Raw genomic sequence first — 72,089 nt, 5'->3', positions numbered from 1 at the left:
AATAAACACAAAAAAGTGAAAATTGTATACTTCAATCTGTATTCAGATTCCATCAGTTCTTTGGATGTGGATAGCATTTTCCATCATAAGTCTTTTGTAATTGTATTGGACTACTGTACTGCTGAGGAGAGCTAAGTCAATTATAGTTCCCACAATCTCACACAATGTTACTGTTACTATGTACATTGTTCTCCTGGTTCTGCTCACTTCACTCAGCATCAGTTCATATAAGTCTTTTCTGGTTTTTCCTAAAATAAGATTTCTGGAGAAAATGTTGATGCTAATAAAGTTTGGGACTACAAGGACCTCCTGGGACACCAAGACAATTCCTTTCCATACAACTCAATTCAACAAACACTTTTAACATGTACTAAGTTTAAAGATACTGACACTTGAGTTAAGAATACATAATTAAATATTACACAAATTCTGATCTCAAGGAACTTACAGTTTAATAGGAAAAAAAGATACATGTACAAGTAGCTATGATATGAAGGAAAGTAAGATAATTGGCTGAAGGACTATGAGAAATTGGAAACAGGGCATAGTAATTGCTTTTACTTCCAGGGTTAGGGTAAGCTTTAGGGTGAAGTACCTGGGTTGAGCTTTGAGTGTTTTAGAAAGGGAAACTGAATCAGGCATGAGGGTCAGTGGGAGCAAAAGTAAAGAGATGGGAAAAGGCAAAATGAGAATGGATGAAAAAGAATAGTCCAACTTTGCCTAGAATGTTGAGTACAAGAATTAGCTTAAAATAAGATTGGAAAGATATCACATTATGTCAGAAATTGAAGGAAGCTCAGAAGTTTTCCAATCTATCCTGCACCCCTGTAAGAATCTTCTCTGCATTTTGGGCATAGTTCCAAATTGCTCTCCAGAATGGCTGGATCAGTTCACAACTCCACCAGCAATGTAACAATGTTCCAATTTTCCCACTTCCTCTCCAGCATTTATCATTTTCCTGTTTTGTCATTTTAGCCAATCTGACAGGAGAGATGTGGTATCTAAGGGTTGTTTTGATTTGCATTTCTCTAATCAGTAGTGATTTCGATCATTTTTTCATTTGCTTATAGATATCCTTAATTTCTTCCTCTGAAAACTGTCTGTTCATATCCTTTGACCATTTCTCAGTTGGGGAATGACTTGTATTCCTATGAATTTGTCTCAGTTTCCTGTATATTTTAGAGATGAGGCCTTTATCAGAGACACTAGTTGTAAAGATTTTCTCCTAATTTTCTGCTTCCCTCCTAATCTTTGTTGCATTGGCTTTTTTTATACAAAAACATTTCAATTTAACATAATCAAAATTATCTATTTTGCATTTTGTAATGCTCTCTATCTCTTGTTGTGTCATGAGTTCTTTCCCTTCCTCTCTCCTTCTCTCCCTCCCTTCCTTCCTTCTCCTTTAATACCAACTCCCCTTATAAACAGAACACTAGTTTCAAAAAGTTCTTCTATAGAGTCCATAGGACCTATTACTGTTTCTTTAAAAGGCTTCAAGACTCTTTAAGTGACAGTTTCATATTCAATCTCTTTACAAATGCTGGTTAAAACCCTATCATCTCACAGACTCCACACAAATGTCCTTGCTACATATACGTTACCGTTGCTGCTCACCTTATCTTTGTTTCTGACACCCATCCCTTGAGTTTTCTTCATATCCATCCACACAGGCACACATCATTGCTCATCCCTTGCATCATGTCTACCATCCTCCTCATTCCTTATGATTTTTTTGGCACAAAAAGCAAAATTATGAGGTGTGGCTGAAAGAAGAATTGCTGTATAGTCAGAAGAATGTTACCGGGCACTGCTTCCTTACCTACGTCTCCTTTTCTTCCTTTTCCTCTTCTCCACCTTCTCCAAGTTATGCAAAGGAGCATATCCCCTATTTCCCCATCTGCTGAACAAAGACGCTTCTATTCCCACCTCTGTTCCTTCTGCCATTCCCCCTCCCCCCAGTAGATGAAGTCATTGGTGTGAATAGGGCCCTCTATGGCTGGACAGCTAGAGGTAGCTGTTACTTCCTTCATGGCCTAGCAGTAGATGGAAAAATCACAGACAGCCCTGATTCTAGAGTCCACACCTCAGTATTAAGAGTCCATCAAAAGTTTCCAAATCAAAGAAGCCTTACTTTTGCAACTGGGAGGCTGCCATTTTGAACTTCCCAACATGTGACATGAAGATGGCTTTTAAGATTTTACCTTTCTTTATATGCCTGGCACATAGTACTTGCTTATATGCTTGTTGACTGTCTGGCAAGGCTCAAATTAAATTTCTACATCTACTACCTAACTTTTGATTTATGAGCAGAATGTTCTATGTCAATATGTATAAGAATGGAGATGTGTTCATTTTGATTTGGTTTCCTGTTATTACTTACCGACAAAGTTGAGAAATATCTTTAGAGGTAGAACCATGCTCAAAATATCAGATTTTGTTGAGTATAACCCCATCGATTAAGGAATCCACCACTTTTCTCTGGCCAACACTGATGCTTCAGGTATGTTCAGGAAATGGATGGATAGTACAGGAAAAGACAGAATGTGCTTAAGTCATTATGAACAGGTTTGGCCTACTAAAGGCAAAGTCAAAAGGCATGGAGTAAATGTCCTTACATCAAAACTCAAGTATTACAAACTCAATTATCTTCCAGTGAAAGCCATTCAGATTTATTTTATGATAACCTATACAATGAAGAAAAGGATGATAAAGAAAAGGAGGAGTCGGTCAGGAGAATAGAGGCTGTCATGAGAGAAGAGGTCCTGACAGTAAGGTGATTAAAAGGACTTTTGAGTTCAGAAAGAGATAATTCATCTGTGATAAAGGTCACAGCTAGGTTGACAAATGCAGAAAAAGAGCAGTTATGTATAGGTGGGGCAAGGTCTAGATCCAAAGATTTGAACAGCTAAGTACAACCATTTGGAGGTATTTCCTTTTAGAAGGATGTTATAGCTTTAGCCTGGCAATCTTCTTAGCAATAGGACCATGACCCCCTGGGAAAATACCACCAGAACCATGGCGGCTTACTCCTGAGATGAGCTCTCTGCAGATTTGGCAGGCCTCTCATGAAGAGAAGATGGGTGTGTTCATAAAAAATCTTAGGAAAGAGATATCTGGACTGGCGTATAGCTGGCCAGAAGCCAAGGTAGCCTGATATCACCTGGCAAAGACGCTTGTAAATCCCAGAGAGTCATTTTGGCCATGGTGAGACTTCATAGGAGTCATATATTGTATGTAATCATTCTATTATTTCCTGTAGAGAAGAAAAAGCCATTTGAGTTCTTGAATTGGGTGTATCCTAGGCTACAGGGTAGGGGTACCTGATAATAAGGATATGGTTGGACTATAGCAAGCTTCATAGGACCAAATATTTTCTCCATAGCATGAGTTAGGCCTGGTCTTTCTTCCCTCTGGCAGCAGAAATTTGCTTTCTCTAAAAAAGAGACAAAACTTTACCCAGTACTCAATCGGCCCATGCTTTCCTTGATGCTACTTTCTTCCTATCTTCCCTTCCTATATGTGGTAAGCCTGGGATCCTCCTCCTCCTCTCCTGGGACAGGGATTAACTTTTCCTAAAAGGAGAGAAACCTGGCCCTAGGATCTGATTGGCCTCAGTATTCCTGATGCAGCTTCAAGATCACCTAAAGGCATAAAGAGTCCCAGCCATGTGGAGGCTTGGCTTCTCAGACTTGGTGAGTGCCTGAGACCAATTGAATCAAGCCTGCTGACCAGATGAATTTTCATAGGGAAGTGAGGGAGGCCACACTGAAGCTGAGGCCAAGTGCTGCTGTATCCTTGTTACAAATCTTTTCTGTTTTAGGATAAAGTTAAAGCCCATTTTGTTTGTTCTGAGTATATTAGAGAAACTTGATGACCAGACAGAAAATCTGAAATTTGAGATAGCTCAATTAAATAAGTAATTGGGAAGTGGGAGAGAGCAAAGTCCTATGCTTGCAAGAATTCAACATCTTTACATTTCAAATAAAAGTATAATAGCTAGCATTTATAGTGTTTTAAGACTTGCCAAGCACTTTAATATATTAACCTCTTTGTTCCTCCACAAAACTATGTGAGGTAAGTGTTATTATGATCATCCCCATTTTACAGATAAGGAAACTGAGGCACAGAAAGATTAAATGATTTGCCTAGGGTCACACAACTAGGGAGTAACTGAAGCAGGATTCTAACTCAAGTCTTCCTGACTCCATTTCCTTATACACTCTGCCACATTGCTGCCTATAGATATAGAGGTAAATATTGCAACAAGCCATTGGCTTGATACATGACTATTAAAAAGGATTAAAAAGGAATTTGCTACAATGAAATAGCAACTCAAACTTGTTTCTTATTTCCCAGAACTACCCCCACCCCAAAGGTATTGCTTTCCATAATTTTTTTCCAGTGTATTAAATGAATAATTCTTAGTAACCCAAAGTGGGGGCTCCTAGCTAATTGTTTAACTTATTAGAAATGTATTTCATTTTTAATAACTAATAAAGAAACATTCAAACATACCCCTGGATTTACTTTAGGCATTTGGTATGATGAGAATGAATATAGAAACAAGTGAAATGGTAGGCTGAGGGGGTGATCACCCCATGTAGGCTACAAATGAGTTTGTTTGACCTTTAACTCCCACTTCATAAATGTCAAATATTATGTCACAGAAGTGTTTGTAGTCTGTTGTGGCTGTCCATTTACTTCACAGGTCAATCCAACTTAATGTACCTACCTAGTCTAGAAGCCCATGCTAGCTCAGGCACTGCTTCCCCTTTCCATATGCAGCATGCTAACAGCTTCCTGATGATGTGTCTAAGCTACCAGTTTAGATTAAGAAATGATATATTCTTAGTGTGTTTTTATGGCCTGTGATCTGGTTTAAATATTTAACATCCTAAATTATTTTAGTGTGATTCATCCTGAGGGTTTAAGAAAAGGGAAGAGTTTAATCAATCATTCAATCATTGAGCAGTGATTAAGCACTTATTTTGTTTTAGGCACTGGAGATATGAGACAAAACAATGAATGACGTTAAAAAATCTTCTAATCTCATTATGTTCTAAAAAACAACAACCTCCCCTCCCAAAAATATAGAAACAACCCAGTTCTGTTATTTATTAGAAATGTTTGTTGCAAATATAAATTATTAATTTTTTGTGATATACACTTATAATGACTCTCCATAGTCAAATTTCCTGAAATTTCTTCTGATCTTTTCATTGTTATTATAATTGGTCCCTGCTACTTTCTTAGGATTTCTACCTCTTAGATATTCTTTTCCATGTTCTTCCTGACTATTATGTAAAGTCAAATTGTTCTATTGAGAATGATGCTGGTACTGTGACAAAAAGGGTGACTTTCACAGTGCCTGCACAATCAGACATTCAATAAATCCTTGATAATCTCCCACTTATTTAGCACTTTCTTCATAATCATCGTGTAATTTAGTCATGTTTGACTCTACGTGACCCCATTTGGAGTTTTCTTAGCAAAGATACTGGAGTAGTTTGCCATTTCCTTCTGCTCATTTTACAGATAAGGAAACTGAGGCAGAGTTAGGTAACTTGCCCAGGGTCACACTGCTAGGAAGTATCTGAGACTGGATTTGAACTGAGGTCTTCCTGACTCTAGGCTAGGCACTCAATCCATTATGCCCCCTAGTGTTAGGGGCTCTGAGAGGTGAAGAAATTTGCACTTACTGTCTGCCCAGCAAAGTTTGAATCCCCATCTCTTGACATATGCAAAATACTATGTTGTCTTTCACAGAGTGGACATTATTACTGGTCTGAAATGACCTATTGATTTGTACGGAAGGCACCTTGATTGCCATTCATTTTAATCCATTAAAAATTTAATAAAAAATCTACAAAATGCTAGGTGCTGGGGCTAGCAAATCAAAAACAATACTGTGCTTATCTATAATGTTACCAAATTAGGAATTATTAAAATTCAGATAATAGGAAAATAATTTGCTAACATTATGACTATTCTGAAGAAAAACTATATGCAATTATTCTGTTTCAAAATCCTAAATACTTAATTAAAATTCTAATTCCTATCATCCAGCTGTATTGAGTTCATTCTGATGAGAAACAGTTGATAGTCTCAGTTTACACCCTTATCTATACTCATTTTCCTATGTTGTCTATTAAGCATTCAATTAAAAAAAAGCAAGCTAGATTCATTGTAAAGATTTTTTTTAAAAAATGTAATTGCTATTAATTAAATTGTTGTAATGAATGAGTTTTCCAAAAATAAGTGGCAACTGTCTAAAATAATGTTTTGTCACTTTCAAAAGTGTTTTTCTAAGAATTATTTCCAGGGTAGGAACCCATATGGAAGTAGAAAATCATTATCGAACTGAACTAAGATGGTTTGTATCACCTGCATAACTTGTTTTGTTCTGTGCCTCCGGGCTTCAAAGCCCGCTTCCCATATTTTTTTTTCTTTTCTTGAAAAATAATGTACATCAGTTTAATTTATCCCAGGTCCTGACAGAAGGATCAGATTTTAAACATTTAATGCTGTGGTTTCAAATCCAATTTTTCAGTGTTCATCATTTCCAAAGTGGCAGAATTTTGGTTTTGAAAATGTAGGAGAACTTGAGGGAAGCCCAGCATAGTTCTTAAAGCCCCACATTAAAGTTAGAGCAAAATTTTACAGGGCAGGGTAGTTTGGTATGAATTTTTTCTATAATGCTCCAGGAAATCATAAACCCAAAGTTGACTCTAACAAGAGTCTCTTCTTATTGGTGGCAGCACAGAAATATTTTCTAAAACTCATAAAGCATATTGAATAAATAATCTATTTAGGGTTTGGTGAGCAAGAAATCTGATTGGTTGATGGAGTTTCCAAAAGGGTGGATGTCTATATATCTGCTTAGGGCTTAATTCCATCGTCCTCATGCAGAAACAACTTTTCCTTGAAACCAACGGGAGTTTTATCCATTCAGAGACTGAACCATGGTTTGCACAGTGAATTCATTGTTGCCCTCCTCTTTATTGGTAGAATGGGGGAGCCTCTAATTTTTTTTAAAAAGGATCAGAAGTCCATTTTGCTTTCAATATGCACCCAGAAATTCAGATGCTGTTTTTGAAATGTGCCCAAAGTTTACTTGAATCTTTTTCTTTGGTTTGGAAATCAGGCTGAAAATTTCACAGAAACAGATTTTCTTGTGAGATCCCAGAACATTGTGGTTTGAGTAAAAGCATAAACAAACTTGAAAAAAAAGCAAGCCAAAGCTGGCTGAAACTCACCTGGTTTGCAATTCTATGAAAAAAGCCCGAAACTGAGTAATACTGTGGAACTTCTGAAGACTGAAGCCAGAGTTTGGCTGTGGTTTAGCCAAAGACCCTCAAATATTTTTTTCCTAAGTGGTCTGGATATCTTTTATTTTATTTTATTTTATTTTATTTTATTTTATTTTACTTTTTTGCCACTTTTCCCTCTGCCCTTGTGTCTCAGTTACTTAGAAGGGTTTTTCTTTGTCCCTTAGTTTTCAGTTTGGTACATCTAGGGGATTACCTGCTATTCCTGAATTTGTTCCAGTTTTCCATTGCCCTAAGCTTGGATCTCCTCTTATTCTAATGTGATCTTCCTAATGAGTGTATTACACAATATGGACTAACCCTGTGGCAGTATAGAATGATGACCTAGCCTGCTATTGGATCAAATATACTTGCATTCAAGTCCAGCCTTGGTTGGACAACACATATAGTAGGTTGTGTGGTCCTGGATGAGCCATAACTGCCCCAGACAATTTTCTGTCAGTATAAGTTGCAGTTGGTAATGGGAATTTCCTTACTTGGGACATGAAATCACAGTTTCATACTAAAAGCAAACAACAATAACAGTACACCACACATGACAAAACATTTGGAGGATACCTTTATATTATTTTAATATCTTTCGGAATGGATGAAACGACAATTGCAGATTTCATCTAGATGGGGAGGCCACAGAGCAGAAACTCTTCCCTGGTTCAATGCAGATGAACAACTCATCTTAGAAAGTTGCCTGGGGGCACTGAAAGGTTAAATGATATACTTATAATTAGAGTCAGGAATTGAACCCAGGTCTTTCAGACTCCAAAGCCATCCGCTTTTACTCACTGCTTCACCCTGCCTCTCACTTTTAATCACAATTGGGTAATTTGTCAACCTGACTGAGCAGTAGTAGAAGGGACCTCAGAAATCACTTAATCTAAGCAATTTATTTTACAGATGAGAAAATGGTCCTTCTAGTCAATGAATTTTACAGCTATTGTATTAAAAAGTGTTAGGTACTTAGGAGATAAGATCATAGATTTAGAACTGGCAGGAAAGTTAGAGATTGTAGGAAATCACTATAGTTAGGAAAATATGCATTATTTAAAAAAAATGCTCACCAGTATTTTGTGGTCAGAACTCCTAATACTTTGCTTTATTTTCTCATTTAATTTCCTTTTCCACTAAGTCCAGTTTGTACTTTCTCCCCAGTGCAAATCTGTATCTTGTATATTTCAGGGACTTTCCCATATATTGTCTTCCTGATAGAAGGTACTCTGTGCAGAATATGAAAATCCAAACGACTTTTACAGAGCCCAAAATAGCCTCGGACACATGATCCTGGAGCTTTTCTTGTGCTACCCATTTAAGTTATGTATCAAGTCTAAATTTAATCAAGACCACATTTTATTTATATATTTCATGCATTAAACTCATTTAAACTTTTAGTCAGATTTCATTAGGAGAAATACTACCGTGTACCTCGTGCAGTAGTAAAGCTAATGTGCTTCAGGAATTTGAAAGGATTGAGAGATCGGAGGGTCTGATTTCAGAATTTCTCTTTTCTCTCTCCTCTGCTTGCTTGCAGCAGGTCTGGGCGCTGCACACAGTTTGTTTCCTGGGCCTCTAATACACTCAGCATGCGCTGTGCAAATGTGTAAACACAGACATTCCCTGTAATCAGGGAGGTTTGGTGTCTTAAGGCAAGATTATGTTTTTTTAGGAAATGCAATTTATGTTCAGGATTAAGTTTCTTTTGCAGACTGATAACGTCTGAGGTTCAGGGAGATGATAATAAGAATTGTGTCCTGACTCCCCTATCCTAGATCTGTAGCTTTGATTGTCCTTTGGGATAGCCCATGATCCAGGGGGTAAAACTGGTTAGAAAGATGGAGGGAGGAGTTAGATACTAGCAAAATGTACAATATATCAGTTTTTAAATTTAAATGTTAAATAAAGGGCTGAACAAGCCTATTATTGGGAATGGAAAGGGAAAAGAGAGAGAGAGAGAGAGAGAGAGAGAGAGAGAGAGAGGGAGAGAGAGAGAGAGAGAAAGGGGGGATTACAGAAAAAAGAGGCAATGAAGGGGAGAGAATGAGTTAGAATGAGGGAGAAAGAGAGAAGCAGAGAGAATGAAAGGATTAAGAGAGAGGGGTTCAGAAAGAAAGAAAATAACTATATAAATGATAAGAAAACAAACACAAAACTGCACTATTCAACAAATCTCAACACATATATGATTTTTTTCCCTTAGGCTGAAGTGGAGTTGGGGGGGGTGATTTGGGGGTGAAAAGATAGATGCAATGGATTTCCCTCAGAATGTAATTATTTTAGGCTGCATTCATCAGGGCCTTTACATTCAGAAATAGCTTTAAAATACAAGATGAAAACGATATTTTCCAAATGAAATTGAAAAAAAATGTAATAGCTCTTTATTCTCAGTTAAAAAGCACTTCTGCTTACCCCAGTCCACCCCACCCCCAAAAAAGGAAGAAGAAAGAAAGGTGGTTTTCACAAACTAAGAGTGCGGCTTCCAAACCAAAACATAAGCTTTTTTTTTTTCTCAGTGGTAAATTCATGTGTGTTTTTTCCCTCCTCCAGAGCCAGCAAGCTAAGTTTTTTTTTTCTTTTTCTTCTTTTACAATGAATTCAGAGTACGCTAGGCAGAGAGCTGTAGGGCTGATCAGACAGTTGAATTTTCGTCATCGTTTGTTTATTTTGTTTCCTCTAAATGAATTGAGTGCTCAGAACAGGGGCTGTATTGACCACAAGGAAGACTGAAGTGCTTTTTTATCTCTGTAACAGGTATGGCATGGGTAGAAACCTTACCACAAAACCTCAATTGGCCTCAGATGTGACTTTGGAAGGGAGCACAGAGGATTGGGGAGTGGGAGGTGAGGAGAATTTGCTTGTTTCTGCAAGTAGATTTTGGAAAATCTGCTTATTTGTATCCATTGTGAGAATGGCATCTAGGAAACTGATTGGACTCAGTTTGTCATGGAAACAAGAAGTCCTCTGGGAGCATAGTATTATGGAATGAATACTACATTTGGAGTTGGGGGAAAGTATTGAAATAGGTCACATACCTCCTGTGTATACTTGGGCAAGTTACTTAATCTTTCTGTTTCCTCATTTGGAAACACCACCACCACCAACACCAAAACCAAGGTATTAGGCAAATGGGTCATAGAAACATGGAATTAGAGTGGGAAGGTACCTCAGAGATAACCTAGTTCTACCTCATTTTACATATGAAGGAGGTCTAGGGACTTGTGATTAAGTCATGGTATTTAAATTCTCTTCTAGTTCCAAATCCTAATTTGACCAATGAGGAAAGTGAATAGATATTGTATTGTAGAGATCCTAGATTTTCAGCTAGAAGGGGACCTTATGGGTCATCTAGTACCGTTCACTCATTTTTCAAGGAGAGAAGACCAGAGAATTTAAATGGCTTGTCTAAGATCACACAGATCGCAACTAACAGATCTGATCATACCAGCTGGGACCTGAGTCGTACCCAGGCATGTGCCTGTAAGTGTTTAACAATTGACTCTCCGGGAAATATAAATATATATATATATATATGTATATATATTATATAAAACATATTTTATATATGTAATATATAAAATGTACATTTTATTATATATATATAAATATATTATATAAAATATATATTATGTATATATACATATACACACAGGCATTTTAAAGTAGAATCTGCATTATTAACCCTTTCTTAAGTCTATACAATCAATAAAACAATAAATCATGCCCAAATTTGTAGGGATTGCCAGTTTCTGAGGTAAACACACTGAAAATTTGAGAGCCAGCTCTCAGGAGCTGATCTGATCTGTGCCAGGATATGCCAGTACTCACATGCAGGTCCTGGGACTCCAAAACTAACCTCATCTTATGTAATGTAAGCAAATTCCTCCTTTATTAAGTACCTACTTTTTTTTGCAGGGACCTGGCATATAATAGGTACTTAATAAATGCTTTTAGATTGAACAATTGATTCACCATGATGCATGTGCCTAAGGTCCAAACTTTCTAAATCTCAGGTCTTCCTTATTCTATTCTTGTTCTTTCTCACACAATACAGTCCAAGTTGAAAAGAAATGCTATGATTTTTTGAAACCTTCAAGGGGATAAAAAACCACCCCCCTTCCCTTTCTAACACCCCCCTGAAATGTAGTTTCATGATGGCCAACCTAAACTTCTTGCAGGAGAGTTTATTTAATAAGAAGAATGTCCTCCTGGTTGGAGACATGGCATGATTGAGTATGTGTTTCTCCATGGAGTTAATGTTTATGGCAGAGTGTTAAATCCCTGAAAATAGGGAGCTGAAGTGGAAACTCTGACCTAACCTTAACTGCAATCCTGAGGCCTTAACAGCAGAGTAAAATATTAGCTCTTGAGTAACTTATCCTTTCCATAAGGTGTAAAACCACCCTGGACAAAGGGAAAATAGGAAACCCAGAGCTCGTCTGATTGCTTGCGTGCAATTCTGATACTCCTCCATTGTTGTGAACTGGCACTAGGTGACTGTGCTGATTCCAACCATATGGTTGCTCCCATAAAGGCTTGGGGGTTGGAAGGGGGAGTTTTCCCCAGAGTACCATGCAGTGTTCTCCTGGGTTCCTGGCTAAAAGGAGAGAAAATGAAAAATCTGAAAGCCATAGGAGTCTTTTAGACTCCATAGGAGGCTTTTAGAAGCAAGATTTTAACAATGAAGAAAGTATTTCCAAATGGCGCAAACTATTTTTGCCCACTAGGTGGCACTCAAAGGCAACAGGAGAGTACCAAAAAAAAAAAAAAAAGTGAAAAAACCAGAAGTCTGGTTGAACAACAGCTCCATTGCTCGTTCATACACATGCACACATGGATGGGGACACACACGCAAGCGCGGACACATACGCACACACGCACACACACTCACTTTTAAAGGTGAATCACATGTAAACTACTACCTTGCAAATCTGATTTCCTGCCTGACAAATACTCCTGAATGCTACGAAAATCATACTTTCCTAGACGAAGTTAATCAGCATAGTAGAAACCATTTACAAGAGCCTAGATCTAGTTTAACAAACCAAAATTCTTTAATCATACAAATTCTTGTCATTCCATCCTTCCTTCCTTCCTTCCTTCCTTCCTTCCTCCTTCCTTCCTTCCTTCTTTCCTCCCTCTCTTCACACACATCCACAGCTTCTTTCAGTTGTGAGATGGTCTTTATGTGTCATATTTTTTTTCCAGTGTTCTCTGGAGTCAAACAGAGCAAGTCTAAGGAGTCTTTCACATCAGAGTCCTTCCCATATTTGAAGATAGCTATCATGCCCCACCCCCTGAATCTACTCTTCCAGGCCAAATATATCCAATTTCTCTAATAATATAGACTCATGACCCCTCACCATTCTTCTTGTCTTTCTCTGAATGTTTTCTAGCTCATCAATGTCCTCAAACTATGATGCCCAGAACTTTACACAGTATTGCTGCAGAATATGGCAGGTCCATCATCTTCCTTTTCCTGGAAGCTTCACTCTCTTAATATAGCTCAATATCACATTAGGGATTTTTTTTTGCTGCCACATCACTTCCTTGATTCATAATTGAGTTTGCAGTCCACTAAAATTCCCAAATCCTTTGCAGACAGCTGCCGTCTTTCTATGCCAATGATGCCTCTTCTGTCTCCTACTTGAAAGTTGATTTTTTTATACCCAAATTCAAGATGTTATATCTATCCCTTTTCAATGTTATCTGATAAGATTCATTCCAGTGCTCTAGTCTGGCAAGATTGATTTGGATCCTGCATGAATCTAACAATGGATGAGTTATCTCTGCTAGCTTTGTGTCACTTGAAAATATGACTGTATCATTTAAACCTTTATCCAACTCATAGATACAAATATTAAACACAACAAGGTCGAATCCACATCCCCCTTATATTCCACTGGGGGAGACTCTTCTGTTACTTTTTCTTTCAATGATTCATAACAAACTAGTCTTTTAGTCCAGACATCTCATGAATTTTAAATTAATTGTGCAGTATTGTAGGCTAATCCAGTTCTCCCTATCTCCTCCTAAAGTAGCATACCAAAAACTTTCTTAAAATCTAGGTTAAACTATAATTATGTCATTCTTATCATCTAGTTATATGATATAATTAATAGTTGAACATGGAGTTGAGAAGACCCAGGGTCAAATCCTTCTTCAGACACTTACTAACCATATGACCCTGGACAAATTGCTAAACCTCTGTGAGCCTCAGTTTTCTCATTTCTGTAATGGGAGTAATAATATCATCTACCTTACAGGGTTGTTATGAGGACTAAATGTGATAATATATGTAAATCCCTTTAGTAATTGTAAAGCACATATTAAATGCTAACTATTATTGTTGCTTTAGTAATCCAATTAAAAAAAAAGGAAATGAGGTTACTCTGTCATGACCACTTCTTTATGAAGCCATCCATGTTGTCTGTACACTCACCACATCACACTCCAGTTGGTTGCCAACCATATTTTTAATAATCCATTTTAGAATTTGTTCAAGGAACCAAAGCAAGCTGGCTGACCTTTAGTTATCATACTCTTCTCTTTTTGAAAATCAGGGCACCATTTGTGACCTTCTCCAATCTTGGGTTACTTCTTTGTGGTGCCTTTGTTTCCCCTGATATTTCTTTTTTCGTTTGTTTTTTTTTGTTTGTTTTGTTTTTTGAGGGGGGAAGGCAGGGCAGTTGGGGTTAAGTGACTTGCCCAAGGTCACATAGCTAGTAAGTGTGTCAAGTGTCTGAGGCCGGATTTGAACTTAGGTCCTCCTGACTCCAGGGCTGGTGTTCTACTCACTTCACCACCTAGCTGCCCTCCCCTGATATTTCAGTCATTGCCATTTCTTTTTAGTACCAAGGATGTAAGTCATTTGGTCAGATGATGTGAGTTTGTCAACGGATGCTGGGAGTTCTCTTAATACAACCTTACTAATATTGGGTGTCAGCTGTTTCATTTTTTTTCTTGCATGCCTAGTGGCTAGCACAGTGCCTGGCACATAGTAAGAACTTAATAAATGCATTTTGATATGTTAATTGATAAAATGCTCACTGTGTGCCAGACACTGGGAAGGTGCTATAGATAAAAAGGAACAAGTCTCTTCCCTGAAGGAGCTTACATTCTCTTGGGAGGAAAGCATCTTGAGTTACTTTCATTCTTTTTTTTTTAATTTTACCTCAACTTCTCCCATCGTATCTTTATCAGCCTCTTACTTAAAAATGTTTTAGTGGAGGCCAATCTCATCAATGTGTCTTTCTTCTAATAGGGCCTGTTGAAATTGATCTCTGACTTCTCATCCTGTGAATGTTTGGTCCAGTTATTTCTATGGGTCTTTCGTCTAGGATATCCAATGCTCTAGATGCTGTTTAATGCTTCTTTTTAACATTTCATGGATGTAAGTGTACTCATTTGTTATCTTTACAAATGATGAAGTTCTTTGCCAGTAGTTTGGCAGCTCAGTGATGATTTTTTGACCATCAGTAAAGAGAAAAAAGTATCAAAGAATCTTCTCCTTACCTTTCAGGCTTGGATCTTATTGACGTGGGCAGTCACTCCAAGGATGCAGATCACAACCTATCCTATGTGACTCTTGCCAATATACTCCTATACATCTTCCATAGAAGTTATTCTTGATATGCTGGTAACCTTCCTCTAGATGGAATATAAACTCCTCTGAGGTCTGGGACTATTAATTTTGTTTTTGTTTTTGTTATCCTAGCACCTAGTAAAATCCTTGGTATATAGTAAACAATTTATAAATGCATATTAATTGATCCTTAAATCTTTCTACATACCAATGGTCCACTTTGACTCTCCATTGATTATTCCCCACTATTGCTATATATGCTACATGATTAGCCCGTGTTTGTCTCCTGCCCTAATATTACATCTCTCTAATGGCAGATCAGTCAATCAGCCAAATAATATTTATTTAATGCCTATGATGTGCCAGTCATTGTGCTAGTCTCTGTGAGAGCATGTGAAATATACTATCATGGAAATTATAAATCTGGAAGATAATTTCTTTTACAAATAATCCTTTCTAAAATGTGCAACCTCTTCCTGAACTTCCCCAATGAAGGGGAGCCCATTATACTTTGAGACAGATCACTTTTGAATACCTTCAAGAACATCTATGATATATACCCCTTAAAGACATCAATAAATCAATCACAAATATTTATGAAGCACCTACCATATGCAGACACTGTGTATGTATGTATACTTACATGTATATATGTGTACACATATGTATGTATGAGTATATATATATACACATGTGCATATGTGTATACATGTATACATACATACATGCACACATATGTAATGAAACAGAGCCTGCTTTCTAGGAGCTTCCATTAAATCAGGGCAGACAATACATATATGCAAAATTTATTCAAAATAAATACAAGGTGATTTGGGAGGGGAAGATACAAAACACTGGGGGTGAAGGAAAGCTTCATGTAGAATGTGATACTTGAGAAGAATTTTGGAGAAAACTAGGGATTATAAGAGGCAGAGGAGAGTATGTACTCCAGTCACCAGGGACACCTGGGCAAAAGCATGGAGAAAGGAGGAGGGCAAGGAGGCCAATTTGGCTGGGCCATAGAGTCAAATGTGATACATTTGTAAAGCACTTTATAAATATTTTTTGTATTTTATTACAGTTTAATTGATTTTTAATGTTTCCCTATTGCATTTTATTTTTATTTATTTTCATTTATTTATTTAGTATTAGTTTTCAACTTTCACTTCCATAAGAGTTCTAATTTTTCTCCCTTTCCCTTCCCTTCCTCCTCCCCTAGATGGCATGCAATCTGATATAAGCTCTCTATATACATTCATATTAAACATATTTTCCCATTAGTCATGTTGTAAAGAAGGATTAGAACCAATGGGAGAAAACACGAGAGAGAAGAAAAAAAAAGAGAGCAAATAGTATGCTTCAATCTGCATTCAGACTCCATATTTCTTTTTCTGGATGTGGATAGCATTTTCCATTATGAGTCTTTCGGCATTATCTTAGATCCTTTCATTGCTGAGAAGAGTTAAGTCTAGCAAAGTTAGTCATCACACAATGTTGCCGTTACCGTGTACAGTGTCCTCCTGCTTCTGCTCACTTCACTCAGCATCAGTTCATTCAAGTCTTTCCAGGTTTTCTGAGGTCTCCTTGCTCATCATTTCTTATGGAACAATAGTATTCCATTGCATTCATATACCACAACTTGTTCAACCATTCTCCAATTGATGGGCGTCCCCTCAATTTCCAATTCTTGGCCACCACAAAAAGAGCTGCTATAAATATCTTTGTACACGTGGGTCCTTTTCCCTTTTTATGATCTCTTTGAGATACAGACCTAGAAGTGGTATTACTGGGTCAAAGGATATACACAGTTTTATAACCCTTTGGGCATAGTTCCAAATTGCTCTCTAGAATAGTTGGATCAGTTCACAACTCCAGAAACAATGCATTAATTGTTCCAATTTTTCCACATCTTCTCCAACATTTATCATTTTCCTGTTTTGTCATTTCTGATTTGTCAGTCTGATAGGTATGATGTGGTAACTCAGAGTTGTTTTGATTTGCATCTCTCTAATCTGTAGTGATTTAGAGCATTTTTTCATATGACTATAGATAGCTTTAATTTCTTCATCTGAAAACTGCCTGTTCATATCCTTTGACAATTTATCAATTGGGGAATGATTAGTATTCTTATAAATTTAACTCAGTCCTCTATATAGTTTAGAAAGGAGGCCTTTATCAGAGATGCTGGTTGTAAAAATTGTTTCCCAGCTTTCTTCTTCACTTGTAATCTTGGTTGCATTGGCTTTGTTAGTGCACAACTTTTCAATTTAACATAATTAAAGTAATCCATTTCATTATGTTTTCTATCTTTTGTTTGGTCATAAATTCTTCCATTCCCCATAAATCTGAAAGATAAACTATCATTTGCTATCCTAATTTGCTTGTAGTATCAGCCTTTATATCTCTAAATCATGTACCCATTTTGACTTTATCTTGGTAAACAGTGTAAGATGTTGGTCTATGCCTAGTGTCTGCTATACTCTTTTCAAGTTTTCCTAGTAGTTTTTGTTCAATGGTGAGTTCTTATCCCAGAAGTTGGTGTCTTTGGGTTTATCAAACAGCAGATTAATATCGTCATTGACAACTGTGTCTTGTGTACCTAATCTATTCAACTGATTCACCACTCTATTTTTTAGGCAGTACTAAGTGGTTTATAATAAAGTTTATGCTGATTTACAATACAATTTAAGATCTGGTGCTTTATAATACAATTTAAGATCTGGTACAGCTAGGCCACATTCCCTTGCATTTCTTTTCATTAATTCCCTTGATATTCTGGACCTTTTTTTCTTGAGATGAATTTTGTTATTTTTTCTAGCTCTATAAAATATTTTTTGGTAGTTTGGCACTTTGCAAATCTTAAAGCACCATATATAGCTATTGTTATTGTTATTGCATAATGTAGTTAGTTTGGAAACTGTTGTTCTAGGTTGACCTAATCTTTGAATTGAGATCAGAGATTCCTGAGCTTCATTTTTATTTTTAAAATATTTATATCTTATTTAATTGTCTAGGTCATGCCAATTTTTTTCCCTTTCTAAACTTGCATGATTCACATAAGATATTCAGCTGGGTTTGAACACTGAGGTATTGAGTTCATTTTTCATTTGATCTAAATGACTTCTGTCTTCAGTGAAGTTTTTTCTTCTTCTAATGCTTGGTAAGGTATAAAGTTTACTCTGTACCTATACAAGGTGATCTTGCCTAGGCTCTAAAACATTGTTAAAGTACAAAAGTTAGAGAATCGTGATTTACAGAATCACAGAATTTCAGCTTCAGAATGGACTTTGGAAAAATTCAATTTGTCAAATGTCTAAAAAAAATCCTCTTTGTATCACATCTGACAGGCACAAGGAGGGGTAACTCCCTATATTGTGAGCAAAACTGTTCTGAGAAATGCTTAAAAACAGCTCCCCCCCAAAATATGTCCCCATCACTTTCTTAAATATAGACAACAAAACAATAAATCAAGCCCTGAGTTGTAGAATTTATCAATTTCTGAGATAAAATTGCTCACACTGAAAATTTAGCAATTGACTCTTTTGAGCTGATTTGAGCTATCTCCAGCACACCCCTGATATTAAGGTATTTCATTTTCAGGTAGTTCTAATTGTTAGGAAGCTTTTCCTGATAGCAAGCCAAAATTTGCCTCTTTGCAACTTCTCACCATTGCTTCTAATTCCATTCTCTAGGGAAAAATAGAAAAGACTCTTCTCTCTTCTGTATAATTGCCTTTAAAATACTAGAAGTCAGCTAAGACTAGACTGACTTCCAGTTAATCTCCCCCCTCAAAAAATCTTTTTTTTCTTTAGGTTAAATATCTCTTGTTCCTTTACTGGGTCCTTACATGACATACCCTTTATTCCCTTTGATATTTTAGTTGCCTTTTTTTGGAATTTCTCTATCTTTTCAAGGCAGCTTCTAAAAATGTGGCTCCCAGAACTGTGTATAAAATTCTCAACATGACCAAACCTGGACAGACTATTTAAAAAAAGTATTATTGCCTCCGTAATCTAGGATATTATGTTGTCTAAGGTTGTAGCAGCTCGCTTGGCTATCTCATCATCTTGTTGTCTGAAATTGAGCTTGATGTCCACTAAAAGCACAAATATCTTTCAGATGAGCACTGCAATGTCTTTATCTATACTTGTGACATTGCTTTTTAGATCTGTGTATTTTCCTCATTCAATTTAATTTTAGTCATGATTTTTATAAACCCTAAGTCTTAGATTCAACTCTATCCACTAAATCCTTCCCTACTCCCTTAATCTAAAGTGGGGGATTCTTACTCTTAGACCCAACAAAGAGAGAAGGAAATGTATCTCCCTCCCTTCTTTGCAGAGATGTGGGAGTATGGGTTTAGAATATTCCACATACTTTAAGACTTCGTTGATATGTTGGGTAGTTTTGCCAAACTTTTTTTTTCCTTTCTCTTATTCATTGTTCCAAAGGAGGTTTTGGGAGGCGGGGGGAGGTGAAGGGATATATTTGGAAAGAGAGGCGATAGAAAAAGAAAATATATCAATAACAATTTACTTTAAAGTGTAGGATGTAGCCATGAGACAGCCAAAGCACTGTAACCCTTTATTTGCTCTCTAGCTACATCTCACAAGAAGGGGTAGCTAATGAAGGTCAAAGTAGTCAGGGAAGACTTTATGGAGGAAGTAGTCCTTGAACTTGATATTAAAGCATGGATGTGTATAGTTGGAAGGGGTGGGGGAGGGAGAAGGCACATAAAATGAGGGGACTAGCATAAGCAATAGCATGCAGATGTTTAATGTCCACTGGAATAGACATTATATTAGCAGTTATTGGAACTAAATGTGGACAAGTAGGTGGTAACCTTGAAAGACAGAAACAGGATTTTAGAATTTGTTGTGATAGGAAACAGGGCACCTTTGAAGTTGCTTTATTTTGTTTTTTGGCAGGGGGTGATATGAGAGAAGGGGATAGTTAAGGAAAATTAAGCAGGCTACAGTGTGTAGGATGGGATAGAGAAGAGAGAGCCTGCAGTCAGGGAAGTTGTTTAGGAGGTTGTTGCAGTGATCTGGGTGTGGACAAATGATTCATTCAGCACTTACTGAGTTACTACTGTGTGCATAATGTACTGAATCAACTTTTTGTACTATGTAGAAATGTAGAAGGGGCCACCTATGTAGCTTTTGGCTTGTTCTTGAAATCTTTCCTTTGCTGAAATTTAGACTCACCCCACAAAAAGCCCCCACAAAGTGCTATGGTTGGTTGGGAGTTCTCTTTCCTGATGTGGGAAAAGATATCACTTCCTTGGGTGGGAGGCTGGACCACTAAGGATGCTTCCTAATCTGAGATTTGGTGAACTCCCCATACATTTTGACACTAAGTTCTATCTAACACAATTATATTTCAGTCACTTCAGCACCAGACTTGACAGTCATCTTTAGATGTGGGAGAGTAAAGGATTGGGTATCCATAAGTTTTTGTTTATTTATTTAGCAAGACAAAAAGTGACCAAAGCTGTTCTAAATATAACTAAAATAATTTGGTTGAACTTTTTCTTTTCCAAAAAAATTACAATTCAAGAGAAATATAAACCATTTTATAAAACCAAAACATTTCAAAACCTATAGCTTAGTTTTATTCCATAAAACTGAAATTTTGGAAAGAGATTAGCTAACAATTTTTCTACACACTGTAAAAATTGTTTTTGATGCTGGCACATACAGCTTGTTTAAATTTTTCTTGCCAGCTACATAATTTCTGGAACCTTCCTTGGGAAGGACAGAATTACTTTCTGGATTCACTTTTGTGAATAGAATCACAGAGTTAATAATCTAAACCCAGAAGGAAGATTAGAGGTAGCCCAGTCCACCCCCTCCTTCATTTTATAGATGAAGAAACTGAAGAAGAGAAGGATTGGGTGACTTGCCTAAGAGAACATGGATAGTAACTTCTAGAGCCAGGATTCAAACACAGGTCCTGTGACTCCAAGCTATGTGATCTTTCTGCTTTCTCACACTACCCTTTTTCATGTTAGCATTAGAATAGTAGGTTTCTATATGCTAGGTTCAAGTTGCTAAATGTGACAAAAACGTTCTTTTATGGGAATGTGGGAGTGGGCTTCCAGATTTATGATTTAATTAGTATAGGAAACTCTTTGGGAGAAATTGTCCATTGTCAGTGTGGATCTTCAACTTATCCATAAGTTCAAGTCTTAGAGAATTGCCTAGGAACACTGAGTTGTGGAATGATTTAGTCTAGATCATAAAGAGTATATGTCAGAGAGAAGACTTGAATTTATGTTTTCTTGACTCCAAGGTCAGATTTCTATCTGTTATGTCACACTCGACCTCATTCCAACACCTTAGTTTTCTCAATACTTGTTTAATTAAACTTAGGTTATATTTGTGGAAGATGCCAGCTTTTGCCATCTCCTGAAAAAGACATTGTGATTTTAAACCACAGCTTCAACAAATGCGATCATCAATTATTTTTATTAAAAATAGTATTGATCCTTTCTGTTTTTTATCACCCTCATTTATGAATCTATCTCCCCTTCCATCCTTGAAAGCTATGCCTTATAACATAGGTTAAAAAAGAAGAAAAAACACAGTATGCAAAACCAAAAATTCATCAGTTGGCTAATGTACCATTTCAAGTGAGAACTGGTTCAAATTTTACATGATTTATTGTTGTTGGCCATTCATTTACAATTTTCCTTGTGGATAGTAGGAAAATTGGCTTCCTAGGAGTTAGAATCACTGCCCTCTAGCCATTGTAGTAAATGAAGCATCTTATCTATAATAGGTCTAAATTAAAAAAAAAATTCCAAATCAGTTTTCTTCCTTCTATATGACACTATATTCAGTAATCATAGATTCAATCTTGTCCTCCTTGGGAAAAAATGTACTGGAATGCCAATAGACTCCTGGTTTAAAGAAGAATTAAGAAGCAGATTCTCATTCTTATTGGAGCAGATATATAAAGATGATAGATGTAAAGAAGGACGACAGTGAAATGCACAAACATTCTTAGCTACAATTCTAGATTAATTGCGTACCTGGAGAAATAATGTTTTTTTTCATCCTTTTTTCCTTTTGTCATATTTATTTAAACAAATGTGGCAATTCCCCCTTTAAATATCTGATCTTTGATCCTTTTTACTATAGAATTACAGTACACATCTGTTTACAAGTTTGCTCATGTGAAAATAGCACCATCTTGTGGGTAACAATACATAGATAACTTGAAAACCACTCAGACAATGGAACACTGGAACAGATGCTATATATTCGAAAAAAAAATTTATTTGTGAAGCTATTGTCTGATACTTTGGATACTGTTGTTATCTGTATAATTTATTTTATGTGAAACTGTGTCTGCATGATAGCAAAATAGCTAGCAGTTCAACATATTCAGTAAAGCAACTGGACAAGCCAATTAAAAGTCAATTGAATTGGTTATTTTACTGGACAGGTTGATGTTCAATTGGATGTAATCTAATCTACATTCAAGTAATGGGCTGACAAAGTAGTGTTGCATAATGAATAGGGAGCTAGACTTGGCATCAGGAGAACTTGGGTTCAAGTCCAGCCTTTGGCACATGCTGGCTATAAGAATTTGATTAAGTCACTTAACCTCTCACTTCCCCAGGAAACTCTTTATGACCCTAAATTGCAGATTTGATTCTAATCTACATTGGCAGAAGGAGTTTCCTGACTGGAATTTTCCTATATTGATAAAATCACTAATCCACAAACAAAAAATATAGCCTAGTAAAATGGTTATCTTAAAATTCCAAAATTTATTTATTCACCTTACAAAATATTTGTGGAGTATTTCTTATGCGAATCCACCATTAAAGTCATGATCTGACATCTCTCCGTGTTAGGGTGAGGATTCTGGGTAACAAAAGGCTTTATAATGTGCAATCTCTGGAAAGTGCTACTAAGCTCAGAATGTATTTAGCAAGGATGGATGACTATGATTTTTGAAAGAAGTCAATTTTGTTAATTATAGAAGAAAAACTATATTATTTTAAGTTTGGTCATCAGGTGATTAAATCTATGAAAACTTTGTCTTTGAAGAGTTGCAATCTATATCTGTTGTGGCATATGTACAAAGGAATGATGCTGATCAAAGGTATGGAGGTAGTAATGTACATGATTTAATTAGAGGAATAGTTAAGAATCAATCAACAAGCATTTATTAAACTTGTATTTTGTGAATATAGGGAATGTAGGGACACAAATGAATAAATCTCTGCTCTCCAGAAAACAAATCTGGATAAAGTGGCATAGAAGATGATGTTAATCAAGGCAAGTAGCAAAGGCTCTTTTTGGGACCTTCCCCTCTCAAACTGGTATCTTACAAACTATAGTTATCCTTAAGCCCTCAATATCTATTCATTTTAAAATAATTTCCAACTTCACTTTGATAAATTTAATTCCATTCATACCCTTTCTTACCTCAGATACTAGTACAGGATGGAGATGCATTATTTGAAAGAATGAGAAGGGAGGAATTTGTTGATATAGACAATATTGAGAGATTCAAGTCTATCTTGTTTTTCATGGTATCTCCCTTTCCATCTAGCAAGAGACTTTCAAAGTGCTAGGTATTTAATAATATGTGTGGCATGTTGAATGACAGAATCCATGTTCTTTGATTGGGGACATCCTACCATGACTGATAGCTCATTAACAAGATACACTGCCAACTTCTGGGTAGGATAATTATGCTAGGGTTCCTGGAAGAATAGTGTATTGAAGATTTTCCATACTAATCCCTATTGGATAAACAAGGCATGTAGGACCTTGTCTAGCCCAGAGTTGCTTCCCAAGTCTGATGTCGGAGACCTCTAAGATGGCAACAAAGGAAGATACTGTTTTCCTAGAACCTACACCTCTTTGAAGGACCAGGACCCTTTAAACCCTTGGCATATACCATTCTCCAGGGGCCAGTTCACCCATTAGGATGACAAACTGACTATTAAAAAGAAATATTTTATAGAGAGATTTTCTATCTTCTAAATCAGTTAAGTCTTTTCCTGACCACTCCTCCTACATCTCTAATCGCAACCATGGTCATTGATTATCTCCAGCTGACCTTTCTGGAAACTATTCAATTTGTTCTTTCCAGTAGAAAATTCAATCTTGCTTCATCTTATCCTGGCTGTTGATCTAACTTCATTGCTTCACCTGGTTAATATAACCATCTTTAACCTCCAGTTTACCTATTAATGCATCTGCCCAAGCTTGCCTTTACCCAAAGGTTGCACTTTTGTATTGTTATGACCATGGTCTTTTGTCCTTTCCATAAATGCCCTGCCCATGTTCATGAATCCCAGGAACTAAGTCTTTCCATTCCAATTCAGGTAAACCATATCCGAAATTAGGAGGCTACTAAAAGAAATTAGATGTGAGATACCTTAAATTGGGTAGCACTGATGTGCATAGAAAGGAAAAATCACATTTAAAATGTTATAAAGGAAGAATTTTTGAGACTTGATGATGGGGAATCTTGTCATTGTTAATTAAAAAATACGTGGAACTAAGGGGGATTCAGGTGGTTTGTTCATTTGTTTTGAAGGAAGATAATTAATTTGGTTTCAGACATGATAGGTTCAGGATGAATGTCTAATTAGAAGAGGTATTAAGATAGTTCAGAAGAGAGATTTGTGATTGATGTATAAGGCTAGAAATCATTTCTATAGAGGCGATGCAGTCTTTGAAATAATGAAAATGAATGAGATCTTTGAGGAAACGAATAATACTGGCTATATCAGAGGGCCAACAACTGATCCTTGAAATTTGTGGCATGTCCACAATTAGAAAGCAGGAGAAAGAAGATTAGCAAAAGAAACAAAATAGAAGAGAGTTAGTAGAACTAGAATGATCTAGAATCCCACAGAGGCAAATAGAGGGAATTCAGGTGTCAAAAACTGCAAAAATGTCAAAGAGAATAAAGACTGAAAAAACTTGTCAATTAGGTCATTGGTGACCTTTGTGAGGACATCTTCAGTAGTTCGGGAAATGAAATGAGATTGTAGGAGCTTTCCTGAGAGGATGAGTTGTTAGGATATGATGGTACCCTGTCTAAAAGTGGCAGTGAAAGAGAAGAGGAAAAAAGGCCCAAAATTGGAAGGTACATTGGGGTTTACAGGCAATTTTACAGACAAACCTGTGCACATGTGAAGGCAGAAAGCAGAGTATAGAAAAAGGACTTTGTTGTTGAGTCATTTCAGTCATATTTGACTCTTTGTGACCCCATTTGGAGTTTTCTTGGCAGAGATAATGGAGTAGCTTGCCATTCTTTCTCCAGCTCATTTTACAGATGAGAAAATTGGGGCAAACAAGGTCACACAGCTAGTGTCTGAGACCAGATTTGAATTCAGGAAGATGAATCTTCCTGACTCCAGGCCTCACACTCTATCTACTGTAACACTTAGCTGCCCAGGTATAGGAGTGAGGGGTAGAAATTTTATGGTATAGTGTATTTGTATAAATATTATCCTTTTTAAACTTTTGGAAAATTTTCGGGCTGTAAAGGTCCATGAAATGATGTATGGTGGGAGTAATGAGTGGCAGCAAATTGCCGGTGATGATTTCTAGACATGGAGTGGCACAATAAGAGAGGTCATCTAGGAAATGAAAAATCAGAAAAGAATTAAAATTGGGTTCAAGAAAATCAGATCCTCTTTGGAGGACTTACTGTAAGAGATAGAAAGTAATGAGATGAACCAGTGACTTTATTTGTTTAAAATGCAACAAGTTACCACCAGTATAGCCTTGGCCAAGTCAGCAAACCACCTAGTGCCTCCATTTCCTTTTTCCTAATGTGTAAAACAAGGGCTTTGGAATCTAGATGGTCTCTGAAGACTTTTAAAGAAATTTATTAAATAATGATTAATAATGCCTATTGTAAGAAGTGAAAACTCTGATATTTTGATCATAATGACAAAAGGTTTTTTTTATTTCTTGTATAATATAAGGTTTTGCTCCCACAGAAGCTATCCATATAGCTGAGTTAACACTTATTTGTCAAGTCAATGGCCATCCTGGTGTCAGGGAAACTAGAGAGGCCAAATCAGTTGAACCAGTTCAAGCTTATCATGTCAGTTCCAGGGTCTGGTCTTGGTCAAGGGTCCAGGCCTACTGATTTGCATAATTTGCATATGTTAAAGAGGGAAGGTAGGAGAAATAAAGAATGTAGATTAATCCTAACTCAGACAAGGAAGATCTAATTAACTTCACTTCTGCTTCTGTATCCTTATTATCCTACCTATATAAGCTGTATAACCTAGGAAAACTATGTAAAAAGCAAAGAAAGTAAACCAGCCATAACTCAAGCAGGAGTGGAGATGATGGTTACCCCCACTCCTGCTGCTGTATCATAAAATAAGTAAATGTGGGTAATGATGCATTGGAATCACACCGTTGCTTTTCGAGTAGTTTAATAATTTTATTAAGGAGCTCATACAGTGTCATATCAGAGGTGGGACAATTATGATTACCTTCAGTTTGGTAGGCAATTAAGAACTGAAAGCTTCTTCACTTTTTTTATCCACACTTGTGATTTCATTCCTGTGGGGAACTTCTAGTGTGGTACTTCCCATCACTTTTACAGATAAGCAACTGAGCTTAGGGGCACTTAGAACTTAAATGATTTGCCAATGGTTATATACGCAGTATTAGTCAAAGGCAGAAGTTGAGACTGTCTTCCTGATTCTGAGGCTGGCTCTCTTCCCACCTCACCACACTGCCTCTTACTTTAGCTTTCTTTTCTTTATTAAGGTTTTTATTAGTTTTCTTTAATTTAACACAATTGTTTGAATCCATAGTACTAAAACTGCTCTACTAGAGAAGGGCTCCCCCAAATCAATATGTGAATGCTACGTTTTCTAGTTCTGGACACTTTATTTTTATTGACACAGTCTAACATCACATAGATATCTCAATAACCAATTACATTCTTGAGTATGCAATTCACTAAAAACTTCATGATTTTTGCAGATATATTACTTTTTTGTAAACTATTGCACATTTAACCAGTTGGTAGCTTTGCCTTTTTTTTAATCCTTGTGTTCATTCTATATGTATATTTGTGTGTGTGTGTGTGTGTGTGTGTGTGTGTGTGTGTGTTTCTGTGTTTGTTATCTGCCTGAGAGTAAGGATCTTTTTACATTTGTATCCCCACCTCCCTAGCAAAGCCCCTCCCCCCCCACCCCACCGTAGTGCTTAATAAGTGCTTTTAGATTGATTTATTTTAAATAAGTCTACCCCATTTTGTTTTTATGGAGGTGATATTTTGAAGCTAAGTTCATTCCTTTCCTTCTCAGATTTATTTCTTAAATTATCACCCATATATTGACCCCTAACTGTGAGTGGACTCTTCAAGGTCCTCTTCTCTTTTCTCTCTATATTCTCTCTCAGTGACTCATCAGCCATGAAGGTTTCATTTATCAGCTCTCCACAGATGACTCACAGATTTAAATATCTAGCACTAGTATTTCCCTTGGTCTCTAATCCTGCCTCTTGTACATTTTCAACTGGAGGTGTCTCAGGCATTTCAAACTCAACATGTCCAAAACAGAACTCATCACATTCTCCCAAACTCTCCCTTCTTCCAAACTTCCTTATATCTTTTGAGGGCACTGCCATCTTTGAGGACATGCAGATTGATGACTCCTCACTCTCACTCCACATATTCAGTAATTTGCCACCTTGTCAGTTCCACCTTCTCAGCATCTCTTTATCCACCACTTTCTAGCTGCTCTTATCTTAACCATCCTAATTCAGGCCCTATTCACTTATCTCCTGGACAATTGCAATAGCCTCCTAATTGGACTGTTATTTCAACCTTCTCTCCTTTACACTCTACCATCTGCCTAGGTATCAGATTCATATAACTCAAGTACCAATCAGACCATCTCACTCCCCTACTCAGAAAGTTCCAGTAGCTTTTGGGATTATTATTTCTAGGATAAAATAGCCTGTGTTTATCATTTTAAAGCCCTGGCTCCAACCTGCCTTTCCAAGCTTATTAAGCCTTCTTCCCTTCACATACTCTATGTTCCAGCCAAACTGGCCTCTTTTCTATTCCCTGAACTTGACATTCCATCTCCTGTATCAATGCTTATGCACAGTCTGTCCCTTATGCCTAGAATACAATTACTCCTCACCTCTGCCTCTTAGTATCTCTAACTTCCTTTAAAGTTCAGTTCAATCAGCATCTTCTGTATGAAGCTTTTTATTGATTCCCTGAAGCTGCTAGTGCCTCCCCATGAAATTATTTTATATTTTATTTACATATATTTCATTTTTTTGTTTTAACTCCCAAAGAATATTAAATTGGTTGATGTATGGGGAGGGGACATCTTGTAAAAGTCCATGTAAAGTTGAGTTTTGTTCTAGTGAATTAAATGCTTTGATTTTTTTCCTTAATGAACAAATAATAATCAAAATTAGATCAGATTACTTAAGTCTTTTAGGATATAAAAATGGAAATAACTCTCTTCAATGATTGTGTGATGGTAAACATCTGGGGATGTGTAAAAGATGGGGATTATATGCTTATCAAAGGAATTCACCACTGTGACGGACAGTATCCAGCACAAGTCTAGGTCAACAATGGATACCCTAGGAATTGTGAGATCCTACAGATGCTCCTGTATGCAGATGACATCATGATAATTACATCAAGCCAGAAAACATTGTATACCCTCCCATGGGAACTCTGTAAACATTTAAAGGAATTTAGCTGATGCATCTACATGCATTGATTAAATAGGTGAAGAATGTCTATTGTCCAGTTTTTAACATGCATTTAGATGGATAACCTATAGAGCTTGTCCATCTGTATGTATATTAGGGCTAGAGAATGCACGTGGACAATGAAGTGAGCCCAGAATTTATCAAAAGGAATTGAGCAGACTGGATTACTATGGGGAAATTGCAAAGCTCCTTTGATGACTCCAAACTTTCCATGAAAGCAAAAGCCTATCTTTTTAATATTAACATTCTAACAGCATCGTTATATGGCAACAAAATATGGCGTACAACTGTTTCTGGAGAATTAAAAATGACTATGCCACAGATGGCAATGGAAAGGAACATTGTAACTGTGAGTAGGCTGCCACATATAATCAATGAAGAACTCTAAGAAAAACAAAACAAAACAAAACAAAACAGGAGTAAAACATGTCGTCAAGGAATTATATAATAAGAAGGTACAATGGGTTGGTCATATGGAAAAGGTGAGGGATGGCGAAATGGACAGTTGAAGGGCTCCATTGATACCCTCATGATATTGATAGGAAGCAAAGAAAGCCCTGGTGCATCAGGAGGATCCCTTGTGTCAGACTTTTGGGAGATCACAGATGAGAGGTGCATAGGATGGCAGGCATGGATGGGTTTCACTGAATTGTTGGAAAGGATTCCTGAATTAATGAGATCATAGATCCCTTAGAGCAGTAGTATTAAACTCAAATATAAATGGAGGGCGGCTACTAGTCTTTACATAAAGATCCTTGAGGTACGCAAGTTACCTTTGTTTCAGAATCTAATGTTATTTACATTTTATTGTGTTTGTATTTATTCTATTAAATATTTCCCAATTATATTTTGATTTTCTTCACCCTGTACTCAGGAGTATTGTAGGCCACATGCTCATGGGATATATATTTGACACATATACCTCTGAGTGTTTGAATAGGTTTCATATTTACATATATGTCCACATACATACATATATGTATGTATATATCTGTATCTATCTATCTAAATACCTATCTACACATACATACAACCCTTTTATAGTCCAATGACCTCAGTTTACAGAAGAAGAAACAGAGACCAGGAGATTGAAAATTCCCTAAGGTCATACATATTTCTGATGTCTCTATCATGATGTCCTAGAGTATAATGTCTCATTATATCCATAAGGCCTTTCACAATGCCTGGAATGTTTTGTTATTCACTTGTTTCAGTTGTGTCTGACTCTTCATGACCCCGTTTGGGGTTTTCTTGTTAGAGATGCTGGAGCGGTTTGCCATTTCTTTCTCCAGCTCATGTTACAAATGAGCAAACTGAGGCAAACAGGGTTAAGTGACTTGCTCATAAGTGTCTGAGGTTAGATTTGGACTCAGGGAGATAAGTCTGCCTGATGCCATGCTCAGCATTCTATTTACTACACTGCATGGCTCTGCCTGGAATATAGTAGGTATTTAATAATTGCTGTTGTCAAGTATAAGTTTCAACTATAAGTTGTCAAGTATAAGTTTGATACTTAACTGTATCAAAATCCATCATTAGATTCATACCAGTGTTTCATTTTTTTAGGAAGTTGTGATAACTCCACCCAACCTTGTTGAAATTTATTTCACACTTTTCCCCAATTTTCATATTTCAATCCAGTAAGTCCAATATTCTCACTGTCCTTCAATAAATGCTTTGTCCTTTGCTTTTATTAATGTTGTTTCTTCTATGTCAAACCTATGCTCTCTTATAATGTTTCCTAAAATCAGAGAATTAGAGAACCTCAATATGAGAAGGCTGGAGTCCATGTAGTTTGACTAATACATGAACAAGAATCCCCTCTATAAAACACCCAATGAGAAGCCACTAGGCCTCTGCTTAAAGGCCCTCCAGTAAAAGATAAACTATTACATGCCAAGTGTAATAGTAATTAAGGTGGGACTTTTTGCTATTCTTCTCTTAAGTGCCTTTAATGATTCTGACCTTTGTTTGAATGGGGCAGGTAAAGTGGGATTTTTTTGTCTTGGAGTGTTTCTCAGCCCTGAGACAATTGGGAGCCATTGGTTTGTATATGATGTGATACTTGGGATAGGGAACTTTCCCACATCCAGCCTGGGTGAGGTCAGAGCCCTCAGGGCTCTGAACAGGATGCAATTGAGGAGAACTTTGTGTTTGACTTTTGGGGCACACTCATGGAAGGAGTCTTGAGACTCTGGGCAAATCGTAACTGCCCCCCAGCTTTACAACCCAGATGTTGGTTCTTCTCTGGTAACTATGTATTGTGATTTGAATTAGACAAGGTTCATCTGTTGATATTTGTAATTTCTGTTTGTATTTGCCTTGAAGTTCAGGGGGCTGATCTTTCCCCCCCTGAACTGTGAATGATATTTGTATGTTTGATTAAACTGAGATTGTTAACCCCTTAAAGGTGCTTTCCTTAGAAAAGCAGATCAAAGAACGGGTGTTGGCAGCTTTCTGTGTGCTGGTTGTTGGTGGGTCTTACACCCCTACAGCAGCTGCTAGCAGATTGTTGCTACACCAAAGTATCCCAGTCACTTTTTGAATTGCTCAAATTATTTGAAATTTTTTTCGCATCAAACACTAATTTGCTTTTCCTAAACTTCCATTAAATGTTCTTTGTTTAGCATTTTAGGAAAAAGCATCACAAGTGTATTTCTTTTCCTACATTGTTTTAGGAAGAAAGACAGAGTTCATATGACTCAAACATCTTCTCTTCTCAGTATAAACATCTCCAATTCATTTACTCAATTTTGTGTTATCATCTCAAGAACCTCTACCCTCCTCATTGTCATCCTCTGGATATTATTCAATTTATTAATGCTTTTTTTGAAATTTAGTGACCAAAACTGAACAAAATAATCAATATGTGAGCCTACCAAGTCAGAGGAAATTATTCTAATCACCTTTCTAGTCCTGGACACAGTGCCTCTTTTCATGTAAAATGCATAGGCAGGCTTGGCTTCCATATAACACTGTTGGGTAATGCTTAACTTCCAGTCCACTAAAATGCCGAGTTCTTTTGCAGAAAGACTGCTGCTTACCTATGCCTCACTCATCTTTTACTTGTGAAGTTGTTTTTGAACTAAAGTGCAAGAATTTACACTCTCCCCCTCCTTGAACCCAGTTTATATGTCATCTATCTTTAATCCTAGTTCAAATCCCATTTGTCATTGAATACTTCCAATCACTTGCATACAAGGAGGAGTCTTCTCTGAACTACTGCATTTAGAGTCTATGCCACATTGTCTATACATGTAATCTAGCACTTAATTATTTTCTAATTTTTAATGTTATTAATTTTGACTCCACAGCTAGGCTGACTGCAAAGTTCATAGAGCTGAGGAAAATGTCAGGGGAAATAGCATGGTGTAACAGAAAGGGAAAGGAAGGACTTCATGATACAGCCATCAGAAATATGTGTGACCTTAGGGAATTTCCAGTCTCATTCATTTGAGTAATCCCTAATCTTTCTGGATAAATTAGAGCTTACTTTGTTTAACCAGATATTTGGAAGCTGAAAAAGAAGGCAAATTTAGTATAATGACAGTCAAAGAGTTTAATAGTTTTCAATATGTTTTCAAGCATACTATTTATTTGGAATTTCTCTCCTCCCTCATTAGTCATTGCTGCTATCTACCCTGAGCAATGAAAGTCTCATTGAGGACCAAAGGAAATTCTAAGAACTTTCACCTTGTTTTTGTTGCCAGGGCAACCATTTCCTTGGCACCAGCAATCCAGCAAGCCTGCCTTACTTTCCACTCAGTTTTAACAGAGGCAGCATTGAAGACTGACATTGGGGGAACATATAGAAATAAACAAGGAAAAACACTCAACAAAAGTCATAGAAAGCAAACCCAAAATTGTCGGTGTGATTAGCTGAATTAACTCTTGTCTGTGCAGGAGCACAATTTGGAATGTTCATGGAGGCTGACTTGTAGAATTTCATCCAAGCTCTGGCTGTATGCCAGCACATAACCTAGTGCCCTTCTAAGCCCGTGAATCACCCCTCAAATTAAAATTGTGAAAACAAAGATACAGAGGAAAGGAGGTATTTATTTAGCACTTAAAAACCTTCAGATCAAACTTTTTAACTGAAATACACTCATCAGGAAATCTGTAATTATCTCAACTTTTAAAAAAGGTCGGGAAAATAGGTTGAATTGAACCATAACATGAAGTTGCTTCATGGAAGTCTTGTACCTATGAGCACTTTCTTTTAGGAAATATGGAATAGAATGTGTTTCTTTGGGGTTTTCCATGATGATGACTATCTGTTTTCTCTGTGTCATTTTCTTTCCTGATTTCAAACATGGAAAACATGGACTAATGTTAATATTCTAATTTTCAATGTGGCTACTCCTTTGGCTGGCTTGCTTTTTCATGCACATCAGTGTCATTCCCCATTCTTTACAAAGGTCACACTCTTATTAACTGGACAGAAAATATTCAAAATATGGTAGAAACCTGAGCCAGATGGGAAAACATGCTAAAGCAATAGGTGGACAGGAATTTAAAAAGTACTTAAAAAGTTCATCCTTAGTTCTTTTCTAAGACTTAACTTGAAGAGGACCAATGACAATGAGACAGACCTGTGCAAAGTTATCAGCCTCACTATCTCCTCCAGAGTCATCAAAGTCCAGTCCAAGACAAAAGTCAAGATGACTGGTTATGGTCCGGGATGCAGTGGGTGACCTTGGCCTTTCTAAATTAAGGCCTTTCCCAGGTCTCAGTTTGTCTGAAGTGATGAGAGACTTGGCTCAGCTGAATAGACTAACATGATATAACAAGAAGTCAAGGGTATGATGACAATGCATGATAGAAAGAACAGAAGATGACTGTGTTTTGATTGTTTTTTAAGTACTTGAATAAAACAAATATCTATACTGTTGCAAATTTATAAGTGATCCTACTGTTTGGCATTTCAAATTATTGAATATTTAAGATTAAAGAGTATCATTGGAGTAACTGTTGAGCAAAACACTAGGTGTTAAATATTACCATGTCACAAACGAGCCAAAGTCTATGATTTAATGCATTTCTAGGGAGACTAGGTTAAAAAGAAGATAATTTGATGCATAACTGATTATGGTCAGAATTCAGGAAACTTGGTCTTTTTCAAAGCTGTGAATCTCTTGAAAGAATTTATTAAATGGTTGTAGAGTTTTCTATAGACAACTTTAATTTCGAATTCGAAAGAAATGAAGTGAGGCAGGTTGACTTATAAACCACTGGCCTCAGAAATGGTTGGAAGAAAGTGTCTGAGGCCCAAGATACATGTGCTCTGAGGTAGTTAAAAACACCAGCTTTCACATTCTGCCCCACCCTAAATCTCTATGAGGTTAGCCATCCCAACAACACTATTGATCCTATCATCTCTTGTTATATCTTCTCACTTTCTAGAATCTTCAGTCTCTTCCTACCGACAGTCTTAGATTTGGAGTCAGAGAAACAAGAGTTTCAATACTGACTTTGCCATTTACCTTGTACAAACTATTTAACTAACCTGGGCCTTATTTTTTTTCATTCATAAAGAGAGGAGATTGGACTAGGTAGCCTGTGAGAGCTTTTCCAGCTCCAAATCAAGTATATTATTGTCTCTCCTACCTTATCACAAGCCTCTCTTATTCCTAATTTTTTTTTAAAAAATGGTTCATTGACTTTGCTACTTTGACAAATTGTCCTATATTCTTCTCATTCCATGCCTAGTTTCTCAAATATGTAGTTCATAATTATGGTCTCCATTTCATGACCAATCCAACCCTTTGTGAACCATTGTCCATTTTCACCACTATATTCATTTATAGAATTTTAAAATTGGAAGGAACACGAGATGTCATCTACTCCAAAACCCACCCAGATCTTCTAAAAAACGTTGAAAAAATGTTCTAATTGGTAAATCCAGTGCTTTTTCTTTGTACTTTCTATTTTTCAAAAAATTTTGCAGCATTTGAAAAAAAAGTACCTTAGGTTTCTTGAAACTGTTTCATCTGTGTTTTCTATGTTGCCACACTATTCTGTTTTTCTAACTTCTTTGACTCCTTTATACTCGTTATAGATCATTTCATTCCTTAAATCCTAAGTCTTTAGTCTTTTACACTCTCTTCTTCTGTTGATTCACAGCTTCAGGGAACACGTCTATCATTGCAGCTTCTAGAATTCTATCTAGTATATATGATAGATATCTAAATTATAGCTTTATTCCCAGTCTCTTTCCTGAACTTCAGGAATGTCATCAGTTTCCTGCTAGACAGGTCCATTTGAAGTTCCTGCCACTGTCTTATTGAGAATATAAAAAGGAGTATGATTCTTTCCCAACTCCCAGCTCCCCTGGTCAGTAAAACATATATTGTTCACATAATAACAGAGGTATATTTATGCCTTGGAGTAAAAGGAGTTGGGTAAATCTCAACATCCTGGGCATCCGATAGTGGCCTAAAGAAAATAAATATCAGATCAAGAACTAACTTTTTCTCTGAAAAACCAGAAGAGGAGCTCTCAAATACATCTTTCTTCAGTGGACCCTGTTGCATACAAAGAAGAATTTGTTTTATATTCACCTTCTGGAGCTTTCTGAAATCTATTGGAACTTTAACAATTTAATCTGGAGTTTGAAATTAGCCTGTTCTCTTGGATTGTTGCATTGTTCAAGAAGGCACTTCCTGGAAGATCTCAAATAACATAATTGCCTGACAATTACTTTGAAATACACTGAACAATTTTCTTCCATTGAGAGGAAACTGAGTTCTTTCCAAAAAAATTGGAGTGATTAGCTGTAATGGGTTGGATGAGAAATCTAATTCGCAGAATTATTTCTTCTGCCTCTGACTTGCCAGGTAAGCCTCCATTCTCTTGCCTCAATTTTCCTTTCTGTAAAAGACAGTTTAAAGATCTATTACACTCTCCTTTCTCATGGTCTAGAAGCTATAAAATTAAGCCCTATAAATTACAAAGGCAAGAAAACCCTAGTTTTGTTCTCCTAAATAGTAAGCTCAAATCAATACTATTTATGGAAGAATAGACATATTTTAAAATTTATAATATGTTTTATGAAGTAAATAAGAATTTCTCCATTGTCTCATTCTGATCTCTCATTGTGACATAGGATTGACTCTACATCTCAAAAGTTTTATCAGTATAGCATAATCCTGGTAACTCTTAGAAGTGTCTATCAGTGGTAGTGTGAGGTAGTAGAAAGAGCACTGGGCTTAGAATCTAGAAAGGCCTGAGTTCAAATTCTTTAGACACTCAATAACTCTGCGAATTTGGACAAGTCACTTTATATAATGGGTGCTTCGTTTCCTCATCAGTAAAATGAGAAGTTGGACATGATGTCCTCCAAGGTCCCATCTACATCTTAACCTCTGGCCAACCTACCTCAGTTCAGAGAAACTTTTTGACAGAGAGCTAGCCACTGGGGGATGGAATGGCTTTGCCCACAGCAACTCAAGAAAACTGTCATATAGGAGAGAGGTGTCAAACTCAAATAGAAATAGGGGTCATTAAATCATACATAAGGATCCCTTGTGGGTTCCAGATTGATTTAGAAAAAAACACAATTGTCTTCAATTTTTAACTAATGTTATCTTTGAATTCAATATTATCTTGAACTATATTGAATGTTTATTTTTTAAATACTTCCCAATTACATTTTTATATTTTTAAATTTTTTATTTCCAATTACCTGTAAAAAATTTTTTAGCATTCTTTTCTTTGTTATTGTTTTTGTTTGTGAGGCAATTGGGGTTAAGTGATTTGCCCAGCATTACACATTAACATTCACTTAAAAAAATTGAGTTCCAAATTCTTTCCCTCTATTTTCTCCCTCTTCCTTGAGATGGTAAACAATTTGATATAGGCTATACATGTGCAATCATGCAAAATATATGTTCATATTTATCAAGTTGTAAAAGAAAACAAAAATCCAGGAAAACAAAAACAAAAATAAAGTGAAAAATAGTAGGCTTTGATTTGGTGGTGGATCACATTTTTCATCCTGAGTCCTTTGGAATTGTCTTGGATTGTTGTATTGCTGAGAATAGCTACCATTACTATGTACGATGTTCCCCTGGTTCTGCTCATTTCACTTTGTGTGAGATCAAGTCTTTCCAGGCTTTTCTGAGATGATACTGCTCATTCTTCCTTCCTTCCTTCCTTCCTTCCTTCCTTCCTTCCTTCCTTCCTTCCTTCCTTCCTTCCTTCCTCCCTTCCTTCCTTCCTTCCCTCCTTCCTTCCTTCCTTCCTTTTTTCTTTCTTTTTTGTTTGTTTATCATTTATTATAGCACAATAGTATTCCGTTACAATCATATACCATGACTTGTTCAGCCATTCCCCAATTGATGGGCACTCCCTCAATTTCCAATTCTTTGCCACCATAAAAAGAGATACTTTAAATATTTTTGTACAAATGGGTCCCCCCACCCCACCTTTTAAAAATATTTCTTTGGGATATTGACCTAGCAGTTCTATTGCTGAATCAAAGGATATGCAAAGGATAGGCCTTTGGTCATAGTTCCAAACTGTTCTCCAGAATGACTGGATCAGTTTACAACTCCACCAATAGTGCATTAATGTCCCAATTTTCCCATATCTCCTCTAACAGTTGTCACTTTCCTTTTCTGTAATATTAGCCAACCTGATAGGTGTGAGGTGGTATCTCAGAGTTTTATTTTGCATTTCTCTAATCTATAATGATTTAGTGCATTTTTCATATGACTATAAATAATTTTGGTTTCTTTGTCTGAAAATTGTCCATGTCCTTTTACTATTTAACAATAGGGGAATAACTTGTATTCTTATAAATTTGACTCAGTTCTCTATATAGTTGAAAAATGAGGTCTTTGTCACAGACATTTCATACACACACACACACACACATGCACACACACATACACATACATATATATTTCCTTTCCAGCTTTCTGCCTTCCTTCTAATCTTGGTTGTGTGTGTGTGTGTGTGTGTGTGTGTGTGTGTGTGTGTGTGCATGCACACAAACCTTTTGAATTTGATATAATCAAAATTATCCATTTTGTATCTCATAATGCTTTCTAATTCTTGTTTGGTTATAAATTCTTCCCTTATCCATAGATGTGAAAGGTAAATTATTCTATACTCCCCTAATTTGCTTAAGTTGTTACCCTTTATATCTAAATCATTAACCCATTTGGACCTTACCTTCATATATGGTATAAGATGTGGATCTGCACTTGGTTTCTGCCATACTGTTTTACAATTTTCCCCAGCATTTTTTTTTGTCACATAGTAAGTAAGCCCTTGTCCCCAAAGCTTGGGTCTTTGGTTTTATTAAACATTAGATTACTGTGGTCATTTCTTACTGTACACTGCTTACCTAATCTATTCCACTGAGCCACCACTCTATTTTTTAGCCAGTATCAGAATGTTTTTATGATTACTGTTTGTGATACAATTTGAGATCTGAAACTTTAGGCTAACTTCCTTCACCTTTATTTTTATCAATTCCTTTGATAATTTTGATCTTTTATTCTGCAGATGAATTTTGTTATTTTTTCTACCTCTATAAAAGATTTTTGGGAGTTTGGTATACACTGAGTAATTAAATTAATTTAGACAGAATTTGCTTTTTTCATTTTTGATACTGATAATTTGGTTTTCCCCTTTCTTTTCTTAAAAATCAAATTAACCAGTGGTTAATCTATTTTACTGATTTTTTTTCATAATACAAAATCCTACCTTTATTTATCAGTTTAATGATTTACTTCCTTTTAATCTTATCAGTTTCTTCCTTGATTTCCAGCAATTCCAATTTGATATTTAATTGGACATTTTTAATTTGTTCTTTTTCAAGTTTTTTAGTTCCATGCACCCATTTATTGATCTGTTCTTTTTTCTATTTTATTAATTTCCCCTATGTACTATTTTGGCTGCATCACATAAATTTTGATATGTAATCTCATTGTTGTCATTCTCTTTATGGAATTATTGATTGTTTCTGTGATTTGTTCATTGATCCATTCTTCCTTTAGTATTAGATTGTTTAGTTTCCAATAAATATTTAATGTATTTTTCCATGGACTTTTGTAGAATGTAATGTTATAGCATTATGATTTGAAAATGATGCATTTGATATTTCTGCTTTTCTGCATATGATTATGGGTTTTTCTAATGCTCTAATATGAGGTCAATTTTTGTGTAGGTGTCATGTACTGCTAAGAAAAGGTATATTTCTTTCTATTCCTATTCACTTGTCTCCAGAGGTCTATCATATCTAACTTTCCAAAAATTCTATTCATGCCCTTAACTTCTTTCTTGTTTTTTTTTTTTTGCATTAAGCTTTTTATTTAATGTTACAAAAAATATCTAGTCAAACAGACTAAAGCCCATGTCATCATCGGACTCCTCGGATTCTTCTTTTTTTGCTTCTTCTTTATTCTCCTCAGCTGGGGCAGCTGTGCTTGCAGGAGCAGCCCCTCCAGCACAGGCAGCACCACCAGCTGCTGGGGCAGGTCCAGCAACTCCTGCATTGAAGATGAGACTTGCAATGTTCACATTGGACAGGGCCTTTGAAAATAATCCAGGCCAGAATGGCTTAACATTTACACCTGCTGCATTAATGAGGGCATTGATTTTATCCTCCATGACCTTAACCTCATCATTGTGAAGGATGAGGGCAGAGTAGAGGCAAGAGAGCTTGGAGACAGCCATTTCAGCAAAGAGATGAGGAGAGACTTGTTTCTAGTGGTGTTAATTGCTAGCTAAAGTGAGAGTTCACCCCAATGTAACCTTTCCAAGAAGAACCAAACACCTTATGGACAACAGAAGACAAAAGACCTTAGCTCCTTTCTTGTTTTTTTTTTTTGTTTGTTTGTTAGATTTATCTAGTTTTGAGAGGGTAAAGCTGAGGTCCCCCAGTAGAATAGTTTTACTATTTCCTCCTGCAACTCATTTAACTTATCCTTTAGAAATCTGGGTGCTATAGTATTTGGTGCATATATATTTAATATTAGTATTACTTCATTGTCTATGATCTTTTATCATGCTGTGGTTCTCTTCCTTATCCATTGTAATTGAATCTATTTTTGCTTTTGCTTTTTCAGAGATCATGATTGCTGCCCCTGCTTTTTTTTGTTTATTTCAGTTGAAGTATAATATATTCTCCTCTAGCCCCCCTTTATTCTGTGTTTGTGTCTCTGCTTCAAATGTATTTTTTGTAAACAACATATTGTAGGATTCTGGTTTTTTTATCCACTCTACTGTCTGCTTTCATTTTATGGGTGAATAGCTGTTCATTTCACTCCATCCTATTTTTTCCTCTTCTCTCTCTCTCTCTCTCTCTCTCTCTCTCTCTCATTCCTCACCAGTGTTTTCCTTTTGACCAGGGGCTCCCCCAACCTGCCCTCCCTCCTTCTCTTATCTCCCTAGACCCGCATTTCTTTATAGTGTGAGATATATTTTTATACCAAGCTGATTGTATGGGGTATCCACTCCTTGAACTAATTCTGATGAGAGTTCAACTATTGTCTGCCCTGCCATCTTTCCCTGTAGTATAACAGCTCTTTCCCACCATTTCATGTTAGAAAATTTACCCTAGTCTACTTCTCCCTTCCCTCTTCTCCCAATGCAATCTTCTTTATCACCCCTTAATTTTGTTTTATTGGACATCATTCCATTACAGTCAACATATACCTGTGCTCTCTGTCTATGTATACTCCTTCTGTCTTCTCTAATAATGATAAAGTTCTTAAGAATTACAAGCATCATCTTGCCATTTAGTTATCAAAATAGTTTAACCTTATTATGTTTTCTCTTTTCTGTTTATCTTTTTTATGCTTCTCTTGAATCTGATGTCTGAAAATCAAATTTGCAGTTCAGCTCTCGTGTTTTCATCAGGCATGCTTGAAAGTCCTCTATTTTATTGAATATCCATTTTTCCCCATGAAGGATTATACTCAGTTTGCCTGGGTAGGTATTTCTTGGCTGTAATCCTTTTGCCTTCTAGAATATCATCTTCTAAACTCTCTGATCTTTTAAGGTAGAAGTTGCTAAATCCTGTGTAATCCTGACCGTGGCTACAAAATATTTGAATTATTTCCTTCTGCCTGCTTGCAGTATTTCCTCCTTGATGTGGAAGTTCTGAAATTTGAGTAAAATATTCCTAGGAATTTTCATTTTGGGATGCCTTTCAGGAGGTGATTGATGGATTCTTTCAATTTCTATTTAACTTCTGGTTTTAGGATGTCAGGGCAGTATTCCTTGATAAGTTCTTGAATGATGTCCAGGCTCCTTTTTTTTTTGATCATGGCTTTCAGGCATTCTAAGAATTCTTAAATTTATCTCTTCTGGATCTATTTTCCATGTCAGTTGTTTTTCCAGTGAGAAATTTCACATTTTCTTCTATTCTTTTTATTCTTTTGCTTTTGTTTTATTGTTTTGTGATGTCTTATGGAATCAATAGTTTCCACTTACTCAATTCTAATTTTTAAGGAATTATTTTCTTCAATAAACTTTTGTACCTCCTTTTCCTTTTGGCTTATTCTACTTTTTAAGGAGCTATTTACTTCAGTAAATTTTTGCACATCTTTTTTGTCCCATTTTTTGTCTTCTTTTATCAAGCTGTTGACTTTCCATGATTCTTTTGTATCATTGTTTCTTTTTTTCAGTTTTTCTTCTACTTCTCTTATTTGATTTTGAAAATTCTTTTTGACATCTTCCAGGAGTTCTTTTGTGAGCCTGAGAATAATTAATTTTTTTTCCTTTGAGGCATAGTATAGAGACATTTTGACATTGTCGTCCTTTTCTGAGTTTGTGTTTTGATCTTCCCTGTCACCATAGTAACTTTCTATAGTCAGATTCTTCTTTTTTAAGATTCTTCTCATTTTCAACCCTATTTCATGACTTTTAACTTTATATTAAAGTTGGCCTCTGATTCCGAAGTGGAGTGGGTATTGTTCCAAATTCCTTGGGGCCTCACTGCTGGCCTGTGCTAGTTGCTACTGGCCTACTCAAGGGCCATGGGGCCTTGTTGCTAGCTTGCCAGGATACCACCTGCTCTGGACTGCATTCCTTTTTTACCCTAGTGAGACAGACTTTTTCTCCTGAACTTCTAAGTTGTCTTGGGCTGGAAACTTGTTGTTTCACCCTATTGTTTTGTTGGTTCTGCTGCTCTAAAATTCATTTTGAAGTGTTATTTTATGATTTTTGGAGGTGAATTTGGAAGAGTTTAGGAGACTCTCTGCCTTACTCCACTCTTTGTTCCACCTCCTGAATGTCCCCAATTACATTTTAGTTTGGTTTGTGCCACATTCAGAAGTGGTGTGACCTGGATATAGCCTGTAGGCTACATTCTTTTCACCTCTGCATCAGAGGAAGGCATGTTCATTTCAGGAAAAATTCCTCCTTGAAATGATGAAGGAATTATTTTGCAGATGACTCAATAAAATTGAATTCACCTATGGCTTGTTAAGCACCTAGGTTGGGCACTGTGTCAGGTGCTACAGCTATGAAGACAAAAGTGAGACAATCCTTGTCCTCAAGAACCTTACATTCAATTGGAGGAAACAGTTATTGCCACTGGTAATACCCTAAATGTTGATCAGATAAATATTGTTACAATGTAAGTATTTTCCAAAGTTACTTTTAGGGAAAGAAATATGACATGGTAGATAGAGATCAAGACTTGAGACGAGGAAGACCTTGTTCAAGTCTGGACTCTGACATATTAGCTACTTGATGTTGGATAAGTCACATCATTTCTCAGTTCCCTCCAGGACAATCTCTATGTTTATAAATTTGAGATTTGTTTATTTCATTTCAGTTTTGCATTGATAGAGAAAGCATTTTTCCTTCTTTTAGTTTTGAATTTTTAAAGCCTTTATTAAACATTTACCTTTTTTAAAATTATAAATTTATTTTTTTATTTTTAGTTTACAACACTCAGTTCCACAAGTTTTGGGTTCTAAATTTTCTCTCCCTCTCCTCCCCTTTTCCCCCTCCAAGATGGCATGTAATCCAATGTATGTTCTACATATACCTTCACATTGAACTTATTTACATAATAGTCCAGTTGTAAAGGAGAACTATAACCAGTGGAATGAATCATGAGAAAGAAGAAATGAAACCAAAAAAGAAGGAAAAAAAGAGAGCAAATAGTTTACCTCAACCTGCATTCAGACTTCATAATTCTTTCTCTGGATGTGCATAGCTTTTTCCATCATGAGCCTTTTGGAGCTGTCTTTGAACCTTGCATTGATGAGAGGAGCCAAGTTTATCAAAGGTAGTCCTTATAGATACCCTGTGTCTGTAATTGTGTATAATAATCTCCTGGTTCTGCTCCCCTCACTCAGCATCAGTTCATATAAGTCTTTCCAGGTTATAATAAAGTCTGTCTGCTCCTCATTTCTTATAGCACAGTAGTATTCCATTACATTCATATGCCACAATTTGTTTAGCCATTCCCCAATTGATGGGCAGCCCCTTGATTTCCAATTCTTTGCCACCACAAAAAGAGCAGCTATAAATATTTTTGTACATACTTGCCCATTTCCCACTTGTGTGATCACTTTGGGATACAGCCCTAGAAGCTAGGTCAAAGGGTATGCACATTTTTATAGCCCTTTGGGCATAGTTCCAAATTGCTCTCCAGAATGGCTGGATCAGTTCACAACTCCATCAACAATATAACAACGTTCCAATTTTCCCACAACCTCTCCAGCATTTATCATTTTCCTGTTTTATGATGTTATCCAATCTGACAGGAGGGAATGTGGTACCTAAGAGTTGTTTTGAGTTGCATTTCTCTAATCAATAGTGATCTAGAGCATTTTTCATATGATTATAGATATCTTTGATTTCTTCTTCTGAACACTGCCTGTTCATATCCTTTGACCATTTCTCAATTAGGGAATGACTTGTATTCCTATAAATTTGGCTCAGTTCCCTGTATATTTTAGATATGAAGCCTTTATCGGAGATACTGTTTGTAAATATTCTCCCCCAATTTTCTACTTCCCTCTTAATCTCTGTTGTATTGGTTTTGTTTATACAAAAACTTTTCAATTTAACATAATCACAATTATCCATTTTCCATTTCATAATGCTCTCTATCTCTTGTTGGATCATGAATTCTACCCTTTCCCAAAAATCTGACAGGTAAACTATTCCTTGCTCTCCCAAATTACTTATGGTATCAGCCTTTATTCCTAAATCATGAATCCATTTTGCATTTATTTTGGTATATGATGTAAGATATTGGTCTATGTCCAGTTTCTGCCATACAGTTTCCCAGTTTTCCCAGTGAGAAAGCATTTTTCACCAGAAGTTCCACACATCAATGAATAAAATAATTGGGACTAGATAGACAGATGATGAAGAGAGAGACAGAGAGAGATAGACAAATGATGATTGAGAAATATATAGATGATACATGGAAATAGATTAATAATACACAGAGAAATAAATGAATCAGGTAATCTAACCAAGCCCCACATCAGAATTGCTATGCCAATTAATCTGAGTGTGTGTCATCAAGTCATCTATTTGATAGCAATCAAAACACATTCTAGGTCTCCAGTAGAGCAATTAAAGCTAATGTTTGCAGTAATTGCCTTAATCAACATTTTATTGTGAAAATTAAAAATTCAAGAGTATTTATCTCTTCATCTGTCTCTGTCAGATGGAAATAGACTTAGATGTATACCACCAGGAAACAATATAGGCAGGTGACTGAGTTTCTTCTGTTTTTTTTCACACCAAGACTGATGTGATTGGGATCAGTTATAATTTTGTTGTTTGTTTCACGGGACCAGAATAATAAGAGATAGTCCCAGGAGCTCCCTGCAGAAATAAAATTATTAGTCCAAGAAAAAAGAATTAATTATCCCCACTCTATGGTGAAGCATTAAAGGAGGTACCTTACTGGGTACAAAAGGATTGCAGGCTAAGACACTTTGGGTACCAACACTACGATGCTATGTGTCTGCTGTTTGAGTACCAGCCTAACTAATAAATGCAAGGTGTTTTATCCCTGGATGGTGTGTCACCATGTGATCAACATTTTTCAAACATGATAACTCATGAAATGGACCATGATTCAAATCCCTCCTTTATGTAGTCACATGAAGAGTGATAAAGTCACATAAGAGACTTAGACAAGTCTCTTAACCTCCCTTGCTCTCAGTTTCCTAATTTGAAAAATGAACAACATGGATTAAATGGTGTCTGAGTTCTATTCTAACTCCAAATCTATGATCCTATGGGTAAAATGACCCTCCATTAGTGCTAACTGCAGCACCCTTCTCTAGTCAGTGTCATAAGGAACAATATCAGGTCGGAAAATGAAGGTAGGAAGTGCAAGAGTGGATTTTATTTATGCTCCCTATATTTATATAAGCTATGTGAGGACTTAGAAGCAATATAAGGCATGATCTTAACTATACAACCACCACATAGTTATGATAAAAGGAGAAATTATTTAAGATCAAATCTCATGAGTGCCATCACCATAATGTGCTTTCCAACCATTTTGTCTTCTTCCATTGTTTCACCAAATCTCTTATCACTACCAGTCTTTTTCAACACTGATGGTATCACCAAATTACTTCTACATCAATAACCATCCTACTATTTGATATCCCTAAATGCCATGGCAGAAATGCTAGTACAACTAAGTTAAATTCAACAAACATTTATTAAGCACCTACTATACATAAGGCACTGAACTAGGGGCTAGGTATGCAAAGGCAAAAAACATCTTCTGACCTCAAGGAGCTTATATTTTCCTAGGGGTTGAAGAAGTGGAATATGACATGTACACAGATAAGAAAACAGAAAAGTGATTTAGGGAAACAAAGAATCTGTGAGGGATAGCAATGATTTCATGTAAGAGGTGGCCTCTGAATTGATCCTTGAAGACAGCTAGAGATTCTAAGATGTTAAAAAAATAGGCTGAGGAGGGCGGAGCCAAGATGGCCACATGAAGGCAGCATCTTACCAGAGCTCTCTCACAAGTTCTGTCAGATTCCTATAAAAAAGTGAATTTGAGCAGATTTGAGAGAGTTAGAAACCACGAGAAGTCTGAGTGGGGCAAATTTCCCAGCCAGGAGAGTCTGAAAGGCCAAAGGAATGAATCTGTGCGCTAGGAGAGCACTTGGTATGCAGAGCTGCTTCAGACGGGACCAAAGTGGAAGTGGCTGGCCGGGAAACCCATGTGGGAGACAGGCTGGGAGAAAACCAGTGCCCCAAACCAGCAGAGATCCCCAGGCCTCCCAACACAGGACTTCAGTCTGTGGAAGCGATGAGAGGCAGCACAATGCCACTGACCATGAGATATCAACTCCTGAGGCTTGCAGCCCAAAGGTATGAAACACTTCTTGAACTTCTGGGAGACATAATGGCCAGGTAAATGGCTCTAATCCCTCCCCTCCCCACCCAGAGAATTCCTCAGGGGAAAAAAACAAAACAAAACAAAACACTGGAATAGAGGATACAGAAGTGGGGCTTCAGTGGCCAAGTAGTGGGAGTGCCTGAGTCCCAGAGGGGCAGAGCCAGCAGGGGTCAACACCAGGAGCCCAGACATACTCTTGCTCCCCCAGGGGAAGTGCCAGACACCCAGCTCAAACAACAAAGAGCTGAGACCATTGCTGAAGAGCAACAGTGCTGGAGAGCAACACTAGGGGAAGAGACATCAGGGAGCCAGACCTCTCCACCACACCTCAGGAAACTGAAGGCTATAATTCACAAAGCCAACAACGAGACTCACAATCTCCAGATTTAGAAGGCTGGGACAGAGAGCCCTGAGCCCCAAAAGCAGTAATTTGTTGTAAAGCCAGGAAAAGGCTAACCAACATGAAGAACACCAAAAACCCGAGGACCATTGATTCTTTTTATGGAGACAGGCATGATCAAAATACCAATTTGGAAGAGGATAACAATGACACTATACCCACATCTGATACCTCAAAAGGTAGTGTGAACTGGTCTCAAGCCGAAAAAGCATTACTGGAAGAGCTAAAGGAGGATTTAAAAAACCAAATTAGGGAGCTAAAAGAAAATATGGAAAAAAAGATTGGCGAAATGGCTATGGAGATTCAGAATCTAAATAGAGAAAATGACACCCTGAGAGGTAAAAGCAACCAATTGGAAAAGGAGACTCAAAAGCAAAATGAAGACACTAACTCATTAAAAATTAGAGTTGAGAGGCGGAGCCAAGATGGTGACTGAAAAGCAGGGACTAGTGTGAGCTCCCCGCCGAGTCCCTCCAAAAACCTGTAAAAATTGGCTCTGAACCAATTCTAGAACTGCAGAACCCACAAAATCGCAGAGGGAAGCAGGGCTCCAGCCCAGGACAGCCTGGATGGTCTCTGGGTGAGGTCTATAATGCACAGAGCTGGGAGCAGAGGGGAGCAGGGCTCCAGCCTAGGACAGCCTGGATGGTCTCTAGGTGAGGTCTATCCCACATGGTGCTGGGAGCTGGGAGCGGAGTGGAGCAGAGCCCAGTGTGAGCAGTATGAACCAACCAGATCAGGAGCCGGGCGGAGCGGGCCCTAGCACCCTGAATCAGTGAGCTGTGGCAGTTACCAGACCTCTCAACCCACAAAAACCAAAGACAGTGGAGAAGGTCAGTGGGAAAACCTGTGGGAGTGGAAGGAGTTCGTGGTTCGGCCACCGCCCCCAGGGGCAGCGGAGGTGGGGCAGCTACAGCTGTTGTTGCTTCTGGCCTCAGGCCCACCTGGTGGGAGGAATTAAGTGGCAGATCAGAGCAGGAGTGCAGAGCCTGCTGAAGATCTAAGTCCAGTCCAGGTTGGGGGTTCTTGGGGGAGGAGGAGTGCTGGTGTGGCAGAGCTGGCGCATCCCCCCAGGCATGGAACATAGAACTCTTTAGTCTACAAGCAGTCATACCCCGCTGAAAAACTCAAGGGTCACGTTAATTGGTTGGGAATATGGCCAGGCAGAGAAAATGCACCCTGATTCAGTCTCAGACTTTGGAATCTTACTTTGGTGACAAAGAAGACCAAAACATATAGCTAGAAGAAGTCAACGAAGTCAAAGAGCCTACAACAAAAGCTTCCAAGAAAAACATGAACTGGTCTCAGGCCATGGAAGAGCTCAAAAAGGATTTGGAAAAGCAAGTTAAAGAAGTAGAGGAAAAATTGGGAAGAGAAATGAGAAGGATGCGAGAAAGCCATGAAAAACAAGTCAATGACTTGCTAAAGGAGACCCAAAAAATACTGAAAAATACACTGAAGAAAACAACACCTTAAAAAATAGACTAACTCAAATGGCAAAAGAGCTCCAAAAAGCCAATGAGGAGAAGAATGCCTTGAAAGGCAGAATTAGCCAAATGGAAAAGGAAGTCCAAAAGACCACTGAAGAAAATACTACCTTAAAAATGAGATTGGAGCAAGTGGAAGCTAGTGACTTGATGAGAAATCAAGATATTAAAAAACAGAACGAAAGGAATGAAAAAATGGAAGACAATGTAAAATATCTCATTGGCAAAACCACTGACCTGGAAAATAGATCCAGGAGAGATAATTTAAAAATTATTGGACTACCTGAAAGTCATGATCAAAAAAAGAGCCTAGATATCATCTTTCAAGAAATTATCAAGGAGAACTGTCCTGATATTCTAGAGCCACAGGGAAAAATAGAAATTGAAAGAATCCATCGATCACCTCCTCAAATAGATCCCCCAAAGGAATATCCTAGGAATATTGTTGCCAAATTCCAGAGCTCCCAGATCAAGGAGAAAATATTGCAAGCAGCCAGAAAGAAACAATTCGAGTATTGTGGAAACATAATCAGAATAAACCCAGATCTGGCAGCTTCTACATTAAGATATCGAAGGGCTTGGAATACGATATTCTGGAGGTCAATGGAGCTAGGATTAAAAGCTAGAATCACCTACCCAGCAAAACTGAGTATCATGCTCCAAGGCAAAATATAGATTTTCAATAAAATAGAGGACTTTCAAGCTTTCTCAGTGAAAAGACCAGAACTGAATAGAAAATTTGACTTTCAAGCACAAGAATCAAGAGAAGCATGAAAAGGTAAACAAGAAAGAGAAATTGCAAGGGACTTACTAAAGTTGAACTGTTTTGTTTACATTCCTACATGGAAAGATGATGTGTATGATTCATGAGACCTCAGTATTAGGGTAGCTGAAGGGAATATTCATATATATATATATATACACATATGCATATATATATATATTTGTGTATATATATGTGTATGTGAGTGTGTATGTTTGTGTATATGTATGTGTATATATGTATATATATATATATAGAGAGAGAGAGAGAGTGGGCACAGGGTGAGTTGAAGATAAAGGGAAGATATCTAAAAGAAATAAAATCAAATTAAGGGATGAGAGAGGAATATATTGAGAGAGGGAGATGGGGAGCGATAGAATGGGGTAAATTATCTTACATAAAAGTGGCAAGAAAAAGTAGTTCTCTAGGAAGGGAAGAGAAGTCAGGTGAGAGGGAATGAGTGAATCTTGCTCTCATCAGATTTGACCTGAGGAGGGAATGCCATACATACTCAATTGGGCAACTTACCCCACAGGAAAAAAGGAGGAAGAAGCTGATAAAAAGGGGGGATGATAGAAGGGAGGGCAGATGGGGGTGGAGGTAACCAAAGCAAACACTTTTGAAAGGGGACAGGGTCAAGGGAGAAAATTCAATAAAGGGGGATCAGTTAGGAAGGAGCAAAGTATAGTGAGTCTTTTGCAATATGAGTACTGTGCAAGGGTTATACATAATGATACACATGTGGCCTATGTTGAATTGCTTGACTTCTTAATGAGGGTGGGTGGGAAGGGAAGAGGGGACAGAATTTGGAACTCAAAAGTTTTAAAAACAGGTGTTCAAAAACAAAAAAAAACTTTTTTTGCATGCAACTAGAAAATAAGATACACAGGCAATGGGGCGTAGAAATTTATGTTGCCCTACGAGAAAGAAAGGGAAAAGGGGATGGGAGGGGAGTGGGGTGACAGAAGGGAGGGCTGACTGGGGAACAGGGCAACCAGAATATACACCACCTTGGAGTGGGGGAGAGGGGTATCTTCCTAATGAAAAGGCCAGAACTCAATGGAAAATTTGATTTCAAAATATAAAACTCAAGAGAGACATAAAAAGGTAAATGGGGAAAAACCCCCACAAATCTTATTAATCAGTAAGGGCAAATTATTTTCATCTTTATATAGGATTACATCATCTTATGTATGTTTTATGTGTATAAATATATATGTCAATCTTAAGAATAGTACAGCTATTATGACAATTGAAAGGGATACACATAGACTGTGAATGTCTGTATAAAATAACTGATACAAAGACAAAAAACATAATTAAGAGATGTAAAGGGAGGGCTTTGAGAGAAGAGGTAAGGAGGTAGTAGAAAAGGGTAAATTACACCAAATGAAAAGGCACAAAAACACATTTTAGTAGAGGGAAAGAAGGGAGGGAGAAGAGCAGTATTTGATCTTTTCTGTCATCTGATCTGGTTCAACAAGGGAATAACATACCATGATAAGTATAGAAATCTAACTTTTCCTACAGGAAGTAGGAGGGGAAAGGGGGAAAAAGGGAGGGGGGTGGTCAGAAGGGAGGGGAGAAGTAGCAAGTGGGAAAAGGTAAGACAAGGGAGGGGAATAAAGAGGGAGGGTAAACTGAGGAAGATGGCAGTCAAAAGCAAAACTTTGTTGAGGAGTGAAAAGGGAAAGGGAGAAATAAAAGCATAAACAGGGGGAAATAGGATGGAGAAAAAGACACAGATAGAAATCATAACTGTGAATGGGATGAACTCTCCCATAAAACGGAAGCGGATACCAGAATGGATTAAAAACCGTAATCCTACAATATGCTATTTACAAGAAACACATTTGAAACAGGGGGAGACACGCAGGGTAAAGGTAAAAGGCTGGAGTAAAATATATTGCCCCTCAGCTAAAGTAAAAAAAGCAGGTGTAGCAATCCTAATCTCAGACAAAGCAAAAGTAAAGATAGATTTAATTGAAAGAGGTAAGAAAGGACATTACATCCTGCTAAAAGGCACCATAAACAATGAAACAACATCCTTGTTTAACATTTATGCACCAAGTGGTATGGCCTGCAGATTCTTAGAGGAGAGGTTAAGGGAGTTACAGGAAAAAGTAGACAGCAAAACTATAATATTGGGAGACCTCAACCTTCCCCTTTCTGAACTTGATAAATCTAACCTCAAAATAAATAAGAAAGAAGTTAAGGAAGTGAACAGAATTTTAGAAAAGGCAGATATGATAGACCTCTGCAGAAAACTAAATGTGGATAAAAAGGAATATACTTTCTTCTCAGCGGTACATCCACATACTCAAAAATTGACCATGTACTAGGGCATAAAAACCTCACAATCCAGTGCAGAAAGGCAGAAGTAGTCAAAGCATACTTTTCAGATCATGATGCAATAAAAATTATTTGTAACAAAGAACCATGGAAAAATAAGCTAAAAATTAATTGGAAACTAAACAATCTATTTCTAAAGAATGAGTGGGCCAAAGAACAAATTAGAGAAACAATTAATAACTTCATTCAAGAGAATGACAATAATGAGACAACATACCAAAACTTATGGGATGCAGCAAAAGCAGTTCTTAGGGGAAGTTTTATATCTCTAAATGCTTACATGAATAAAATAGGGAAAAAGAAGATCAATGATTTGGGCATACAACTGAAAAATCTAGAAAAAGAACAAATTGAAAATCCCCAATTAAATACCAAACCAGAAATACTGAAAATCAAAGGAGAGATTAATAAAAATGAAATCAATAAAACTGTTGAATTAATAAATAAAACAAAAGCTGGTTTTATGAAAAAACCAATAAAATTGATGAACCTTTGGTCAATTTGATTTAAGAAAAGAAGAAAATCAAATTACCTGTATCAAAAATGAAAAGGGTGAGTTCACCTCTAATGAAGAGGAAATCAAAACAATAATTAGGAATTAGTTTGCCTAATTATATGCCCATAAATTTGGCAACCTTAGAGATATGGATGAATATCTACAAAAACATAAATTGCCCAGGCTAACAGAAAAGGAAGGAAAATTTCTAAATAACCCCATCTCAGAAAAAGAAATTGAGCAAGCCATTAATGAACTCCCTAGGAAACAATTTCCAGGGCCAGATGGTTTTACATGTGAATTCTTTCAAACATTTAAAGAACAATTAAATCCTATACTTTGTAGACTATTTGGGAAAATAGGTGAAGAAGGAGTCCTACCAAATTCATTTTATGACACCAATATGGTACTAATACCCAAACCAGGTAGAGTCAAAACAGAGAAAGAAAATTATAGACCAATTTCCCCAATGAATATTGATGCAAAAATTTTAAATAAAACATTAGCAAAAAGATTGCAGCAACTTATCACCAGAATAATGTGCTATGACCAGGTAGGATTTATTCCAGGAATGCAAGGCTGGTTCAGTATTAGGAAAACGATTAGCATAATCGACCATATCAACAACAAAACTAGCAGAAACCATATGATCATCTCAATAGATGCAGAAAAAGCCTTTGTCAAAATACAATACCCATTCCTATTAAAACACTAGAAAGCATAGGAATAAATGGAACCTTCCTTAAAATTATAAATAGCATCTACCTAAAACTATCAACAAGCATTATTTGTAATGGGGATAAGCTAGATGCATTCCCAATAAGATCGGGTGTGAAACAAGGATGTCCATTATCACCCCTATTATTCAGTGGTACTAGAAACGTTAACTGTAGCAATAAGAGAAGAAAAAGAAATTCAAGGAATTAGAATAGGAAAAGAAGAAGCTAAATTATCACTTTTTGTAGATGATATGATGATTTATTTAGAGAATCCTAGAGAATCAAGTAAAAAAACTACTTGAAATAATAAACAACTTTAGCAAAGTTGCGGGATATAAAATAAACCCACATAAATCCTCAGCATTCCTATACATTACTAACAAAGCCCAACAGCAAGAGGTGGAAAGAGAAATTCCATTCCAAGTTACTGTAGACACTATAAAATATTTGGGAGTTTATCTGCCAAGACAAACCCAGGGCCTATATGAACATAATTTTGAAACACTTTCTACACGAATAAAGTCAGATCTAAATAAATGGAATAATACCAGTTGCTCATGGTTAGGCTGAGCTAATATAATAAAAATTACAATTTTACCTAAATTAATCTGTGTATTCAATGCCATACCAATTGAACTACCAAAAAATTATTTTACAGAGCAGGATAAAATAATAACAAAATTTGTCTGGAAGAACAAGAGGTATAGAATATCTAGGGTATTAATGAAAAGAAATTCTAGAGAAGGTGGCCTAGCCATACCAGATATTAAACTGTACTATAGAGCAGCAGTCATCAAAACTACCTGGTACTGGATAAGAAACAGAGGTGTGGATCAGTGGAATAGGATAGGTACACAGGATGGAGAAGTCAACAACTATAGCAATCTCCTCTTTGACAGAGCCAAAGAGTCCAGCTTCTGGGCTAAGAATTCACTATTTCACAAAAACTGCTGGGAAAATTGGAAAATGGTAGGGCAGAAACTGGGCATAGACCAATATCTTACACCATATACCAGAATAAAGTCAAAATGGGTTCATGATTTAGGAATAAAGGCTGATACCATAAGTAATATGGGAGAGCAAGGAATAGTGTACCTATCAGATTTGTGGAAAAGAAAAGAATTCATGACCCAAAAAGAGATAGAGAGCATTACAAAATGCAAAATGGATAATTTTGATTATGTTAAATTGAAATGTTTTTGTACAAAAAAGCCAATGCAACAAAGATTAGGAGGGAGGCAGAAAATTGGGAGAAAATCTTTACAACTAGTGTCACTGATAAAGGCCTCATTTCCAAAATATACAGGGAACTGAACCAAATATATAGGAATACAAGTCATTCCCCAATTGAGAAATGGTCAAAGAATATGAACAGGCAGTTTTCAGAGGAAGAAATTAAAGATATCTATAAGCATATGAAAAAATGCTCAAAATCACTACTGATTAGAGAAAGGCAAATCAAAACAACTCTTAGATACCATCTCTCTCCTGTCAGATTGGCTAAAATAACAAAACAGGAAAATGAGAAATGCTGGAGAGAATGTGGGAAAATTGGAACATTGTTACATTGCTGGTGGAGTTGTGAACTGATCCAGCCATTTTGGAGAGCAATTTGGAGCTATGCCCAAAGGGCTATAAAAATGTTCAGACCCTTTGACCCAGCAATACCACGTGTAGGGTTGTATCCCAAAGAGATCACACAAGTGGGAAAAGGTCCCATATGTACAAAAATATTTATAGTGGCTCTTTTTGTGGTAGCTAAGAATTGGAAATCAAAGGGATGCCCATCAATTGGGGAATGACTGAACAAGCTGTGGTATATGAAGGTGATGGAATACTATTGTGCCATAAGAAATGGGGATGATACGGACTTCATAACAACCTGGAAAAACCTACACGACATAATGCTGAGTGAGCGGAGCAGAGCCAGGAGAACACTGTACACAGCCACAGATATATGGATTCTGTGAGGACTCACCCTGACAGACTTTGCTGTTCTCAGCAACACAATATGCAGAGACACCTCCAAAGGACTCACGATGGAGAGTGCTATCTACATCCAGAGAAAGAACTATGAAGTATGAATGTAGATCGAGGCACACTTCATGCTCACCTTTTTCTCCCCCCACCCCCTTTTTTTCTCTCTTTTGCATTTGTTGTTGGGTTGTGTTTTTTTTTTTTGTTCTGTTTCTTCTTTCTCATGATTCATTCCATTGGTCATAATTCTTCTCCACAACTTAACTAGTGTGTAAATTAATTCAATGTGAAGTTATACATGGAAGTTATGTGGGATTCCATGCCATCTTGGGGAGGGAGGGGAGAAAATCTGGAACGCAAAATTATGTAGAACCGTGTGTTGCAAACTAAAAATAATTAAAAAAATATTTAAAAAAATAGACTGATTCAATGCAGGCATAAGGTTAATGCCAGCTTGCAAAAACATCAAGAGGAGAGATGGTAATATTAAGTTGAAAGGATAGCAAATGGGCCAGCTTGGCAGGAGTAGAGATTGCATCAATAATATGAAATTGTTCTGAAAAAATAGATAAGAATCTTACTGTACAGGTGCCAAGCTGAGTATTTTGTGTTTTACTCTTGAAGCAATGGGGAGGCAGTGATGAAACTTAAGTAGAGAAATGACATGGTCAGACTTGCACCTTAGAATACTAACTTGACATTTATGAGGAAGTCAGAGACCAACTGCAATAATTTGAGTGATAAAGGCAAGAATTAGGGTATTGCTTTTGTTAGAGAGAGGAGCTTACATCTGAGGGATATTGTGAAGGTACTCTCTGAGACTTGGGAACTGTTGGACATAGGGAATGAGGGAGAGGCGAGACTCAAGGATTTTTCCAAGGTTCTAAATCTAGGTGGCAGCTGGCTAGGTGGAACACTGGATAGGGAGCCGGGCTTTGAGTTAGGAAGATTCATGTTCTTAATTTTGAATCTGTTCTCAGATACTTATTAGCTGCATGACCCTAGACAAGTCATTTAATCCTGTTTGCCTCAGTTTCTTCATCTGCAAAATGAGATGGAGAAGTAGACAACAGACAACTCCAGTATCCTTGCCAAGAAAAGCTCAAATGGGGTTACAATGAGTCAAACACCACTGAAAATGACTGAACGATCCAAACCTAGGTGACTCCAAAGATGGTGGTTCCTTTAATAAAGAAAAAAGAATCTTGAATGAGGTAAGGATATAGGGGAATATATAGTAAGTTCTTTTTTGCATAGGTTTCATTAGAAATGATGATGGTACATCTAGAGATGTGTAGCAGGCATTTGGAGTGGTGACACGAGGTTAGGAGAAAGATGAAGTCTGGATGTAAAGATTTATTATCATCTGCACGGACAGAATAATTGAACCCATGAGGGCTTTGAAAGAGAGAAAAAGACACAAGAAGACTCTTGGGGGAGATTCATGCTTAGCCAGAACGAGATGAAAATATTCCAACAACAAGATGAAGGAACAAAGGTAATCACAAAGTCAAGTGAGATCAATATATTTATTGAAAACCAAAGGACCAGATTATCCTTAAGGAAAGGGTAATTGACAGTGTCAAAAGGTGAATATAATCAAGGATAATGAAGACTGAGAAAAAGCTGTGGGGTTGAGCAGTTAAAGATTATTGCTAACCCTGGAGAGAGCAGTTGTGATCAAGTGGTGGGTCAGAAGTCAAATTTCAAGAAGTTGAGAAGTGAGTGGGAGATGAACTAGGGGCAATTGGTATGGACATAGCCTCTTTTTTTAAAGGAGTTTGTGAAATGGGAAAGAAATGTTAGGATGGTAGTATAAGGGGATGATAAATTAATATTTTTAAGAATAGGGGACACCTGAGAATGTTTGTAGCCAGCAAGGAGAGAATCTAGATAATGGCAATCATAAAAAAGTAAAAGAGTATGATGGAATTAATGGAATCAAAGGCTCAATTAGGGAGTTTCACTTTGTCATGGAGAAAGGACAGCTCATCTTCTGAGCCGGCAGGAAGGGCGTGAATAGGATAAGAGTGTCCTAGATAATTTTTTTTACTGGTAAGTGTCATATGTTAATACCTTGACTTCATGATTTGCAGGGTTATTGAAGTATGAATTGCTTCCTGTAGAAATGAGACTAGACCAAGCCCCTGAGGGGGATTGATTTCATTTACTATTTATTGTATACTAAATGTCAACGCAACTCCATTGGGAGGTTTGCTTCCTAAGTAGAAGAAACATTTGTTTTAAATATAGTTGTTTTGTTTCATAATCTACTTTATGTGCATGTTGAGTTAATAATATTCTTTGAAGTATAAACATTCATAAACCTATGGCTTGCACTTCTCATTTTGTAGTTTTTCCAAGATATCTTGCTTATCAGGCTCCTCATATCCACTCCAAACCTCACCCAGTAAAGATCTTTGAGATAATCAATAGATTAATCATTAGTACCTATATTGGTTGGTTAACAAAAAGCAAATGTATACCTAAGATCATTGAATACATGTCATCCTTAAACCAATTATAAGAAATTGCTTGGCATAGGCCTCCCATATCCAGATAGACCCTTATCTAAGGCTGCTAAGAATGTTAAATGTATACTAAGCTTCAATGGCCAAAAAGAGCCATCATAAGTTGAGAAAGGCTCTCCACGAGCTCAAACAAGTATAACGTGACCAATAAAACTTCCTAACCTTACAAGGCCAGAAGACAAAATGAAACTTTATTAATAATTGATGAAAGAAATTGAACTTTTTATCTAGTTTAGCCCACCATTCCTTCAAATCCCAGCTTAAATCCAACCTTTTGCAGGCAGCCTTTCCTGATCCCTGTTAATTCTAGTGTTTTCCCTCTTTTGATTAATTCCAATTAATCCTCTATCTAGTGTGTTTGTAATAATTGTTTCTATGTTGTCTCTCCATTAGGCATCAGATCCCATGGTACTTTTGATGCTCTTAGTTCTCAGATTATGTTCAGACCTCTTTTATTCCTTTTTGGCTCTTTGAGGCCCTCTGCTCAAAATTTTCTTTTTCTCTCTACTTTTGCTCATCCTTCTGTTCTTCCAATATTATAACAGGCAGCGTAGTTAATAGAGTATCTGATTTAGAGTCAGCAGAATCTACTTCAAATCTTGCTACAGACATTTACAAGCTCTGTGGCCCTCAACAAGCCATTTAAACTTTCTCAGCCTCAGATTCCTCTTCTGTAGAATGGGAATAATCACAGCACAACACTCGCTTCATAGCATTTTCGTGAGAAACAAATGAAGTAGTGTAAAAATGATCTGTAAACCATAAAGCAGTATGTCAATGGTAGCCCTTTGTTCTCAGTTTCCTATTAAGCTACCACAAGAGTGGGGGCCATCTCGAGTTGTCCTGAGCTATATCTAGTCACTGGGCCAAGATGGCTCTGGAGGAGAAAGTGAGGCTGGTGACTGCACAGATCTCCCTCACTTCAATCCAATTACTTGGAAATCAGGGCATCATCTTCCAGATGCCGTGGTTCTCTTCCAGAATGAAGAAAGACAAACCAACAATAACAACTTTAAGAGTTCAAACTTTTTGGCTGTTCAAGGCCCTCTGTTCCAGTTTGAATGATGCCTCTCACTGTTTAATATGAACTTCCAGTAGCTCAGTCAGACAAGTCTCCTCTCTGCCCTGTGGATGTTCCATCTTTGCTCTGCTTGAATCTTTGTCTGTATTATGTTAGACAGATTCATCTCTCATGGAGAACTTCCTAAACCAGGTTGTCAACACCCATCATCGTGGCACAAAATCTTAAACTGCTACAAGGGTTTGGATTTGATTCAAAATAAGCTCAGGGATTTCTAAACATTCTAATGTATTAGAGGTAGTGTGATACAGTAGAAAGAATCTTGAATGTGTAGTCAGAGGGCTTGGGTTAAAATCCTGGCTCTGCCACTTACTACTGGTGTCAATTTGGGCAAACCATTGGGCCCCCTCGCGTCTCAATTTCCTCACTTGTAAAAATGTGGTGGTTGGACTAGATTTGACGTTAGCTCTTTTCCAGCTCTACGTCTATGAAATTATTATATCTAACATCACTCCAAATTACAAGTGAAGTGCGTATGACTATCAGCTACCATTAATAACACCACAGCCTATCTTTCCCCCTCCTTCTTGTTAAGAACTTTATACTACATTAAAAAAAGATAAGCATCTACCTGTAGTCAATAAACTCATAACCTCCCCTACCCGCTTAAACTCCCCCCGCCCACCCCGAACCTGCCCCACACCAAAATGACAGACAGTTGATAGTGGAAAGAGCTCTGGGTTTGAAGACAGAGGATCTGGGTTCTAATTTGACTTTTTTGTTCACTTCCCATTACTTTAAACAAATCACCCCATCACTCCCAGGGTTTATTTTCCTTATCTACAGAATGAGGACGTCAGATTTAATGACCTCTAAGGTCCCCTCCAACTCTTAATTTACTGAAATTCATATGAAACAGTATGAAAGTAATTATTGTGCTTTATTTGGAGACTAACCAACTTCCTTCAGGTGGCAAATTTTTTTCATTCATTTATTTTTATACATTCCTTTATTTATGTTCATTTATCTCTTCATTTATCTACATAGTTACCTATTGACCTACATATTTACAATAATGGTAGGGAGAAAGTATGATTGAGTAGCTCAGAGATCAGAGAAACTGGTTGAAATCCTGCTTTTGCTGCTTGCTACCTATTTAATGATGCCATTAAACCACTCTGGGCCTCAATTTCCTAATTGGCAAAGTGAGAGTGTTGATGTAGATCAGTGGTGTCAAATCAGAAATGGATCTTTGCAGGCCATGTACTGATTTGGAAAACTACAAATTAACATTATCTATGTTGTGTTGTATTTTTATTTATTGTATTAATCATTTCTCAAATACATTTTAATCTAGTTCCACTGACCTGGGGAGTTTAGATTATGATACATATGGACGTTGAATCTGATAGCTCTGGATGAGATGAACTTTATGATCTTTTTCTACTCCATAACAAGGATCCTGTGACTCCTGTGAAAATTGGCCAATCATTTAACTTCCTCAGGCCTCATTTTCCTCATCTATAAAATGAAGGGGTTAAACTATATGGCCTCTGAAGTCCCTTCCAGCTCTCAATCTACTAACCTATGAAAAGGCAAAGCTTCACCATCTTGGGGTTAGTCAATACCCACTTCTGGGCTTAGGGGAATTTCACACTGTGGTTACAGCTTTGCCACAACTACAGAGAGAGAAAACTTCAAGACAGAAAATGAGAGGAGTAAAAGGCTTGCTATTAAAGTTGTTGTGTGGAAACCACACCATTAAGTCATAAAACACATGCTATGAAGGGAGAACACGTCTGAACAGGAGGAAGTCTTACAGTGAATTGCCCTTTCACCAGAGGGGGGTTCCTTTGGGACCCTGAGTTAGTAATCTAAACTATACTTCCCCATTAAACCTACTCAGCCCTAAAATAAGTTGTTGTCTTAGGCATTAATTAAATCATAAAACCACTGAATAAACTAACTGACATCTTTGTAAAATGGTGATTTTATTATAAACTTTAATCTTGGCAAGGCCACTTGAAAAGAGAAACTTAAAACTGCAGCTGTAAATGTGTATATTCAATAAAGCTTAACCTTTCCTCTTATTAGCAACACTTCCCTCACTTAAGGGGTTTCCTTTTCTTAAGCCATTTTCACGTTTGACCCATTATTCATTTTATATGCCCTTGGAAGAAATATTTATTTTAAATATATAGAAGATACCCAGAAGTATCTAATTGTTTTATAACTTGAAATCCTAGATGAACTAGAGATTCATTTGGGGGAAATATAAGAAACACTAAGAAGGTGTATGACTCATTCCTTCTAGCCTCTAGCTTTGTCATTTTTTTTCTTCCTTTGAGGTTTTAAAATAATTTAATTGAAATATTTATATATTTAGATGAGAAGCCATATTGCACAGTAAATAGAGAATCAATCTGAGTCCCAGATGATCTGGTTTCAGGGCTTGCTTCTGACACTTACATACTGGCTGCGTGAGACCAGGCAATCCCTTTCAGTGCCCCAGGAAACCAAGACCGGGTGGATATTGTAGGAGAGCTACAGATTTGCATTGGTAAGTGTTTCCTTTCTGAAAGTGCTGTACATCATCAGTGAAATCACAGGTCTAATTCATACATACACACACACACACACACAGGATAGATAGAGCAATCTATAGATAGATATAAATAAGTAGAGATTTATAGAGATAAAGGTATAGGTAGATATAGAGATAGAGATGAGACAAAAATCTATAGAGAGAGATATATAGATAGGCATCTATAGACATAGGTATCTATAGAGATATAGAGGTGGAGACAAAGATATAAACAGATATCTATAGACAGAGATAAAGGTATAGATATATACATAGAGATAGATATATCTCTATATAGATATAGATATTGCTAGACATAGATAAATAGATATAAAAATATCTCTGTATAAAGATATCTATAGAGATAGATATCTACAGATAGAGATATGTAGATAAATGATAAAGCTAGATATCTATAGATATAGAAAGATATCTATAGATATAGACAGATATCTATAGACAGATATCTATAGACATATCTATAGAGATATATAGATAGAAAATAGATATACTTAAAAGTATATAGATAGAAGATAGATATATCTAATATATTTTACATACATATGCATATATGTACACGCATATACATATACACAAGCGTGTACACACGAATGTATACATATATTTATGTATGTACAAATACACATGCATGGGTACCACAAATGCACAAACATATACACATATACATGTGACCCACCTGTACATGCATATAGGTGTGCTATGTGCATTACATATCATCACCTAACCTTTCCCTGCCTCACTTTCCTCATGTGTAAAATATAGATAATAACAACACCTACTTCATAGGGTTGTTGTGAGTATCAAATGAGATGATATTTGTAAATATTTGCAAATATTATAGCACTTTATACATGTTAGCTGTGATTCTTTTCCTTGGAATTTGCTACACCTATGAAATTACAGGCTTGATCTCATCCCCTTACCACTCCTCACTCCCACTCAACAAAAGTAGCAGCAGTAGTCTCTGATATTGTATTGCTTTTGCTGCTACTGATAATAATAGCTCCACTGATAACATAGGATTCTTTGTGAAGATCCCAGGGAGAGGGAGGAAAAGAAATATGATCTCTCCCTAAGTGTCTTGGAAGTCTTCCAACAAAGGCTGGATGATGGATGACTTGCTTCATTTGTATCAGTTGAAATTCCTTTCATGTATGGCCTTTGAGTTCTAGATATTCTAGATGGACCTTGAGGGTCCTTCCATCCCATATTCCATGATTTGTATTCCTGGGCTCCTTTTGTAATGTATGAATCTATGACCCAAGGGTAATGGATACATTAACAGAGCCCAACAGTTGAGACTCACATCAAATGAGGCCATGAGATATTTTGTCTGCATTAGATGAAAGCAAACAACTACTGATTAAACAACCAATCCACCAAAATACCAACATTAATTTAGCTTTTCTGGCAGTCAAATTACTCCATTGCTTATCAGTTCTGCTCTTCTAGGTTTAATGGGCATCCTGTTGTAGATGCCTCTTAAATCTCTATATCCAGTCCAAGATTATGTCCTGAGCTCCAGTCCCCTATCTCTGCCTGATGGATATCTCTATCTGAATATCCCACAATTATCTTAAATCCAGCTTGTCTAAAACCGAATTCATCAACTTGCTCCTCTTACAAGGGGCCCCATTATGACTGATGGCACCAATCTTTCACTCAGATTCCAAACCTTAGAGTCAACTTTAATTCTTCCCTTTCCCTCATCCTCACCATCCATTGTAAATCTACATCTAATTTTTGTTCTGTACTATTCTTTGTACTCACGTTGCAATGAAGTAACTCAGTCTGTCATCTCTCACCTAGACCATTTAATATCCTAGTAAATTAGGCCATCTTTTGTCTTGATTGTTAACCTGACCCATAATCATTGAATGGGTATTGCCTCAGACAAACCAAGACCTGGGAAAGACCTTAATTTAAAAAGGCTAAGGTCACCCACTGCATCTTGGGCCATCACTAGTCATCTTGACTCTTGTCTTGCCACTGGACTCCAGTGACTCTGGAGGAACGATTGAGGCTGATGACTTTGTGCAGCTCTGCCTCACTCAGACCCCATCACTTGAAAGTCAAGACATCACCCTCATCATGTCATTGGTCCTCTTTGAGAAAGAAGGATGACAACACCACCACCACCACCACCATGTCTCCCTATTTCCAAGTTTTGCCTTGGGAGAGTCGTATTTTACTTTTTGAATGGCATCCTTCATAAAGAACTTCAGAGTTTTAGAGTTGGAAGGCTCATCAGAGAATGTCTAATCCAATCTTAGTTATATAGGAATCCTCTCTAGAACACCCCTAGTAAATAAAGACACTCATTGAGGGGGAATCCACACTTTCCTGAGGTGGTCCATTATACTTCTGGATTGATTTAATTCTTAGAAAGTTTTTCTTTCATGAGTTTTGAGATAAGGAATAAGAGGAAAGGAGTTTTCAGTTGTTTTTGTCATCACCTTGCCAAGATTAATTTCTTGGTATAAACACTCTATTTTTGCTCTCAGAAGTTGTGATAAATCAATCTATAATTCTCTTTTTGTTTTCAGCCCTGAGCCCCCTGCCAGAGATAACACTTGACAAAAACACTGCTGTTTTAAACCCACTTTTACTCTCCTGAAAAGATCCTTTTAACTGTCCTGGCCCAGCTACAATCCTAATGAGTCCACCCATTTTAGCTACAACCTTGGTTAACATTATTTAATAAACTGTCATTTTAAAAGACAAAGTAAATGTTTAAAACAAAGAAAAGTAAACACACTTCAGCAAAATATCCTTTCTCTGTGCCCTCCAAAAGACTTCAGGCTTCCATGAAGGATCCTGAGGGGAGAAAGTAAATAATCATGACCTTAGATCCAACAATCCTGGGGCTTTCGGTAACAGAATATCCATTGATAGACATCTTTCAACACCTAGTTACTTCTGCTATCTGACCCTTACTTTTTGTGATTCTATCAACTGAAGTGGAGGTAGAGTTCAGTTGATAAGGCAATAACCTGAATAATTTCCCCAACTCTGCATATTTCTCTTAGTTAAAAATCAGCTCATTTGCTACCTTCTGAAGATCAGCTGTGGTACTTTTGACACATATCCATACTCTGAGTTCTAGATAAATTTCTACTGGTTTATGGAGACTCTGACATTATCCTTTCAAGTACATTTCCCCAGGGCCTCGTAATAAAGAATCTTGTAAAAGTGCAGGTGGCCAAGTTCTCAAACAATACAGGGATAAACATTTCATATGAGGATACAGGCCTACTATAGCTTGTGGTCTTGGGATTACATTCCTCTCCTCTGAATATGTGATTATACAATTTTAACAAATAGCCATCATTTCACAGAATTTTAGTAGGTTGCTTGCTTAGAGTGGCTTGCATAGCAGGGAAAAATCTTCAAGGTCAAGGTACCTTGCACTAAGCAGAGGTGTAAAATGCCCACACTATTCCCCAATGCCTCCAGAACTAGAGTAAAATATAATTGGGAAACATTGAACAAAACAATCAAAAATACAATGAAGCATAGATAATGTTAATTGGTGATTTTCTAAGACAACATGTAAAGAAAACATGTATGGTTTAGTGGCTCTTTTTTCTATTTGGGTTTGACACCACTACAAATAAAATGTAAAATCTCCCTGGAATTTAGAGAGCATTTAGAAGGATATCTGAAGGATTCCCAGTCCAGAGTTAAGCTGGTTGTGTCTTCAATGCCTCCATCCCCACAGACTCCAAAACATAAGTCAGCAGGCAATCTTGGCTCTTACCAAAACATTAGTCAACAGGTATGCTGTGAAGGCAGTGACATGATTCCTGCTAGAGTTGAATGTGTAGTACTAGGTGTACTAATTCCACTATGATTGTTTTTCTGGTCTCTGTGTCCATAACATATTTAGCAATATTTGGTTAAGAAATGCTCATGCCATGGGTCTCTTTAGGGAGGATAACCTGTAGTTAAGAATTTCTTGAGATCAGTCCAAACTTAGCATACCCTTGAGCAGTGTGCATTTGAGCTCTTGAGCAAAGGCATTTCATTGTTCAGACTGAATCATGGCAGGTAGGCCATACACCAAGAAATATTTCTCCCATGCCACTTTTATACTCATTGAAACTTCCTAATTTTTGGTGGAGACTATGCATAACTTGAGACGTGGTCAATTATGACCACATTATAGCTTATGCTTTTACTATTTTCTTCCAGAAATGGAATATAAATCCAGTCAAGTTCCAAAGATTTGTTTGTGTTTATATTCTCCAAATATATAGAATATCTTGTTAACTTTTTTTTTTTTGCATTGAACAACCACATATCTCACACTTCTTACTGATCTCTACTGATATTTTAGGTCTATAAAATCCATTCTTTATTAACTTGGTGGTCCTCTGTTTACCCATAAATCCAAAGTCATCATGGAAAGTATTCATGGCAATGGAAAAATATGAGCTAGGTAGAATCAGTTGCTTCCTTGTATCGTTCCTGAGATCAGTGATGATGTGGTACAGTATTCTGATGTATTATTCCAACATTGCCCTTTGTCTCAATAGTAAGGTACAATTTTGGGGGATGAAACTTGAGTCATTTGGGATCACAGACTTAGATCTTGGCTTTTATAACTTCTAGTCCCTTGTCAACCACTGATTCTTTCAACAGTCATTAGACAGTGGAGGCAGAGAAGGTTGGTTCAATGAAACAAAGTTCACATAAACTACTGGCATATTGTTCAGTGTCCCCAACTTTCAGCTATACTGTCATTTGATTCCAGCCCAACTCCCTGGGAGTAACATATAGCCTTTTTCATCTTCCTTAAGTATCACCACATCTTTGACATCATCCATTCATAGTATTTCAATATGCATCTCTCCAACCTTTTGATTCTTTTTCAAAATCTATACCATTTGCCCAATTACAATCTTCTGGTGTCTTTTCTATTTGTCATGATTCCTCAAGGAGTATTGACAATGGTTAAGTGTTTGCAACTGTTCTGCTCAAATAACAAGTTGTTTTTGTACCTAAGTATGTAATTGACTGGGTAATTGACATCAGGTGATATGCTCATTAAAAGCAGCTATCAGGGTGGATACTTGAAGGACCTCAAGGACCTGAAACCTTGAGGACACATGTGACCCTCTAGGTCCTCAAGTGCATCCCTATGACTGAATCCAAATTTAACAGAACAAATCCCTTTAATAAAAGGATTTGTTCTGTAAAACTTGAGCTCAGTCAAAGGGCCACACCTGAGGACCTAGAGGGCCACATCTTGAGGTTGGAGGTTCACCACCCCTGAGCTAGATGCTCTCTATTTCCATGCCCACTGTGGTTTGCAATTCCTACTTGGCTTTTTTTCCTTCTATACTTACCACTTTGGAGATCAGCTCCTTGATAGAAAAGGATATAAATGAGGATTTGGTCAATTCCACTTCCTTTCTAAGCACAGTAGTTAGCACATGGTCTGGCATATGTAGTGAACCCTTAATTAATGCATATTACCTTGTGCTTAATAAATGCTTGTTGCCTCTCTGACATCTACTAACATTGTAACATCTGTCACAAGCAATAAGCCTATTTGTCTTCTTAATATTTCTAAAATTAAATGTATTTGATTCTTTAAGATTTGGAGCAAGCTTCTGGTCTATATTTAAGTAGTACTCATTTGTCTATAGGATCTCTGTGCTTGACATTCAGAAACCACTTAAATGGATTATTGAATAAAGAGTATTTTTATTACATTTTAATAAGAAACCATGATCAGTATCATGGAGGAAGATAATTTAAATTAAAATGGCCTGCTTATAGAAGTATTCCAAAACCAACAGAATGAAATTTAGTAAAGATGAGTTGTAGCTAGGAGCAGCCAGGTGGTTCAGAGGATAGAGTTCTGGGCCTGGAGTCAGGAAGACTCATCTTCTTGAGTTCACATCTGGCCTCTGACAATTACTACCTCTGGGGCCCTGGGGAATTCACTTTAACTCTGTTTACCTCAGTTTCCTCATCTATAAAATGAGCTAGAGAAGAAAATAACAAGCCACTCCAGTATCTTTGCCAAGAAAATGCCAAATAGGGTTGTCAAGAGTTGGCTATGACTGAAAAACAACTGAACCGAAAAGACAAGGTACAGAAAAATTATATTTTAGGATTTCATGGGTTTTGGTACTCTTTCCCCAAATAGCAGACAAAACCTCTACTACAGACTAGACAGCACCTTCTCTGCAATTTATGCTCTTAGGGATTTATCAATAACTCTCAGAGTTGAAGTGGCTTGCCCAGGGCCACATAGACAGTATATGTCACAACTGGGACGTGAGCCAACATTTTCCTGACTATGAGGCCAGCTCTCTATCCATTAAGAAATATTGCTTCTCAACGAGGAAGTACAAATATTATTATCCCTATTTTACTAACTAGGAAGTTGAGGGACAAAGTTTAAGCGATTTATGGGAGGCTAACCAGCTTGTAAACTGTTGAGCCAAGACTTGATCTCATGTTTATGGATCTAGAAGATTTTTTTTACTATACTATGAAGAATTATTGTTATAGGATTGCCAGATTTGGTATCCTTAGAAATATTAACAATTATCAGTTGACATTCATTGCTTTCTAGATCTTTGGGACTGAGGAATAGGAGAGTGAGGACATAGCCAGGCACTATTCTGCCACTTTAAAAGAATGGGTCTTGGTGAAAGTAGACAATGAATCACCATAGCTGGTTGAACAGGTAGCATTCTTTTATTAACACCATTGGGCCTTTGATTAGATATTGATTGCTCTTGAGAAGAGGCAGCCGTTAGAACTGAATCATGCCTTTGACAGTAATTTTAAACTACAAAACATTTTGACCTTGGTAATGGCACCCCTCTGCTGAGGTCAGGCCACCCTCAAAAACTGAAAGCTCATGAATTCTTAGGCTCAATAGAAGGAAGGACTTATCCAATACAGGTCAAGTACTGCTAGGAGATACCTATCTTGAAACAAAGTGGGGTTTTGCTTGTTGTTCTCAACACTTTTTTGATAATTGATTTGTTTTTCATTACTCATCCTTTAGCTAGACGATTTGATGATAGATGGGTGACAGAGCTTTTATTAAGCATTTACTATGTGCCAGGCATTGTGTTAAACTCTACAGATGCAAATATAAACAAACAAGAGAGTTCATGTCCTCATGGAGTTTATATTCTAATAAGGGAAGATGATACATAAAGGGGAACTGAAAAGGGAGAGGAAAGGCTATCAAAGTTAGTTGCTTACACACTTAGATATTTTCTTTTCTTTGAGTCCTGCGTGATTTCAGTGCATAGCTTCCCCAGCCATCCCCATAAATATCTCTTCCCTGTCCCTTAGATCTGACATTAAGCTTAGAAATCAAGGGATGCTGAATAATAGTCAATACAAAGGAAGGTAATAAATGCTATGTGACCTGAGTAGGCCAGAAATAGAAAGTACTTAAGAATGTCTAGGCATTTTGAAGGCTCTCTCTTCAGACTTGTCCTGTTAGAGAGAGCAGCAGACTGTACCATTGTTTGTCTTGGTCCTTGATGGCAGAACAGCACAGAGCAGCGATACTGTGGGGATAGAAAGGAAAATCTCTTCCCCAGTTTCTCTTTGTCTATCTCTTCCTCCCTCCCTTCCTCCCTTCCTTCCTTCCTTCCTTCCTTCCTTCCTTCCTTCCTTCCTTCCTTCCTTCCTTCTTGTGTTGGTAAGCAAAATGGGCTCTTAGCACTCAGTTCAACCAAGTACCCTTGAAGAGTTTGGCTTTTGTTTCCTTTGATTAATTTAGTGTATTTCATTGAGTCTTACTAGGTGCTAAGCCCTGGGCCCAAACCCCTATTAAGTGCTAAGCCTAGGTGGGTGTGAAGCCCTCAGGGCACTGAGGGGAGGTGCTAACTCAAGAGGCAATCATAGGAGCCTAAGTTCTGGTCATTTAGATGACATTTGATGATGTCTGAAACGGTACAAGAAGACAGAGCCATTTGCTCAGGGCTCTCACTCTTGGTGGCATGCTGATGCGGAGACTCCGGGCAGCTGTAGCTAAGAGCTCTCCAGCTCATAAACCTGGATGCTGGGATTTTGTTAAACTCTGGTAACTATGTATTAGGATTTGAACCAGACAAAGTCTGTCTGTCGATGTTTGTACTTTGTATTTTGCTCTGAAGTTCAGGGTGCTAGCTTTTTCCCCTGAACTAAGTGAGTGAGATTTGTGTGCTGGATTAAAATAACCTTGTTAACCCCTTAACATTGCTTTCCTTAGTAAAGCAGATCAAAAGAACTGGGGCTTTTGCAGAGTGCTGGCAGCATTCTTGTTGGGCTTGTGGTGGTCTTTCACCCCAACAACAGCTACTAGCCGGACTGTTGAAACACTTCCTTCCTTCCTTCTCTTTATCTTTCTCTCTGTCATCCACTCAATGTTTGTTTTCTCTCTTCTGTTCTCTATCTCCATCCTTTTGCCTCCTACCAGCATTGGTAGGAAAACAGCATACTTTCTGTGTTAACTGCAAAATTCTACTTTGTCTTTGATTCTTTCTGGAACTGAGACTCTCCATCCTTGGTAGTTCTTCTTGGGACCTCTTGTGGTGAATTGTGATGGTAAATTACTACTTGTTTGGTGCCTAGTCACTGGGTCCCTGAATGAAGGAACTAATCTATTTTATGAGCTTTCAGTCTTTTCTCAAAATATGACAGTATAAGCAATTAGCAAACTCCTGTCAGTGTCCAAATGTAAATAAAGATTGTCCTGGACTCTCATCCGCAGGAGGGTCTAAGGCAGAATTCAAGTATCAGTCACTTTACAATGCTTCCTCTTCGGTCTTCCTGCTGATTAAGTTTGGGGTGTCCCTTCCCTTCTAGTTGCTCCTTTGACCTTCAGCATCTATACTAATCCCCCTGCCCTTTTCAATCACATACTTTAATATTTCCCCAAGGATTTTGAGTTTAATTTGCTTGACTTAGAGCATCTCTTTGCTGAAAAAAATAACTTCTCTACAACTTAGCAAAGGGTCATCATAAGCTATTATGGTAAAATCAAATCATTCCATCATTGCCACACATTGCTAGCACATCCACTTTTAGCTAGCTTGGTCCTTGGATAACAGACATAGTCCATCTTTAAGCTATACTTCCTGAGCTTGACAGAATTCATCTGACCTGGTAATCCACTGGCATAGCCTTTTCAGAAATCTGGTCCAGAACTATGATATTAGGAGGAATCCAAATGAGACTTATAAGAGTAGAAGCTTCAAACACATTTAAGAAAACATTTCACATGTGTCACATATGACACAGACTATTTTCCCTTTGTTTCCAATATCCTCTACACTTTCAACCATATGACAATTTCTATATGCTTCAATACCATTCAATTTGGTACTTAAGCATGAAATCATTTTAGCTCTTCAGAAAGTAAAAATAGCAGGAGCACTAAATAAGCCATGAAAATCAAAACAACTTATGGTTGTTGAAAGAAAGGTTTATTTTTCCCTGCAATTAGAAAGCCAAAATGTCATGCCATTTGTTCTGTATAGTGATTTCTGAGAGACATTTGGCACAGCAGTCTATGCAGCAGAGGACATAAATTATATCTTGTTAACTTTATATGCAAAACCTAGAGACTAGGAAACATTCTTTTTTCAAGATCCTTGTTTAAGTTCTCTGATGTGATTAACAGTGAATGAACTGCACAAAAAATATTTCACAATTCACTCTCATAGTAAGCGTCTATGATGAGCTTCAGAGGTAAAACTCAAAATTTAGAAACTTCTAGTTGGGCACTCCTTGGGAAAGATCCCTTAAGATGCCCCACTAAAATAGAGCTTCTCTTTCTTTCATTGCCCGGAGAGATAATAGATATCTTTCCATGCATATACTGTAAAAAAAGAATGTTAGTGTGCAGGACTATGGAAGCATTATTCCCACTAGACACTGCCCTGGTCAAAAGACTTCTGGTGTGTTTTATTCAGTTCTAGGCGCATGTTTTAGCAAGAACACTGATAAGCTGGAAATTATCTGGAGACATCCAAGTAGGATGATAGAAGTACCCAAGATATTCCATATTTTGATAGGTTAAAGAAACTATCATATTATAGTACTACTTTCTCTCCTAAATGTGTTGGCCAGAAATAGTACACCACATAGTTCCTATTCTCAGCAAACTTTCAGTCTAGTAAATGGATAAGGTCTTAAATAAATTATATAAATGATAAATGATAAAAACGAATGAAAGATTTCTTCTCATTGAGGGGTCAGGGAAGGCTTCATGGAAGAGGTGGCATATAAGGTGGCTGTTAGAGGGGGCGAAATAATTTAAACCATGTGGCATAGTGAGAAAAAGTTCTGGCTGTGGAGTCAGAGAACTTGGCTTCTAATCTAGGCTTTGACACAGACTGGGAGCCTGGTGACCCTGGACAAACCATTTACCCTTGCTGGGTCTTAGCTTTCTAATCTGCAAAATGAGACGGTTGAGTTAAACTTCTGAAGTTTATTCCAATTCTAGAGCAAAGATCCACAGAGATGATAGAAATGTGGAAGAAGTCTATAATAGGCATGGGGTCTATAAAATCTTAAAATCATAGATAAAGCTGGAAAGGAAGGGATCTTAGAGGCCATCCAGTTCAATGTCATATGATAATGTAGCCATAAGAATTGAAACTGAGGGTGATCCAAGGGGCAATGCAGAGGCACATAGTGAAAATCAGTAGGCTATAGTATATAACCGACCATTATTTGCCCAAAAGAAGTTAAATGAAGCTTATTATTTGATAGAGGTATAATTGGAAAAGAAGATGAATTAGGCTTTTGGAGAGAGTCAGGTGATAACTGATGAGTAGCTTAATGGTTTTACTGGCCACCCAATGAACCCCCAGTGCAACACTTATAGAGAGCTGCATGAACCCCTAGTGGTCTTATGGGGACAACATGGACCAGAATGTAGCAACAATTCAGCTAGCAGCTGTTGTGGGGTGTAAAACCCAATAAGACCAGCACACAGAAGGCTGCTAACACAGGTTCTCTGATCTGCCTTACTAAGGAAAGTAATGTTAAAGGGTTAACAATCTTAGTTTAATCCAACATACAGATATCATTCACTTAGTTCAGGAGGAAAAGCCAGCACCCTGAACTTCAGAGCAAGTACAAATGAATTACAAACAGACACAATATAAACAGACCAAATCACAATTCATAGTTACCAGGAAAGCATCAACATCTGGGTTCACAAGCCAGGAGTCTCTTAATGGTTTCCCAGAGTTCCACACCACTCTTTCAGTGACTAAGAGCCCCCAAGGAAGATGCCAACCTTTTGAGTTTATGTATTCTATTCAGGGTCAAAGGGCATCACACATGCAACTCACCCATGTGACCTAAAAGTGTCACAAACCTGGGACTCAAACCCATGCAAACCAGGCTTTCCCTTGAGGCAAGGAGGTCAAAGACTCCTAATTTAATCAAAGAAGCAAAGGCCGGACTCATCAAGGGCCCTTGATTGAATAAGTGCTAAAAGAGAAAACAGTAAAAACATTCCCACCTTAATTAATATTACAAGAATCACCATGGATGAGTTTTTATGTACATCAATGGCAGGAATGTCCAAATCATAGTAGTGAGAATCCAATTGCACAAATACTGAACTTAAATTAGGTTAAGTCTATATGACTTTATAATTTGAATGAACGGCACTTAACAATTTGGGATGTGTAGGAACTTGAATTTAGTAAATACAAGTCACATATCAGCCTAGAAAATCAG

The 72,089-nt window shown here is 37.1% G+C and overlaps 1 protein-coding gene across 1 annotated transcript; it reads right to left on the bottom strand.

The window, feature by feature from the left end:
- Positions 1-38,993: 38,993 nt before the first annotated feature.
- On the bottom strand, positions 38,994-39,338 carry LOC118851215 (60S acidic ribosomal protein P1-like). Its single transcript, XM_036760716.1, has one exon. It carries the CDS (start codon positions 39,336-39,338, stop codon positions 38,994-38,996), a length of 345 nt encoding a protein of 114 aa, XP_036616611.1.
- Positions 39,339-72,089: the final 32,751 nt, after the last annotated feature.

The sequence above is a fragment of the Trichosurus vulpecula genome, chromosome 5 (assembly GCF_011100635.1).
Source record: "Trichosurus vulpecula isolate mTriVul1 chromosome 5, mTriVul1.pri, whole genome shotgun sequence".
Classification (NCBI taxonomy): Eukaryota; Metazoa; Chordata; class Mammalia; order Diprotodontia; family Phalangeridae; genus Trichosurus; species Trichosurus vulpecula.
Note: the sequence above shows the minus strand (reverse complement) of the source record. Positions and strands in the feature narration are given on the sequence as shown.

Bases quoted from the DNA above. Each gene is read 5' to 3' on its own strand.
- LOC118851215 (XM_036760716.1), bottom strand. From the start codon at position 39,338: ATGGCTGTCTCCAAGCTCTCTTGCCTCTACTCTGCCCTCATCCTTCAC.